The 71,567-nt window shown below is 39.2% G+C and overlaps 8 protein-coding genes across 8 annotated transcripts in view; all 8 read left to right on the top strand.

Annotated features, from left to right (window-relative positions):
* Positions 1-2,903, top strand: part of hoxc10a (homeobox C10a) — a 3,073-nt gene extending 170 nt beyond the window's left edge. Inside the window, exons 1-2 of the mRNA XM_047040791.1 lie at positions 1-539; positions 2,309-2,903. The exon at positions 1-539 is cut by the window's left edge and continues 170 nt beyond it. Coding sequence (XP_046896747.1) covers positions 1-539; positions 2,309-2,586 — 817 coding nt within the window. The 3' untranslated portion in view covers positions 2,587-2,903. The remainder of the gene's footprint in view (positions 540-2,308) is intronic.
* A 7,372-nt stretch (positions 2,904-10,275) lies between these two features.
* hoxc9a (homeobox C9a) lies at positions 10,276-13,469 on the top strand. Its single transcript, XM_047040809.1, has 2 exons — positions 10,276-11,011; positions 11,931-13,469. The coding sequence occupies exons 1-2, from the start codon at positions 10,441-10,443 to the stop codon at positions 12,173-12,175; spliced, it is 816 nt and encodes a 271-aa protein (XP_046896765.1). The 5' UTR covers positions 10,276-10,440; the 3' UTR covers positions 12,176-13,469.
* Positions 13,470-16,050: 2,581 nt separating this feature from the next.
* On the top strand, positions 16,051-19,557 carry hoxc8a (homeobox C8a). Its single transcript, XM_047040814.1, has 2 exons — positions 16,051-16,774; positions 18,064-19,557. The coding sequence occupies exons 1-2, from the start codon at positions 16,342-16,344 to the stop codon at positions 18,378-18,380; spliced, it is 750 nt and encodes a 249-aa protein (XP_046896770.1). The 5' UTR covers positions 16,051-16,341; the 3' UTR covers positions 18,381-19,557.
* A 7,717-nt stretch (positions 19,558-27,274) lies between these two features.
* Positions 27,275-29,450, top strand: hoxc6a (homeobox C6a). Its single transcript, XM_047040815.1, has 2 exons — positions 27,275-28,110; positions 28,612-29,450. Exons 1-2 carry the CDS (start codon positions 27,714-27,716, stop codon positions 28,914-28,916), a joined length of 702 nt encoding a protein of 233 aa, XP_046896771.1. The 5' UTR covers positions 27,275-27,713; the 3' UTR covers positions 28,917-29,450.
* Positions 29,451-30,168: 718 nt separating this feature from the next.
* On the top strand, positions 30,169-32,669 carry hoxc5a (homeobox C5a). Its single transcript, XM_047040821.1, has 2 exons — positions 30,169-31,091; positions 31,864-32,669. Exons 1-2 carry the CDS (start codon positions 30,620-30,622, stop codon positions 32,070-32,072), a joined length of 681 nt encoding a protein of 226 aa, XP_046896777.1. The 5' UTR covers positions 30,169-30,619; the 3' UTR covers positions 32,073-32,669.
* An 870-nt stretch (positions 32,670-33,539) lies between these two features.
* On the top strand, positions 33,540-52,428 carry LOC124481036 (homeobox protein Hox-A3a-like). Its single transcript, XM_047040794.1, has 5 exons — positions 33,540-33,657; positions 36,301-36,341; positions 49,790-49,930; positions 50,129-50,438; positions 51,331-52,428. The coding sequence occupies exons 3-5, from the start codon at positions 49,925-49,927 to the stop codon at positions 51,957-51,959; spliced, it is 945 nt and encodes a 314-aa protein (XP_046896750.1). The 5' UTR covers positions 33,540-33,657; positions 36,301-36,341; positions 49,790-49,924; the 3' UTR covers positions 51,960-52,428.
* Positions 38,633-41,127, top strand: hoxc4a (homeobox C4a). Its single transcript, XM_047040808.1, has 3 exons — positions 38,633-38,813; positions 38,856-39,292; positions 39,821-41,127. Exons 2-3 carry the CDS (start codon positions 38,857-38,859, stop codon positions 40,201-40,203), a joined length of 819 nt encoding a protein of 272 aa, XP_046896764.1. The 5' UTR covers positions 38,633-38,813; position 38,856; the 3' UTR covers positions 40,204-41,127.
* A 6,779-nt stretch (positions 52,429-59,207) lies between the features above and the next one.
* hoxc1a (homeobox C1a) lies at positions 59,208-66,437 on the top strand. The gene is made up of 3 exons (XM_047040830.1): positions 59,208-59,792; positions 62,483-62,943; positions 66,420-66,437. The coding sequence occupies exons 1-2, from the start codon at positions 59,261-59,263 to the stop codon at positions 62,884-62,886; spliced, it is 936 nt and encodes a 311-aa protein (XP_046896786.1). The 5' UTR covers positions 59,208-59,260; the 3' UTR covers positions 62,887-62,943; positions 66,420-66,437.
* Positions 66,438-71,567: the final 5,130 nt, after the last annotated feature.

The following is a 71,567-nucleotide window of genomic DNA, read 5'->3' as shown; positions in this document are numbered from 1 at the left end:
CCTCGTCAAAATAGATGACGTTCCTCTGGGAAGTGTCTCTCTCAGTGCATACCAAGATGCGCCTTACCTGTCATCTCAAGTGGGTACTTTGGGTGCGGGGTCCAAAACTGGCATGAACGAGGAACCTGTTGCCCGGTGTTTACATCCTTGCTCGTTTCCAGCGGGCAACGTCAAAGAGGAGGCGTTTTGTTGTCTTTATAGTGACAGTGGCAGGGCTGAAGAGGTAACCGAGTCGGCCACTTACATCCGGCTTGGAGACAACAGCCAGTCTGACCAAACCGTTGTCTCGTCACCCGAGTGCTTCCAAACAACTCAAGTGTACAGCCGAGAAAGGCTACAGTTCGCTCCAGACTTTGCTTTGGTCCAACCAACAACATCTGTTGTATCGCCAAGTAAATCAACGGAAAGTGTCGGTAAACCGAGCCAGGACGCAAAACTCCTGGCCTCGAAGGGCGAAGATCAAGAACAGAGAAATGTCAGCAAGGAGAAGCAGGCCAAGACTGACAGTTGTTCTGATAACTCCGACGAGGATTTTAAAGGTAAACCCCAAAAGCACCCCCTCTCTCTATCTCTCACTCACTTTCTCCTTCTCTCTCCCACACACACAATAAACTGACTCGTGTAATTGTTTTTAAAGATAGCACTTACCCTTTATAACACACGACCCTTTCACTCCGCAAAAATGTTTAATTGCAATAGTAATTTCAACAAAACCGAAACCTTCAAATTGAGCAAAAATGATGTTGATTAAAGTCAGATTAAATGAAATACCAAGAATAGGACTGCTATTGACTGCTATTTTCTGCTCTGCGTTAAATGGGCCAAAGTCATAACATACATACGAGCAAGCATTGCTTAGCAGGGGGTTATAGTAGCCGTGGCATTTAACACCTTTCTATTAATGTGAGAATGTGAGATGGGCAGTTATCATTGAAATAAACACTCTCACACACTGTAGTGCTTAAATATTGCGTAGGCACACACACAGGAACAGAAACACACACACACACATATACACAATGGGTTGACCTGTGCAAAATGTAGTGGGATAAGCATTGACTGCAAATCATTATTTTTATCAATTGTACATTTTAGAAATATTATGCCCTACAGATTACGGGTAATTCCACGGTGTAGCCTTTATTGTACTGCGTACATTTACGACGCAAATACAGGTAAGTTTAAGTTGACACATCTTCTGTTTTCTAAATCAAATTATATATACATGTATATTTGTTTTTTATGAATGAGGGAAACGACTCATATTGTGCTTATTTTGCTCTTCAATTCATATTTAACCTTGATGGCCAAAGTGTTGTCTGTTGGCTCATTATTACACTTTATTAAACGAAAATCAAAGCAAATACAAATCTAGAAGTTTAACATACCTTTTGAAAGTAATTATGATTGTATTAACTATAATACTATGACCAAAAATATGATTTGAAAAAAAAGTACGTTGAAAATGTGAATGTGATTTAGAAGTCCTTGGCTATTTTGACTATTTTCGCCACAGTTATGGCTATTTTTCTCCACGGTAGCCAACTCGGCCTATTGCTTTTTGTCGTTGTGTAGTCATCAAATTATTAGGCAATATGTAGGTTACACATTTTTAAAAAGTGTGCCCTATGGCGGTTCACCATGTCAGAGTCTTCCAAACCTTTATTGAGTGTTTTTAAGATGTTATAAGTAGCTTATTCAATTTCCTCACTGTTTTGTTTCGGCTGCGAATTGTGTATATACACGTAATTAAAAAACAATACTAGGCTTTACAATTTTCTGTACCATCTCTACATTCAACTCTTCATTTGGGAAATAATTTACACATATTTTATATTTTATTACTATTTGTGAACATTCTGATAACGTTATCGAAGGTGAGCGAACAGTGTACACCACATTGAGTTGCCTTTAGCCTGTATGCAGGCTTAGTCTTTCAGGTGCCTTGGTTTTGGTGGGAGACTATTGTAGCTGTTCGGTGCTAGACTATTGTAGCTGTTGCGTAATACTATATCTAGGTAGCAAGGATTCATTGTACTATAGCCACACATTTTAACGTTTTAGGCTATCGAGTGCAGTTTTCCCCCAGAATTCGTTTGAGTGTTGTGGGCCTACTGAGTGTGCGCGTTGGTGTGCGCACATTAATGATTCTTCAAATCGATACAATAGCATTATAGCAATACTAATTCAGGTTTGTGTGTAGGATCTGAGCTGTGTGTATGATACTTGGGACATGCACTGAACTTGAATAGTGCACTTCACATTGTAAAAAATAAATGCAATTGTTTTTTGCTTTTTCTCCCCGCAGAAGACTGCTCATTGGAAAACGCTACGGGAAACTGGCTTAAAGCCAAAAGTGGACGAAAGAAGAGATGTCCATACACAAAGCATCAAACGCTGGAGCTGGAGAAGGAGTTCTTGTTCAACATGTATTTGTCTCGCGAGCGCCGTCTGGAGATCAGCAAGAGTATCAATCTGACTGATAGGCAGGTCAAGATTTGGTTTCAGAACCGACGGATGAAACTGAAGAAACTGAATAGGGAAAGTCGTGGTCGGGAGCTCACACCAGTCTTTAACTTCTCCTGAACCCCCAAAATGTTTCTAAACCATTACACACAGACACACATATTCACATACAAACAAATGGTGTCTTGTAAAGACAAATGCAACGAAACTCCACAAACAATAGGCTACTTAAAACACATACACACACAGCGTGCCTTCATATACTGAACGAGTTTGAAACAATACCAAAAAGTGAGGTTTTTGGTCAAGTATGTTTATACTAGATCCTTCTGAACATTGTTGCATATTGGCCAATGATAACTGTTATGCCCTGGCCTAAGTGTCCATGAGTAAAGGTGAAAGCCTAAATTTGACTCACAACTTCAAGTTGTTTAATTCAACCGTTGTCATAAAACAAGCTGTTGACCTCAGAGAAATGTTGTGCACAATAATAGTTTAGGCTAATTGTCTATTCTTTTTTGGTAAAAGCTATTTCCGTGCCATGTAATTTGCATGCACATCAGTAACATCATTTTATAACTCTGGGAAAAAACGTCACCAAAAGAATAAAAATATGGGATTTGGAAAGATATAAACTACAGTTTGTCCTTCAGTAGGTTGTATCCTCTCTGGCACTGCATGCTGTTGAGAATGAAGGAGAGGGAGACTTTGGATGGTAGAGAGAGAGATCATGGCAGTTTTAATATAAGTGAGAGACCATAACGTTGATTTAAATATTATCCAGGTGACCACAGTAAGTCAAGGTCATAAAATTGTAATGTCAGGTTCGCACTGGAAAGCGTTGGGGGTGGTTTTTATGATCTGCAAATACAATGTGCTGCTGCAGTAAAAGATGCGTTTAAAGGTGTGTGGAGGAGGGCTAATCCACATAGTAGAAAGACTGCAATGTGCTGGATTCACCGGCTCGCTCCACGGGAAGCGGCAGCCCCTCTATTCAGGATAATGAGCTCAACCTCAACCAAGAAACGGAATGGATCATTCAACAACCACAAACAACAACAACAACAACAAACACCTGGATAATACGACCACGAAGATGCCAGTGAATTTGAAGGTAAGGCAATATCTAATGTTGATCTATAATCTGGAAGGCATGTTTGTTGATTGTGATTTCTTGGCATTCCTTTTGAGGATGCTTGGCAGAGTGGGACGGATGACATCAATGCAACTGATGTGTCTGTTCTGAGACGAGCCTTTTTTAGCTGCCGTTGGTCTTGTGGTTGCTGTTGGGCTATGAGCCTATAGCCCTTTCTTCTTCAGTCGGGTTGATTGTGTCACAGCCGAGTAGCCTACACATCAAGGCCTGATTCATGGTTGCTTATAAGATCCAAGAATAGTTGACGTTTTCTCTCTCATACATTTTCTGAATTGATTATAAACCTGTCCACCTCTGATTTGTTTGTCTACAAAATATTAAAGGGGTTATCATCAACAAACGCGTTTTAGCACCATGAAGAAAGTATCACAAATGTCAATTAACGTGTTGTCATTTTGGATAACCACTGTGTCTTGGTATTAAATTCTTACTTGAATTTGTTGCTAATTTTGTTGCCGTTTGCTGATTGCTTGTTCATCTTGTGGATTTCCCCTTTGGCGCGCAGCTGAAGCGTGGTTTAGGTAGTTTCATGTTGTTGGGATTCGCTTCCTGGCTCGGCAACAAGAAACTGCCTTGATTACGTCAGTTCGTCTTCATCAAGGGCGACAATTTCCGTTAAATTACACCCTAGGCACTGAAGTCCCCGCAAATGGCATTGTAAATGAACTGAGCAGCAATAGCCGGGACAGAGACGTTTTCCTTCTTAGCTGTTTTTGTGGTGGACTGTAAAACGTCCTAAGGCTCTCAGAGGGAGAATAGGTTGTAAACAACATGGGTTAAACTTCGACCACTTTGTATGGCCTCTCAACTGCTTACGCTCTTCTGCATAGGTTTATTTCCTTATTTCAACAGTGAAATAATTGACTGATTAGCATGTAAAAACTGGTGAAAAGAACCGAGATTTGTATATTATGAAGAGAAGGACTATCCAAAGATGTCTAGAGGTGTGACATGTTGCAGGTTTTCTCACATTATCATAAGCTACAGCTTATCAGTCCATGCAGTTCAAACAGAAGCTTATTTTCAGGAAAAAATATCTAGATCGTTAAATCTAGTTTTTTTTTGTGATTAAATGATGATATGGTATTACCATAAACAAAGAATAAGCCCATGTGAAAGTGTCCGGAGCGCTTCTCATCTTTTGTGTCAATGATACTGACAGTGTACATACACATATTTATTAAGGTATGCTAGATCAACAAACATTTTCTAAAAGGGTATAACATTTGCCATCGGGAGGAGGTAAAATGGGCGAGACTAATACGGTATGTCTTTGTAATTTGTACAATACTTTGTGACATACTGCACATGAATTCGTTTTTAACATGACCTAACAGATTATGCGCAGAGCAGTCACCCATAGCTTCTGGTTTTCCAATGCATGACTCTTGAGATCAAGTCGTGTAAAATATACAGTTTTTGTTTGGTTTGATCACCGTCAGTTGGCCTAAAATGCATTTTTTAAGAGCATGCTAATTGTGATTGGCGTATATTAAAACAACAGTTCCCAATCAGGTATTTAGTGATAATATTGTGTTTACAATGTTGTCTACTATTAGGCCTACCTCTATACAAGCTCTAGGCCTTAGTCCTATTTATGTGTGATTTGTACACGCATGGGTTTCATGGGATTGCTTGCATAGTTGACATGAAGATAATTGTCAACTTTTTCACGATGGATCAAAAGTGTATATGTGGACTACTAAAAAAGAGAGCCAATGTTTACCACACGGCTGTTTTCTAACCTTTGGCAATATATTTGTGTGATGTTTTTGTTCTCAAAAACTAGACGTGTTTTATATTGTACAGTCAAATCTCATTTCTTCCGTGGGAGAACAGTGTTTATATTTGCTCGCCATTTTGCCTTGTTTTCTCAACCCCCCGCACCCACCCAGCTTCTTTTGACGGCTGTGCCACTGGAGGAGACAGTCTGGAATCCAAAGTCACTTTCATTCAGCTTGGTGAATGGTGTTTTCTCTGGAATGCATCACTGACAAAGAGTTTACAGCACTGGAAACGGCCGCCACAAAACTCAGATTGCCCATACTGAGATTACGCAAAGGGGCCCTAAAACACAAAAAGCGTAGGCATTAAATCTTTTGCCACCTTAGGAGATCTACTTTTGTATATCGCGTTTTTATACTATATTACCTAAGCTCAATAGGCTGCATGTACATGTCGATATATTATATGGTACATTATGTGGTACAGACAATTGTAATGGAACCCAAACTTTGTTTGGGGCACGTTCGTGTAAAATGCTGAAACCTTTGAGATGTTCCCCGTGTCCCAATTATCGGCCGACAGCAATTATTTGGAATATTAGGGATGGCATAACCTTTGTCAAACCCTTTTGACAAACAGGTGCGGTATGAATGAATGTAGCAAGTGACATTAACGTATTTTGAGCAAACTTAGAGTAGCCTATGTTCTTTCAAACCAATCGTTTACTTAATTGGTACAGTATGCTTCACATAACTGAGTAGCCTATTTGCTTGCTTACATTATATTAATAATATGCCTACAGGCATGATGCAATAGATGTTGTGACCGATTTGGGAAAACATATCTGGACCAGTTTTCATATAGAGTGCAATAATGCAGAGCCGACAGCTTGTTCCGTCTTTAATTTTTCAAAAGCTAAATGAAGGTTGTCTTCCAAACTGACCAGAGGCACGAAAACAGATTGTTGTAAATTCAATTCAATTTAATTGAAAATCAACTAGCAGTGCACAATGTCTCGAGCATGTACCACTGAATTGTGTTGATTTTACACAGATTACCACAGTACATATTAAAATCAAACAGTGATAACTAAATTCATAGATGCATAGATATGGGCAGACTCAATATAAAGATGATATACAGTACACATACAAGTACCAACCATAAAGTCACAAGAACATCACATAGAAAATACTGATGTGACCTCAGCCATTTGACTCATTGTACAGACGAATAGCCTGATGGAGGAATTAATTGTTGAGTCTTGTACGGGCTGTTACTGGTGAGTTCAGAGTTATTTCTTAGAGTGGGTATACATGGGTCTTTGATAAAAAAAATATACTATAGTTTGACATGTGTGACATGACATAGATGCATAGTTTAATAGCCTACTTTTCAAGATTCAAGGTAATTCAGTAGCCTAATAAGTTATTCCACAAAGGTGGTTAATACCAGTGAATATAATCTATTATCGTCACAAGATAATAACGCATAACGTAAGAAATTAACATAACATATACATGAGGTGTTATCCTCTCATCCGATATTTTTCTCGTCGACAACCGTTTTCATCTCCACAGCCTCGATATACTGAATCGGACAGTTATTATTATTAATATAGCCGTTTTAACTCAAATACCTCTGGATAAGAGCGTCTGCTAAATGGCTAAATGTAAATACCTGGCAGATATTTATTTACTTTTTCAACTTGTATTTGTATTCCGTAGTATCCTGATAAAGCTCGCTGTATATGAAAATAGCTATGTGCATCTACATCTCTAAAAAATATGCTATTGAATCCGCATTACATGTTTTTACTTTACCCTTTTACCTTTGGGTAACCAGGCTATATGGCATTGGTCACTGTGCAGCAGCCCCATCGGGCAATTGCTTTGACGTTGGGCATCACAAGTCCAAATTTAAAGGCACAACAGAAATACAACGAATGAATAGATGCGCTTGAAGGAACGCTGACATCAAGTGTTTTTAACAGTATCAAATAACGTATATTTCATCATCTAAATAACATAGGCAACCACTTTTCTCTCAACATTGACCCGCCGCATTCTGGTTAGTGATATTATAGTTATTTGAGCCCAAACATGTCTCTAAAAGTCTCAACTAAACCACCAACAAACCTATATATAATATCAGTTGGCCATCATGGACATTCCTTGATTCCTTATAAGCTATTGCTTTTAAGATGTTTGAGGTGATCATTCTAATTGTATGATCCGATTGATCTGTCCTCGTTGTCCCATCGCTGTGGACACAAAGTCGTACTTAAATACATGGAAAGAGAGATTGGTGTATAGTTTTGTGAAAACCTTTAGAGATGAATGAAAACGTTTAAAGATGAATGAATATAGCTTTGTTATGGGAAATATGAAATATGTGAAAATCAAGTCCGCTTCCTACCCTCGGTCATAACGTTTAGCTTTGTATTGCCTTGGTGTTCAAAATGAAAACTATGTTAATATAAAAAAGGCCTAACTAATTTGTTAAGACATTTTACATCGCTATACCAAACATTAGCAATAACCCTAGTCATAGGCCTAATAGGCAATCATTAAGTAAACTTGGATTCAGTGCTAGGTCTAGGCTATAACGCACAACATATCATGATACCTTCCTGCATGGTCCTTCAATGTTGGTCAATAAGTTAAACTTGTGTATGTTAAACTGTGTTACACAGCTAAATGCACACATTATATGTGTGTATGGTGTATCAGCATGTTAAAGCATGGTCAGAGTCTAAATATAAGGTGTAGCCTATAAAAAATAACTATATAAAAAACACAGTAGCCTATACAAAGTTCCAGATTAGATATTTTTATTAGAGTATCAATAAATCACATTAAAACATGGGATTATAAGAACATGTGGAAGAACAAGGACAAACAAGTGGAACTTGAAGACAGGACAAATGCATTAGCCTCATACGGGTACAAACGTCATAACCTAACGCTTATTTCAGTTGTTTATTTAAACACACAGAGATGCAACGTCTGTTTATATAGTGCATGTGCATGACAGAAACCTCTTGGGAAATCTTCTGAAACCTGAAAGCACCTCAAAATAAAAAAAATAACTATGAGACACAATGAACTGAGAAGGCTACATGGAATATTATATGTAAATACATTTGACCCCATTATCAGTTCGATAATCTTGGTCATGAGAAAAACGGAAATGGGTCGGAACTGTGTTTAGGTAGAAGATCACCGTAGCCTATATTGGAATTTTTCACCTGTCTGACTTTCACAATGAGATTTTCTTTCATAGATATTAATAAAGGACACATTTCAATGGCATGTTCAGATCAGTGTATTATAAAAATCCACATATGAACATCGTCTATGCCTTTGAATGTTTACTCTATGGCTAATAGCAGTTTTACCACTAGATATGTAGCCTTATATTCCAATATTATTTACAATAGGTTCTGCTTACCCACTATGGGGTCTTCACGTAGCTAATAAGACGCAAATCCGTTGGTAGAGTTTAACATGTAATGGCTGAATCTGGATCTGACAGCAAAGAAGTCTAAATTTGACGCAGGCTAAATCTAAAGCACACAGGCCTAGTGAAAAGATTTGCGGTGAACTGCTGAAAAGTAAGTAGCGAAATAAAACTATTATATTATGTCCAAATTAGTCTAGCTTAAAACTTGTTAAAATAGTGTACTGTAAATAATGTATAGACTTAACATATGTATGAAATGCATGCAATAGTTTCCGAGCGGAAATCTAGACCAACTGAATAATCTCCGATAGAATGTGTATATGTCTAATGTGTCTCTATAAGTAAAGAGCAGGCCGACGCCATTTGTTTGAAGTCTTGAAAACATGTATTTGGTTGCTTGTTCTGATGTTAAAACTATGAAGCTAAACGTTTGCTAAAACGTGATTATATCAACATGTCACAGGTAATAATAGCCACATATACATATACACACATAATTATATACACACCACTACTGTAAAAAGCACGATCAATGTCACTTCTCAACACCCAGTCGTCAAAAGCGTTCGCCTTTAATTCAACTCTTTTTATAGGTTTATAAATGCATCTTGATACACTACGCCGAAATGGTGTAGATGGAATACATACCTACTAGAGCGCTATTGTTTTGTGTTCCTGAAACGAACCTTTATTGTCTCTCTCTCCTATCCACTGTCGATGGCGTCCGCAATGTTCTTGTTTGATGAGACTTCACTATCACAGTGTTAGTTTTATGTTGAGCTAGGAACTCAACTGCAGTCTTATTAACGACACGTTTATGAACAATCAAATGGTCCTCGTAAAAATTTATTGAGGACATAAAAGCATGCACGGCCACTTGCTGAATGTAGACCGCACAGTCAGTGTATAGGAAACATTTTAAATAACCAGTTTCCCCCTATAACCTCTAAACAATTCTAACTTAGAAAAACAACTATAATGCGTATTAGCAATCCAAACAAACTATTTTGCTGTCTATTTTGTTGGCTAAATTTGGGCCACGTGGACTTTCAACAGTCTATATCACTCACCCTTTAAGAAACAGAGATGACTTGCAAGCATGACTTTTGTAGCACGAGTTCTGTCATATTAAACGTACTGATTAAGTATATTAAACCCTTATTGTTGCCTATCTAAGATTGTATAATCTATTTTGATACTGACCCATCAGGCCTACGCCCAGAGCGCAGGGAGACGGAGAGATAAGGCTAGACAGAGATTGATTACACCAACAAATAGTACCTTCCATGATTTTGAGCACAGCCAATGTTGGCAAGGTCTATAATATTACAAATGTTTTTAGAAATCCAATTTTATAGATAAGTTAAAATTGCAAAAATATTATACGGTTGAAATTACCTCTGATGTCTCCGACAAGAAGACGGATATTCTAAAATCCCTTTCAAGTGCATTGGTATCCTTCCTATAACTCGCGCATTGATCCACTGTGCACTGTTTGTGGGGGTAAATATAATCACGTGTTGGTGAGGGAGCCAATAGCAGCTTGAGAAGCTTTGAGAAATAATTACCTGCCTTGATTGTTCTATGGGTAGATAAAAAAGTACACATACACTCCATATAATAATCGGATGCATGTAAAAGAGACGGGGAGCTTCGACATGTCGACCACGGGTCCCATAAGTAATTACTATGTGGATTCTTTGATCAACCATGAATCTGAGGATGTTCTTGCGGCACGATTCGCAGCTCCTGGTTCGCACCCCACCGGCCCTCGACCGTCGTCTCTTGTACCGGAGTGTGGAGACTATCCCTCCTGTAGCTTCGCCCCGAAACCACCCGTTTTTACTACCTCTTGGGCCCCTGTTCACACCCAGTCCTCAGTGGTGTACCATCCATACAGTCATCAACCTCATTTAGGCACAGACTCGAGGTATGTGCGGTCGTGGCTGGAGCCGATCTCCGCTGCCATGCCCTTCCATGGCTATCCAACGAATAGCAGACACTATGGACTGAAGCCCGATGCCTTCCAGGAGCACAGAGCCGGCGACTGCTTGAGCTCCAACGGACGCACCTATACGGAGTATCTGTACTGCCCATCCGCTGACATCCGAGAAAAGACACAGCAAAACATCCCTTCTCCCGAGTCGGAGCTCCTGCCCTCCGGGAAGCATAAAGACGATAAGCCAGAACTAGATCCGAGTAAGTTCAAGCTTCTTTTACAACCGGCTATGGGGGTTGTTCGGCTGGAATTCTGGTTATTGCATTTGCTTAGATGTAGGCTTGCGTTTTCGATAAAAGAGATTATAGGTTGTTTCCATCTCCTTTCTGTCCTCAACTAAATGCCCTCAGCTCGGGACTAGCTCTAAAAACTATAATGACAAAGTAGCATAGGGCTATAAAACGAGAAGCGGGGTTATAAATGCACTCGAAAACAACTCTGCTGTTAGGGAGGCTATGACTTTGGCTGGATACCGCAATACGTTCAACACTTACGCATAACAAGTGCCAAATTCATTTTACGCATACGAATTGGCAAACATTCCAAACATTGTTTTATGTAACAATTTACTTTTTTAGTTTTGGCACTTAAATGGAGATACTTAGAATTAAATGTTGCTACTTCATATAGGCCTATCAAGTGTTATCCAGATAACCTTATGTATAGGCTATACTTCTTACCATTTACCATCTTACCATTTATTAGATTTTAGCGCTCAGACAGATATCTCAACTTGAAGAATGTTTGGGACATATTCGAGGACTTTCTCTACGGTCTTGTAAAGGCTTGAACCACGGGCCGTTTTATGGGCCTATAAAGTGAATAAGCGCATTGAGTATTTTACGACAGCATTTCTATTAACATGGAAAGGAAGTACAATGCAGAAAAATCTTCTTAAACGTATATAGCAGCAATGCTAAACCACCAGATACATAGGCACACTTAAGTCGCACATGATGTATTACCATACGTTATTATTTAGAAATTGTAACACTAAATTGAGGCACTGACCTTTTCAATGTGTATGTGCTTTGGAATCTCTTCCTCTCTAAACGCTTCAAGTTTGATATTGCTGACTCAGCTTGACTTATGTTTTAAATATCATGTATTGATTTGCAGATAATCCAGTCGCTAACTGGATACACGCACGGTCAACAAGAAAGAAGAGATGCCCCTACACAAAATACCAGACTCTCGAACTCGAAAAGGAATTTTTGTTCAATATGTATCTTACCAGAGACCGCCGGTACGAGGTTGCCAGAGTCCTAAACTTAACAGAGCGCCAAGTTAAAATATGGTTCCAAAACCGGCGGATGAAGATGAAGAAAATGAATAAGGAAAAATCTGACAGCAAAGAACAGTAAATGTGGCCCAGCTGCAGTAGTAATGGACAGAATCAGACAACCATGCTAACCACTATTGACAACATGGACAACAAAGATAAACCAAAATAGACCATGTTCTTTTCACATTTGTCTCTGTCATCTATTTTGTATTAATCCGAATATCTGTTTAATGCCGACTTTTTTGTGCACCTTACTTTGTTCATTTTTGAAAATGTAAGGAAACTTCATCAGTAACTTAGAAGATTAATCGATTATTGGGATAACATGGCCTACGTAACATACGAGACCATCTTGGAGTATAGGTCGAAGTCTAATTAAGGAACTACCCAAGCCACAAGAAAGAAGATACTTCAAATCTTTTGAATTTCATCAGTCCATAATTTATGATGTCCCTGTGAATGTCTTTTTATGTTTATTGTATGTTGTGCAGGTGTTGCATTTTGAACAGAAACAGCACATCTGCTACCTGAAAAAGTCTGTCTTTTGTCTATGTGATAACGTAGTTGTTGTTGTACACTATTATGTGCATTTCACGTTATTTTGATTGTATAGTTTCATTTAGAGTGTAGTTATGGGCCCACTCAAATATATACAAACATAATCAGTCACCTGTGTTTTCTCACTTCTTTCCATTTAAGGTTTGTCAACTTTATAATAGACCTATCGTGCTGCAATGTAACCTATGTGAACAAAGATTTTGACTTTGAGCTCCAGAGACAAATTACTGACCCAAATAGGGAATATTGACAGCAAGCGGGAGTTTTCAGAATGCAACGAAAACTGCTGAGTGTCAATTAGGTCGCTAATACGTTGACACTTAGCAGTGATTATTCATATTATGATGCCTAGAGAAGACAATTGCTACAAAGTAGCTCAATAATTCATGTTCCAGGTATGCACATGCAACACTGAAGATTTCGACACTATGGGCATTTATTGTCTATGTATAGCCTAGGTTTTAAAGCACACGTTGCCGCTGAAGAAAGTACCCACATAGGCCTACATTGGTGGCCTAATGTACACTAGGCCTAAAGCAAAATAAAGGTCTACGCTATCAAATAAATCCAACAATAGACATAAATTGATTTACCCCAAAGTTGTGTGTTTGGCCATTGTCAAATTGTCAAACTGTATTTTTCAGAATCACTTTGCTGTAGGTCTTTCAGTAATAATTGTATTCAAGTCTACGTGTCTTAATTCTAAAAGTAACCTATCAAAGATGGGTGTTTGTCAATGAATGTGTGTAAACTGCCTAAATTCAAAGAGCGTGAATGAAATATCCCTCTCAAATTGATATCACATTATTTTAACGTAGCCTATTTGAATGTCTGAAGCTAAACATAAACGTTTCTTCTTTAAACAAATTCCTATGTCTGGCATTTGTTTCCTGGGATCTGCCTAAATTGCCTTTTTGTGGTTGCAAACAATACGAACAGGATGCTATAATTTCAAAGACCAATCCAGTGCATTTCCGCAAGTTAGGGCAAAAACCCTGGGTTTACTGCCCTGTTGGAGGTTGTTTGTCTCAAATGCAGACGAACAAAGCAAACCCGACTAACCGGCTAGACGTCTGGGCTAAATTACTTTATGGTTTTAATGGACGCTTATGGTGGACTCGTTCAAAGGAAAATTCGTTCAAAGGGGACTAGTTTGACGGTTTGCCCCACTGCAGATATGCCTACTCTAGTTGTCTATGTGATGAAATTAAAGCTATTTAAAACAATTGCACATCGAATGTGTGTCACAGTCACACATCCACCGTTTGGTGCTTGAGCACAGTCACTTTCTCACTAGATTGTTAAGATTAATGGTGGTTTATGATTATTGTAAGGACTAAGTATGTATAATAAAATGTACGGAACATCTTGAAAAAAAAGAACAATCCTTAGATTACAGATGAGGTACTGAAAAAACTATATAGGATGCATGTTGATGACGTTTATCAACACTAGATGACGCTGTTGATCCATATTTTGAACACGGGAGTAGCCTTGTCCACTGGTGATAAAGTGATCACTATATTCAATCACCAAGTCGTAAGGAAATGGAGGCTTCATGTACAAACATTATTGACCTATATCGCAATACAAAGATGATCATGTTTTTGTCTTATTTTAAAGGTTGTAGTAGACTATAGCTATATCGGTTCACGAGTTCAATGTGTAATTTTGAAAATGTCCTTTCAGCTACCTAAAACTTTTTCATCACAAAGGACGTTGATCATTTCAGGCTCAGCTAATCCTTGAAAAACATTTAGGTCTTTAATGAAATTTAATGGATAAACATTACATCCACGTACCTTCCAATTGGAACACTACTTTAAGGAAAACATTTAAGTGTAATACTAAACAATAGGCCTACATAGTAGTAACTGTGGGTGTACTTCCACAAAATAAGTGCAATTCTTAATTACAATTAACAAACAACAAAATCAAAGAGACATGTTATAGAGAAACTCAAGTTACAAGTTTATTGATTCATAAAAGGACAGTAGTTACTGCTAGTAACAGTCACTGCAATAGTAATATTGGTTATAATTTAACAGTTAAACATCTTACTACAACAATAGACATGAAATGAACACCTTAAACAACAAAACATATTCCTATTACTATAGCGTAATAATAAATAATAATATTCTCATTAATAACAACAGCAAATGTTTAGTAGGCTTAATTAACAATGCATCTTATTATCAATATTACTTTGTTATTATTATTATATTGTTACTAGTAGTCTACTCCTACAAATAGCTTAGAGGTGGTAAAGATATGCTAGTGGCTATGATTCTTGGATAATTGGAATGATGGACAAGGAAGTGGTCGAGAGTAATAGGATAAAGTGCACGGGCTGCGTCTTCCGTGTTGTGGTAGCCTTAAGCCCCTTTTTCTGCCTTTATATTTCGGTAAATCAGTCACTAAAATGTTTGCAATAGTGTCACAAATGTACGGAGATATGTGCAACAATGACCCAATGATTTGCATATTTATAGAGTGAGACAGTCTATAAATTTACTTTCTCTGCCTTTCATATTTTACGATGATGTTTCAAAATTGTCAGCAAACAAGCTGACAAACACCACAAAACCCACAGCGGCATACCGGGGAAAGACATATATAACTATAAACCCTAGTGAAATAAACATTGAGCCATCCATGTGTCTGCTGATCTAACTAGACGTCTAATGTAAAATTTTATTAACTCCTCGCGGCAGATTTACTACTTTTCCTCATAGGTTTAACAGGGTCAGAGGAGGCAGCATGTATTCACAGGTCGTGTTTATATTTGCTTGTTTCGGTGTTTCACAGCCGCTGTGGTGCAGTGTGTGAGGCACGGGCAAGGTTCCAAAGCTTTGATGACAGATTTGTTGTTGTTATTAGGAAAGTTATCAACGTTATTACATTACATTGTTTTGCAGTGGCGTTTTGTTGTTTAATTCTTATTATATTACTAGGTCTGATCTAATCTTAATATTTATCATTGTTATTTGGATGTTGTTGCACAAAAATATTTTGCTTTGTTTGACCTAACTGGCATTGACTATAGCTACATAGGCCTAGTAGCCTTATCTTTTGCGCCATTTATAAACTCATCGAATATAGAGGACTGGAGAACTGAACATGTTTGCTTATTGATATGTATGATCAAATGTGTTGCATACGCTGTCAGTGCACAAGACTGGTTGCAGCAAAGCATTTTTTGTGCAGTTTATTTTCACTTGATAATCGCGCTTAGCATACCTCTCGTTAATGGATTGATATAGTGCAGGTTTTCACAAGGTGTATGACTATCCGCTCATGGAGGGAAGAAGGGAGGGGGATGTTGGAAGGGGGGGGTTGTGGTGGGGGTGGTTGGTTGGGAAGCTAAAAAAAGCGAAAAGAGAAGCGTTTGTTACTGTCGGTGGAGCTAGCCAGCTTGAACCCTAACACGCATCCAAAGCACACGCCATGCGCCGGGTTTGAATACGAAAAAAGATATAAGACTGGAGATATTGAGAGAAATTCGATGAGAGGAGCGTGTAAGCAAGAGGGAGCTGCCTTAGATTGTCCAAAGGGGCAGCGTTTCTCAATCTAGTTCCGGTGTGTCTGTGCTGTGTGCGAGTTGGGACCCAAACAAAAGACTGCCACCATCCTAAAGGGGGATATTCTACCGCGAGAGACCTGTCTGCTTAATGCAAACTAATCATGAGCTCCTATTTTGTTAACCCCCTTTTTTCCAAGTACAAAGGTACCGAATCGCTGGAGCCAACTTACTACGACTGCAGGTTTCCACAAAGCGTTGCCCGTAGCCACACGCTGGTGTACGGACCCGGGGCAGCAGCGCCTGGCTTTCAACACCCATCTCATCACGTCCAGGACTTTTTCCATCACGGAACCACGGGAATCTCCAATCCTGGATATCAACAGAACCCCTGCGCTTTGGCTTGCCATGGAGACGCAACAAAATTTTATGGATACGAAGCCCTTCCACGGCAACCACTTTATGGTACCCAGCAAGAGGCAAGCCTCGCGCAATACCCAGACTGTAAATCCAACAGCTCTAACCCCGGAGAAGGACAAGGCCACTTAAATCAAAACTCCTCTCCCAGTCTAATGTTTCCTTGGATGAGACCCCACGGTTAGCATCATTTTGTGTTCCTTTTCCACGTTGTGTGTGCGCTTTTCTGTGTTGGTGTGTAAATGCGTGTGTACGTCTACTTGCGCGCGTGTTTATTTGAGTTTGTCTACCTGTGTGAGAAAGTGAAATAGGTAAGTGACTGGGGTTTACAGTCTTTATAGCACTATAAAATAAACGTGTTAGGGTTTTGAACGTATGTCACAGTTGGTCTCTGCAACACAAAAGCTTGGAATGTTCCCTTTGAAAATGTAGCCTATGTTGCTCTTTGGTTTTCTTTGAAATAGCAGTATATTTGAGCGGAAATATGTAATGAAACGTTATGAAATGAGAAGGCGTCAAATCTGACAAAAGACAGATTTGGATACTTCACAGCCACACAGCGCCTCCCGCATCAACTGCAAAGTTAGCATAGGCCCAAAGATTCCATGACCAAGTCACAGACATTTTGCCTGATGATAATGGACATTGTAACTGTAGTAAAACCTATTGTTTAATATTAAGCCTTGTACGTGTATGGCAACATCATCTGCTGACTTGACATCTTCTTACTGATAGCTAAAATAGAGATCGCTATGATATATTTTAAATCTAGAAGGACTTTTCACGTTAAGGCTCTTACCTCCACACACATACAAACACACACACTCACACACACGCTGGCACCTACACACACACACACACACTCCTCGTGTGTGTTTGTATGATTTCATGATTGAAGGTCCTTCTTTACACTCAAATTGTAGTTGTTTACGCCGAATTATATGATAGCCCTTGCCATTGAGATGTCAGAATGTTGTTAATGAATTAGGAATACAACTCACTTTAAATTATATTTTAATTAGGCCTACTAATGCAGTATTTTGTTTGATCCTATGCCACTAGCACCATTTAGACGATTCTTTATAGGTTTATATAGGCCTAACTTAAGAAGTGTCAGAAAAGCAACATTTTATCACAGGAACGAAGAACCCCAAATTAATCTGTATTATTGTTCAACAACCTGTAAACACAAAGTACATTCGTGAATATTGTGTTTCAAAGCAAGACATCACACAGAATACAACTATCAAAGACATATATATATATATTTGCATGTTACACACATAATTAATAAATGTTTCGTCCTGTTATCATTCGCCACCGTTTTTTTATCTCATGAATGGCGGAAGACATTGTCACGTGATTGGATTATGAATTGTTTACGCGGTATTATTACAATTAGTCGCCTTAGGAAACTGCATTCAAAATATGTAGTGATATTCTAAAATAAAACTTCTTATTTCTTTAAGCCCCAGGGAGACGCAATGGACGGCAAACCTACAGTCGCTACCAAACTCTTGAATTGGAGAAGGAGTTTCTCTTCAACCCTTACCTTACACGCAAGCGACGGATTGAAGTGTCCCATGCCTTGAGTCTAACCGAAAGGCAGGTAAAGATTTGGTTTCAAAATAGGCGAATGAAGTGGAAAAAGGAGAACAACAAAGACAAGTTTCCGGGGCAGAGAGGAGAGGTCGAAGCCGAGGCCGAAGAAGAGGGCAACGAGGACGGTGAAATAGAAGAAACGGAAGAGAAAGAAGCGGAAGAGAAAGAAGAGACCAAGGAGTGATTTTATGGTCTTTTATGGTTATATGGCTGAACAACAGAAAAGAGTTTCCATACAAATGATGAGCAAGAAAGAGGCATAGAGTCAACTTTATGACCACAATTTTTCTTAGTCGAGAGGAGAGAGAATCCCACATATGTGGTTGTTATATGCCTATAGGCAAATTTTCCTTTAGTTAACTGGCAGTTTGGTAGGTAAAATGCATTTAAATTTCACATTCTTTAGGGTCATAGTTCTACTTAGGTAGGCTTTGGCATCCTGCAGGTCACTAAACTGCTATTCGGTTAGGCTATGCATGTTAAACGGATCTGGCTATACTCTTAAGATATCTCATGTGTAATCAACTTCCAATCCCAACGTCCAAGAACACTGCAAAATAATTCGATTTGACCAACACCTACCTATCTTGTACATATGGGCAATTTATATTAAATGGCATAAACCTCTTTGCAAAACAGCTGCCTTCAAAATCATAAATATAGGTCTAACTTAGGCTACGAGTAGAACATGTTCAGCCTCATCACAAGAGCGTCATAGGAAAATCCAATTGACAAGCAATGCCCATGTAAAGCGCGTATAGTCTTTTATTAATCTGATTTCAATTTAATTTGTTGTGAAGGCTAAGAGAAGGAATCTTAAATCCTATTTTGCTAGGATTACCAGGGAAATGCAATCGTTTGAAATCCTTTGATGCTACCTAAACCTTGGGAGTTTGCAATAGAGATTTCTAAATACAGAGATTTCATATGTTCTTGTTATAGGCTATAGTATTAATCCAACATTGTATTGTTAAATTATGTTTTATTTACCCATACAGTATACATTTGTTGAAGACAATGTTTAGTCTTTGAAAGACAATTGGCTCAAAGCCTCGCAACAAATTTGGAGATTGTACCGCAGTACTACCTAATAAACAGAGCATTGCCCTTAGTTGCCCATTCCATTCTAATGGCACCGCTTTGTTTTCTTTGAAACATATTTCCCCAACGACTAAAACTGCCTATAGAAAACGCACATTACTGTGTATAAAATACCTGCTACAATTACAATGATTTTTAAGTAAAAAGTTTGATTTTAACGTGTTGGTGATATAGCATAGACTAGTTGTTTTTTGCACTGAATATAATCTTTATGTACGTCTTGTTATATTTCGATGTTACCCGTATGCTTGTTTGCTGGTGTTTCTCATGTGAACGACGGAATTGTGTGTCCACGCCATTGTTGTTGATTAAAAATTATGAATAAACAAGATGGCTCACTATCTGTGTGATTACATATTTAGTAAACGTGCCTATACTGACGAAATACACCATCTCACCGCCTTTCATTATGTGTAATCAACATAGAATATTGCTTTGATTTAGTTTCTTAAGACATTCACTTAATTAAGCCAAACAGAAGTGACAAGTTGAAAATCAAGTAGGCCCACACAAAATATTGGTATAATCCAAGGAGGCTCACTGGGTAGACTTACTTTAAATAGCCTACATTGAACATGGTTGAACATACACTATCTATAAAAGCCCTTGCAATACACCCAAGCCCTTACCCATGAATTGGCATTTGAATGTTTTTTCATTTGACAATATACTGAGGGAGGCAGGTAAATAGCCTACTACCAACCAACTCTATAACGTCTATGAACTAGACCACGGTTCTTTAGTCATTAAGAATTGTCAACGCTAAGGTGGACACAAAAAGGTGCGCTGCAAATGTTTTAGTTGGAATCTCTCAAGATAACATTGGTTGTAACTAGCAATCCGATATTATGGCACAGAGACCATATTTGGTTTGAAATTGGGGCCTGCCAATTTCAATCTCCCTCCCGTAGAGCCGACTCTGCCTGAGTTGTACAAATCTAACAAAAGACCCATAAACAAATCCTCTGAATAATTTGCTAGAAGATTCATAATTTTTCCTCAGTTTGCTTTCGTTCCGTTCTTTGTTGACATTTTGGTTGACTTATTTAGACTATTTTCCTTATTTCAATAGGCTATCACTGAGCAGGAAGCTATTCCATCGGGATTGTATTACGCTTTTAACAGTTTGAAGAAATATATCTCAGTGAAACATTGTTGTTGAACAGATTTATACATTTTCAGAGAATACAGAATAAACCCAATAGACTTGATAAACGAATAAAGCTGACTTAATATGTGATTGTGAAATGGGGATGCTATTCTGTGAAGGGAACCTAACCCGCCAGAAAAACAAAAAGCAAAAATAAGAAACTACTATGAAGCTATCTTTCATTCGATTCTAAAGTCCTTTTTGAAAGATACATTTTTGGTTAGTTTTGAACTTGTGTGGGCGCTCAAATCAGTGCAAAGATTGTCATTCGAAATAGTCTTGCTCATTTATTAACTTAGCCTAGGCCAATTTGTTTCCTTATTGCAACTTGTTCCTTCGCTAACATACTTTGTTGCATTTTGGCAACTAACTGGAACTTTCACAGCGAGAAACATTGTCCTAACACAGCTATTGTATTGGAGTTGACATCCCCAATAAGGTTAAGTATACCTGCAGTAAACTTTATTGGTGGTGTAAAGCCTTCTTATGCGGAAACATAGTGTTACTCTTTTCATATGTGCAAAGTCGGCTCATTGCACGGCTGGCATGGACATGCCACATCTTACCTCGATGAATGTGTAGGTCTTATTAGTCTGCTGTACGAATTCATAACTTTTCAAGAGGCAGGCTAAGATATAGGATTCGCTTATTGTTTCGGCCGCAGCCTATAGCTGAAACAATATTGAAATGGTCTTTTGGATTTTACATAGAAGATTCAGGATTAAGGTAAGTAATATCTTAATGAATTAATACAAAAAAATGTATAGTAGCTATTTGTCTAATATCCATGTGTGGAATATAGCCGAATTTCCTAAACGTTGTGAACGCAAGTAACTGCCTGTGTACTGAGTTGTAGCTTCACGTATATGATCCTTTAAACTGAAGAATAATAATGTGGGCTAGATGGTGATAATTTGAGGGATCGTTACAATCTGATCGCCAGTTAGGCGTATGCCTAGGTCATGCCCAGCGCGTGCATGTCTCATAAACTCATAAACTACGGGCTTCTACATAAACCGTTTTCTATTGATATGTTGAGATTATATGTTGATATTTGCACACAAATGCTTTTACAATCATTTGCTAATGCATTTCAAGTTGTCTTTGTTACTGCTCAGGTTCTTTAAAGGTGTTCCATGATCAAGGGCATTTAAGTTTATTTATAATGCAGTAAAGGGACTATATGCAGGCTAGACCTGAATATGTAATTGAGTTAGCAGTAGCATATGTGATGCAAGTGAAATTAAAGTGTAAAGGGAAAAATTATCAGAGTGAATAATAAAGTTGACCTTTATGTGCGTATGTAGCCCATATGTGTCTTCATCTCATCAATATCACGATGTTGGTACGTAAGAGTGGCATAACTAAACTTTTCTAGATTAAATATTGAATGTCCTTAGGATCGAACAGGTGTAGATTTTCTTCATTTGAAAACTAAGGAGTATTCGTACAACTTTGAAAAGTAATTGTAGTAATACGTTGTAGTCTTCAGAAGAAAAGCTAAAACGAAAGAGATGGGAGCAAACATTCCTAGTAAAAAGGGAGAAATTTACAGCTGAGTAATAAAAGTTTACGACTGAATCCATTCTGGGATTGGTTGCAACAAGCCACGTGGCACAGGCTCCATGAACATGAACTTTATGGTGTTGTCTATTATGTGGACCTAACGCTATACCAGCAGCAGTCTCTGCTGTCGCACAGAACTTCCATTTTCTTTTTTTGATTCTTTTGTTCTCAACTTGATATCGTTCAGGTTTGAACCGTCAATTCAACACGACTGTGATATATTCCGCGTCTCCGGCGTCCTCCTGACTAACCGTCAGAAATGGCATCTCGTCAGTCGCCGCCTTCACCCGCTCCAGCTAACCTATGGGATAGGATAAAATGGGTAAATGGAGATCGCAGAGCTGTGCAAATGAACCGCATTTTGAAACTCAGAACGATCTGTGTTTTAAGGATATGAAATGAGACAGCTTTCCTTTCGCCTTTGCGCCATGTAATGAGTTGCTGGTCCAGACTTGCGTCGTCACTACAATCCAGGAAACACAGACAACGGGTAAGAAAACCGCAATATTTAATTCTCATGTTCTTAAAGGTTACGTGAAATTGAGATTATATGCGTCAGAGAATGGCCCGATGTGTAGTTTTTAAAACATTGAACAGCGAGAACATGTATGCACAAAATACAACACTGATAGCCCTGTGTTGGCTATTCGTGACCTGACCTGTAGGGTGAAATTCATCCCAGATTATTCACCTGTTAGGTGATACAAAAAAAGCGCCAGGCGATTGCCTGTAGTCTAATCCCTGAGAAACATGAACTATATCATATATTTGATTAGCCTAAAAAATTATCTTCTTTGGTCATAGAAATACATTGATAATAGGCTATACCAGTGTAGTTTATCCAAATATGTGAGCAGCGCAAATTAGGCCTATCTGTTTTGATCTTCCAATTACGTCTTAATCATAAATTGTTAACAAAAACAGAAGAACATCTCAAATACCCTGAATAAATTTAATATATGTTATTTTGAACCTTTACCTTAATATTATGTTGGTGCTGAGCACACACTCACTCTCAAAACATACACACACGCGCACACATACACGCGCACGCTGTTTACTGCAGTGCCCCCTTGTGCTCATATCTGAAGCGAGGGTGAGGGTGTGTGCGGAGAGGGCCCTGTTTTTCTGTTAGCCAAGCTCAATAGCCTGCTGCTAAACTAACATTGAAATTACAAGACATTAATTTTTGACAAACAAGGGGCCATATCTAAATCCATAATTGTAAATAATGTGCACGTTAAATGGTGACAGTAACCCTCCTCTCGATATTGGGTCATATTGAAATGCAGAATAGTCAGATAGCCCATGTAAATTGAAAGATTGATCTTTAAAACAACATTACCAAATATATTGAAATGATCAAAACCGTATAGAGCCTAGTTTGAATATGCATATCTGTGTCTGTGACTCAACATGGTGGTTATCATTGGCACTATCATCATTGCCAGATGGATCATGACAAATCTTAAGTGATATAATTGTTTTTTCTAAAAACAAATTGACGCCTTATGGATTTCTTTCACTCACTGCGTGCGCATATGCGTGCGTGAACGCGCAAAGGCTATTGCCTGCCTTTGTGTGGGTGCTTCTGTGTGAATCTGTTTTGTGTGTATTCCTTTGTATGTTACGAGGCCTACGTTTGGGTATTTGCAACTGATTTGTTTTGACTGGACAGATCAAACATAACACAATAGCGCCAGGTATTAATATTGTTTCAACCGAATATGAAACATTTACGGTGCTTTCTATCACATTTCTAAAATACAAGGGTATTGGAACAAGATTGCTAACAGTTGAATACAAATACTAAACATATCTTTGTAAAATACATTCTTCTAAAAATAGACACAGGGCGCAAGGTTTGGGGCATTCTTACCCTGATATATTAAGCCTGTGAGGGTGAAAGAGAGAACGAGATCAGATATGATAGGGTAGTATATGATTCTCATGATAAGTTACGCGCATGAACAAAGATTATGTTGTGGCCCATTTTCAAACGCTTTTTTGAAACACAGTGCGGCCTTTACATTGTTGGCATCAAAATTAGAGGTGGCTTTGGGCCGGAATTACATTGTACATTCATATATCTTCATCATATGAAGGCCTTTTAGAAACCTAATCTACAATGTTTTAACAAGGCATTTGTTCTGATGGACACTTTTTACGATGTGTTTAACGACGTGTGCTCTTTGGCAACAGCCTACAGAATGTATAACGAGCAGGCTCACATCCGGGCATTCATTTTGCCTGTTCAAATAGTATACACTTTGTCCATGGTTTCACGTTATCCATTGCAATTACCCTGCATATTGGGGTATATTCATCTAATTGAATACCAAAAAGAACATAGACTTACTATTCTTTGATTTTGGAATCAATTCAATAAAGAAACATTACAACCATAAGCTTTGATGTTGGGATGGGGTCCTCAGAACTAGTTTGAATGGTTACGGAAAGTCCGTCATAAGAAGAAAAAAAAGGAAGGAAAACCAAAGAGTTTGTGTTATGGAAAACGAGAGTTTACCATTAGTAGTTAGAACTTGCCATGTAAAAACTGTAATAACAAAATTCGTCATCTATGGCTTTGTACAAAATCGTTATTGTAACTTGGATATATTTAAGATGTGCTTTTATTGTCATGTGTCCGATGTCTTTTAGGATTTGCAAAGGGACTTAGGCCTGCTCCACATTTGGGTTTATAGAGAGCAGGCTACGGGACTAAAAGCCAAATGGACCATTTCCTGTCTGACTCAAAAGCTGAGAGCATGTGATCTGGCTCAAGGGCTGCAATAAAACACTAAAAGCTGAAGCCCTTTCTTCTATACATCGGTAGACTTTCAATGTTGGCATACACTGCATTAACTCCCAAGATTGGTCAGTTAAAGATCAACAGCTGCTATTGCAAAATACACGTAATGTTGTCTAACAGAAACCTCCATAGAGCATATCCGTCTAATATGTTTTGTTGCCATACCACAATCTCCATATATGATTTCTCTCATCCTTTCAGGTTGACAACACGCTGATGTAAATTATGGTGATAGGTTATGAATATCAGCTAGGCTACAGTAGCTGAACTGGCTGATACTGATTTAGGAAGATACAAGCTTAGTTTAAGTACAGTATGTCCAAATAGAGTGTTGTTGTGTTATGGTGTTATTTATCTTATTACAAGTGGACAATAGCTATCTACAGATTAAATGCATTCAACCTATGCACCATTAGAGAACTATATCAAATGAAAAAGTAGTCGAATTTAAGAGATGGGTCGTATTTAATAAAATGTCTTGCATCTGAACTACAGATAATTCAGGTTCTCTGCATTGTATGTGAGTGGCCTGAACATAGGCTGTTATATTATTGGCCTCAAGAGATGGGCCATACGGATGTCACATGGGAACGGCAGTCCACAGATTGGAAGACTTTATTACACCAGCTACTTCCTCCTCTCTGTTTGTTTTCTTTTTATTGCCTATTCAGAGTCTGAAAGAGCCCAAATGCATCTCCATCTACAAATGTTTAGGGAAAGTTAGTGGGTTAGTGCTTAAAATTCTACAAAGTCGTCAAATGAGGTATGTAAATATAGCCTTTACACTGTAGCTAGGGTTAATAAAAAACGAAACGCTGGGTATAATGACATTAATGCATATGCCAGTCCGCAAATTCTACGTGACTTATATAGAAATATAGCCTACTAATAAGGTATAAAGTATTACATGCAACACTGATGTTATTGTTGTTGTACGCTATGTTAATTCATTTGGCTACTTGTATTTTAAAACAAGTGACCTATTAATCAAATTGTGTGATTTGTATGTAAAGTGTATAAATATTATAGTTTCATACATTTTTGTCGACAAAGTTTGTTTTAGTGTTTATAATAAATATTTGAACAAACATATAGGCTAATTTAATCTACATGTAGGATCTGTACACATCGAACATGTGGAGACAAATTCGAGTATGTGCAGGTGTAGGTCCTTTAAAGTAAAAGCTGGTGAATTGTGGCCTAAAGCAAAAATAAGAAATTGTAAATTGTGGTAAAGCAGCTTACTCGTCGCATGGGATGAAAGGTTGCATTTAGAGCATCAGTCTAAGGTCCACAATGATTTGTGGATAGCTCAAAATGTAGCATAATTTTTGCTCATCACAAATAAGTCAGTGAAGTATCTCACCTGTAGTTGGATCGTTATTTTTGGCTCATTATTTGCTTAGGCCAGGGTTAGCGTGTCACATAACGAAAATAAAATATCTTGACTAGTTTTGTGATCAGCTAGAGCATTTTAGACTAAAACAGTTTGGTTAAAACGTTTCATAATGCGATCCTTATTTTAAATCATTCAGATTGTGTCTTTGTAGGCAGGGAAAGTAATTCCTTGTTGTTCTCAACAAGATCGTGCTGCAATGATATGTTTTCTGATGTGCTCGTGGCGATGCACTTTTCACTTTTCAAAAGATGACTGAAACAACTCAGGTACCGAATAACAAACTCGGCACCTTTTGGTACACTTGTGGACTTCAACAAAGACTTTCATTTCAGGAGCTTGTGAATGTTCAGATTGTGGCCAGGGCCATGCGCATAGTTTGCCATGGATGTTGGTGAGCTGGGGGACGTCTGTGGTTTTATTGCCAACACAGACTAGACCCTAAACGCATTCTTACCACCTCTACCCTCCCCCATGCTGTTCAACGCATAACACGATAATTACCCACGTCATGTTATGCTCTGAATATAAAATGTAAAACATTGAAATAATCTCAGTAATGTAGTCTGAGTTTGCAATGGATAATCCATCACAAAACTAACATCCCGTAAATGTACTGAATCAAGGATCAATCTTTGCAAGATAAACATTGCTCATAAAGTCAAATCAAGATTTGTTCAAATGTTCTCTTTCGCTGTCTCCCTGTCTCCCTGTCTCTCTGTCTCTCTGTCTCTCTGTCTCTCTGTCTCTCTGTCTCCCTGTCTCCCTGTCTCTCTGTCTCCCTGTCTCCCTCTCTCTCTCTCTCTCTCTCTCTCTCTCTCTCTCTCTCTCTCTCTCTCTCTCTCTCTCTCTCTCACACACACACACACATAAACACACACACACACACATACACATGCCAACATACATTGCGTTCAACGTCTCTGGTAAGGTAATGGATGTTAACAGTTTTGTCAAATCTGGTGAAACATGTTTTGTGGTGAAACATACGAATTAAGTTTTCTCCACACTTTACAAAACATTTCAGCTGTATGCTGAGCATTTAGGTAAGTTACTCGTGGGTGTATATCATCGTTGACAGTATATGTACACTATTTGGTTCGCTCCCGTTCCTTCTATGCATGTCGAACTTACATGCTGCATTGTAGCTGCATTTTAGCACTAATGGTTAGCTAGGAACAAACGTTACAGTTTCTTCTCAACTCCTTGCTCTCAATTGGTGGAAAACGGTCAGCTGACATTGTCATATTGTCTCTCTCGGAGCCAAGCCTCGGCTATAACACTCGGGATTGTGCCTCTTAACAGGAGATTGGAAATTAATAATATTGAAACCTCGAAATACGTAAATAAAAAGAAAGAGTGTTAACAGCAAGGGTAAAGAAGCATTTTATTTTGAATAGCGCAAAAAGTAGATTAAGGGACCTGGCAAAAGGGACTGAAATTATAGAAAATAACTGGCATAGTTTTTTTTTTTTTGGTTTACGGGCGAGGTATGAATTCGTATTTTGCAAACCCGTCGCTCTCGTGCCATTTATCTGCTGGTCAAGACGTTTTGCCGAATGTTCCCTTAAATTCCACCACTTATGACACAGTCAGACACTTTCCGTCGTACGGTGCAGCTGTGACCCAGAATCGGATATACGCACCGTTCTATTCTCCTCAAGACAATGTGGTTTTTGGGACGAGCAGAGCACCATATGAATATGGATCAAATGTTTTTCTTCAAGAAAAAGATGTGCTCCCCAGTTGTAGACAAACAAGTATGGGACTCAATACACAAAGCCACATTTCTCCAGAGTACAGCTTGGATCAAGCAAGAACAGGAACACAAGAGCAGAAAGCCAACGTCCAAATCTACCCTTGGATGCAGCGAATGAACTCTCACAGCGGTGAGTTTTACTACGACAAATAAATTAACGAAATGGGCCGGTTTTACAACAACATAGTAAGTTACTTTTTATGGCCCCATAAACCATCACGGAACCACTTCGTCTTGTAGAAAGGCCTTTCATGTGCATACAAACTAATGTTGGTTTATTTTGTAACAATTGCCTTACAAAGTAGCCTAAGCGTAAACTTCATTTTTAAAGAAGCCTACGCTGAACCTGATGAATTGGCATATTATACAGGCCTATTTGATATGTATCAGTTCGGTGTTTCTGTGATCTAGTAGGGATCACAATTTTAATCTATCTGAATCAATATACGTGCTTTTACTCTTTAGCTTATATTCTTTGACCTATTTTTACATTCAGAATGATGACTAAAAAACAATTCACCTTTGTGGAATTCTTTGATCCAATCCACCTTTATGTTGATACCTGTCTACTATTGGAGAGTTGTATATGCTATATGGGGGAATTATAATTTCTTATGTTTTCTCCGTACAGGAGTCGGGTATGGATCAGACAGACGCAGAGGACGTCAAATTTACTCTCGATACCAAACACTAGAGCTCGAGAAGGAATTCCATTTCAATCGCTATCTGACCAGACGCCGACGTATAGAAATTGCAAATGCTCTTTGTTTAACAGAACGTCAAATAAAAATCTGGTTCCAGAACCGCCGTATGAAATGGAAAAAGGAGAGCAATCTCACTTCGACTGTGACGGGAAGTGAGTCGACAGCAGCATCTGTGGAGGAGCAACGCAGTGGTGCAGAAGAAGAGAAAGACGATGAAAAGAAGAAAGATTGAATTACAGCACGGAATCCAACGTTACTACCTATAGTTCCAAGGACCAGAGACTTAATTGCATGATATAGGCAACTATGCAGCTTGTACTTCTCTTTCAGACACAGGCGTCAAGAGTTTTACAACCAGCAGAAATCTCCAGATTATTTGGGGGGGAAATAAGGAATTTTGACTCCTTAGAGTGTCGGCGTAAAACTACCTACTTTGTTAGAAAGTGTCCTGTTATGCTACCTGTGTTGTGAAATGAAAAGTTTCAACATAAAACGTTTTCCTATTCAAAAAACGTTCACGAAATAATAACTTAATCACAGTGTTAATTAAGATCATCCAGTGAAAATATGAAGGGCGTGACGGATACACACCTACTTTAGGTTCGTACCGCATCAAGTGTATATGGCTTGTGCTATCCTGCAAAGCTGCAGGGATACTATAGATATGTGTATATATTCATTGTCAGTCGTTTGAAGACTTATGTGCATTCTGCTGCTTTGATAGAAGCTCTTACAACTGTACACAAAGATATTTTAGATCATCTGATTCCAGACTAAAGGAAGAGTGATAAACAATTTTGTTTCGTGTTTTGAAGTCTTGTTTTGTCATTATTGTGAATCATGAAATAAAACGTTTTCAAAAGATCTCTTTCGTCTTGCTAAATATGTAGCCCAATATATCTTAAATACCATATTCACAAATTATACCCACACCATGACATATATCATTTTAAATATGGTGGATCTAGAAACAAAAGGGATTAGCAAATTCCAACGACATGAAATCTTAAAACACAATTTGTGCTGTTAGGCCCAATTTGTTTGAAAGATTTTAGATAACTGTTACCTATCGCTATTGCTGAATTAGATTGCGCTTTGAAGTCTCAAAAATTGAATGTATTCATTCATTATTAATTATTCATTTAGGCCTATTCATGCCCATAATCAATTACACCTTGTGTCCTTTTACTCTGGTTTTGATTTTGCTTAATTCACTATTATTATTATTATTGTTATTTTATAATTGTTTATATCATTTATTATAGTTGCATTATTATATTAATAATAGGAGTTTTGAACTAGGTTACTACAGACTATCGTTATTATAATTTGTACGAATCTTATTCTTATTTAAAAAAACATTTAGCCTACTTATCGCTACTCCTAAATGTTTTGCAGGCGGTGTTCCTGAATAATTGCAGTGATTGTCATTATACAGCCTCTGTGGGGCACTCAACCTCTCATACCAATGGTATGGTAGGCAATGGGTTGACTGGAGTGGGCACATATGACCGCCCTGCCCCATACCAGACACAAGATGACGCTCTTGTCTTACTGTCTCGCCCTTTTTTGCCACGATTTCGAACAACCAAAAGCTCAATGTTAACCGGACACGTTTCCCCTATTCATCAATATCCCCTGGAGTATCAAGCCAATTTATGACTGGCCAACATTTGCACGTGATCCCTTTCAATTACCCCATATTTGGGCAGCGCGCGTCGAATCAAGTACAACAAATGTAACACCCCCACCTATAAATCCTGGATTATTTTTGGGCAAGACAAACCTGAATTTCAAATCAGCTTCAAAGAAATGTATTTTTTAGTACACTTTTGCTTATTTAGCAAGGCTGCTCCATGAACTGTTATCATTTTTTATTTTGTTGTTAGTTAGACAAGTAGCCTAACTTTTTTGGGGGGCTACTTGTCTTTTAAAATGTTTAGGCAAACGCACGAAGAACCTAAATACAATATGCAGAATGTTGGAGGCTATAGCTCTCTTTCAGAGCGCCATCAATCTAATCTTCACGGTTTCAATGGTCGTCATTTCAACGGAACATTTACTTCTCCTGTTCCTATCGCGAACTCTTTTGAACGAGAAGAGATGAAAACTATCTTGCGCTACAACACGGATACTCATCTACCAACACGACCACAGCTGGCAGTGGTCTCCAGTAGCTCCGTGGAGGCGAACGGGCTTAACAACTGTTGTAATGGGCTGTTAGACGAAGAGATTGACAGGGGCATGGAACTGACAAAAAAATCCAACGGCAGAATTGAAGAAAGCAAGATGAAGGTCGAAACTGTGCACACAGTCAAACGAAAGAATATTTTGAACCATCACCAACAAGACAGTCAACAGCAGCCAGAGATTTATCCCTGGATGAAAAAGCTACACATGAGCCACGGTAAAGTTATTTTCTAATGTAGGCTACTGTGTCTTCCCTCATTCACTCTTTCGTCCCAATACTTCCTCTGCCCATTCACATTTCCTCTTGAGTTTTATAGGCCAAAAGCAGGAAATAATAAAACTCACAGTCATAAATTTTATGACAAAGGCATCTATTGCTCGTAAACCTGTTCTGTTACTGAGTAGAGGTGATCTGCAGAGAGATTTATGATGGTATAATTGGATAAGAGAAACAAAAATTATATAGAAGTAGGCTACTTAGATTCATGTTTTATTATAATTTTGGTCGAACTAAAGCCTGTCATTTCAGTTTGTTCATAGATTATTGTATGCTGTACTATAAAATGAGTAGCCTTAAGTTGAACCCTTTCGGGAGACTCTGTCCTGACCTAATACTGAACTTTTCACCTTGGATTGTTCTCATGGATGAACCACTAGTTGCAACAACGTAATATTAGTAATGCGCTAGCATTTTTCAAGTCGATATGTTATCCACCTTTGTTTAAAGCATTGGTCTACTAAAATAATTGACATTATCATTTTTCTAGATACATAGAATATCTACAAATAACATACTGATACTCCAGTTTTTCACTCAAACCTCTTTCACTTCTCACTGCATTTCACAATTTCAATGTCATCTTTAAGTCCACTGTATACTGTGTACTTCCATAAAATGTGATATGGGTTAGCCTACTACGTGGAATTTGTGTGTCAAATTAATTTATCATTGGTTTTTTAAAGTTTGCATTTTTCTAATGCCACTTCAGAATCGGACGGTAAACGGTCGCGGACCAGTTACACCCGCTACCAGACACTGGAGTTGGAGAAAGAATTCCACTTCAACCGGTACCTCACTCGCCGTAGGCGAATTGAGATCGCCAATAACCTCTGCCTGAATGAAAGACAAATCAAAATTTGGTTCCAGAATCGACGCATGAAATGGAAGAAGGATTTAAAGTTGAAATTAAACAAGTAACAAAAATAACCCTGCATTTTGTCAGATCTCCAGATAAATTAGAAGCTAAATTTGCTCGGTTACAGAGGTCAGAATAGCCTACCTATGAGGTGCTTTTCAAATACATTGCTTTCATTATAGCCATGCACATTTTGCCTGTGCTGTTTAAAACATAAGGTGTTGAATTTAATTCCATTGTTGAATGGTTCTGATGTTTTTAAAGTAATGTAAGGAAATGTGATCATTTGTGTTGAAGGTTACAATGGGAGGGGTCGCAGAATGCAAGGCCACTCCCTCTTTAATTTTGGTGCAATATAGCAGGGCTATTTTAGATAATGCGTGTCTTCTCTTGATACATTATACTAATTTGATAATGATTGTTAATGATACAAAAATGTGAGTTCACTATCGCAGAGGGATTACTGATGTTTACCCTAAAACAGTAAAGTTGACTTATGGCAGCCTAACACGTGTTGTAAAACTGATATGCAGAACATTATCTTGAACTGATACAAGTTGCTAGTAATTTGAATATCCTTTATTGATAATAATGAAACATTCTGATATCAACAGTGGACGTGCATGTATCATAATCTATGTTACGATAGCCAAACTGCATTGATTGTAATTTATTCATTTATAGCCTAAATAAACATATTTCATATACATGAATACCTTCATGTTCGTGTTATTTATTATTTCTGGTATTTGAATATGTACTGTTTATACGAATCTGTCAAATCATTTGTTGCCTCCTGTGGCATATGCCAGACAAAACCACATAACATTTTAAAACCCAAATAAAACTTTATTGCTTTTCGTCAGCCACTACACCACAAAGTTTTTCCTGTTTGACTGGGTTGAAGAGGAAGATAGTCTGTTGCAAAGACAAAACAGTGGTTTCCAGCGTAGAACTGAAGCTTGATGTGACCAGAGAGCCTGAGTAACCACGGCGTTGGCTTTCATCAGCGATCAGACAATCTGGTTGTGTAACCCATGCTAGGCCAAAATTTAGACAAACGTCAGAGCAGAGGGCAAAGATGCCGGAACATTGTCGGTGACTTCATATCGTTATCTCGTGTACTTTGTTGTCAAGGAAGTGTTTATATATTGGACTAAATAGTTGGAAATCTTTCAGTTTATCTTTTTTTAAGTAAATCGTTAACCAGTCCCATATGAAAGAAAAAAAATCTACTCACCTTTAAAAACCGATAGTCTTCTAATCCCTTAAACAAACTAGTTCATGGGTAACATGTTCTGAGCTTTTACAGTTAGCAGTTTAGCTTTACCCTACCATGATGACAATGTATTGAATTCCTTGTTCTATGTCTTTTAGCGTATTTTAAAGTTTTGAAGGTTATTTATGCCAATTGCCTGAAGCAGGGTCTGTGAATGGTGCATGGGAAACACGTGGTGTCATTAAAGTGGGTTTTATGGCCTGGAAGAGCTGACAAACCTTCGATATATACACATCATATATAATCTTAACTGTCTGGGAATCGCAGCTGCTGGCTTCCCTTATCTGAGAAGCAGAAAGAAAAGAGCTTTGTAGGCAACACTACCTTTCCTGGACTTATTCGTTCACATAAGGATTCCAATCGTTCCAGTAAGTTGTGTGTTTTTCATGTTTACAATGAAAATAACATTTATATGCGCCTGGAAATCATAGGTTTTTATTTGATGTTTTTCAGGCACAAAATTGGTCGGAATTATTCAGTCATAGGCCCATCAAACCAGGCCTAAAACATATAAACTAATATGCCTGCTGCTATAATCAATTAGCATTTTGCAAGCGAGCTTTTCCTTGGTTTATTTGGTGTCAACATGGAAGGTAAGATTGCCGCAGTGGAAAACTGTAGACTTTAAAACAAGTTCTTATAAATGTTATAACACATTTATATAAAATATTTTAGCTGACTCTGGCTTCCCTGGTTTTAGTTGTTCTTACAAAGCAGGCACTTAAACTAAATTCTGTTGTAGCATATGGTGAATTTTCATCTAATTGTGTGTGTTGAAAAAATAAAATGTTGTCTAAAATAACTCTGCTCTAGACCCTGATGGTGGGTGGGATGTGGATTATGTGTGCCAGCTGGGACACACAGACACACCATTTTCCACAAATGACACTGGTATGATATCACAGTGTCCTAACTTTTATTCATTTAAACTGCCAAAATCCATACTTGTTAGCTTTCAATAGAGAATATCACATGCTGCACGAATGTGTGTGTGTGTGTGTGAGTGTGTGTATTCAGTTCAAATTATGTGATTCTGTGTGTAGTGAGAAAGTTTTTCATTTTCTCTCTCTATGACATGTCTTATGTGGCCTAGTTAGTTGGATCCATGCACTGACCACTTGATTCCCAATATGTATGCAACAGTTGAGTATTAAGGACTGTTTATGAAACATATCTAGACTATGTATTAACATTTTTACCATGCACACCTCTCCATTACTTTCTCATGGGGTGACAGCTGGTTGGATGTAGCCTACTGTAACTGTTGCCTTTTTTGTCAGCTGTGTTGTTTTGCATTAACTCATTTCTTGGTCTTCCAATAGGGGGTGCTGTGTAACACACTCCTGTATAATGAAAGGTGTTCTCTTCCATCATAATTCAACTCATTAGTTTATATTTTCTTATTGTGCAGTATATTGGAGCACATGGCAATGTATGTTCAATATAAAAATATGTACTCCTAATGCTTAAATGTTTAAATGATTATTCAATAAAATGCCAACTTATTTCACATAGAAAAAGGAAACATCAGGAAGCATTATTATAGCCAATCATAATCCGAAATTCATTTTATGTACTTAACTTGATAAAAAGACGAGATCATACTATTGAATAATGGCTTACTTTTGTTTTTGTTTGGCCAATATATCATTTTTTGTTCAACATACTTTCAATGAAGATACTTTGTAATGGTATAATTAAATACATGCACAACGAAGATTAGTATTACGTTTGTTGCTCCGTTAAAACATTTCTACCAATGAAATAGTCCATATATAGCCTATTTATATAACATTATCTATATTTATAGGCTTTTTCTAAAATACAAACTTTCTAAACTTAAATTCTGAATAACGGTTCCGTCTTCATAAGTCTTTGACAAGTTGAGGTGTTTTTTTCATTTTACCATGGAAATGGCCTACAATAATGAATGTCATTAAATGTTCCTTAATTACCTGTCTCAGATATCTCGCCCCAAACCAGTTTTTGTCGGATCGTACAGTTCTTTTAGAGAAATGCAGGGCATCCATTGAATATTAAAGAATTATGTAACGAAGCTAAATTTCCTTTCAGAAAGTTTGAGACATTCCAATGGGCATGGCAATGTGATTTAGAATATGTTTGTGATTCATGTCAATGTGTTTTTGATTTCATTTTAACGTGTGATAATTGCTTCATTATTTTATTTTCAATGTTTATGGTATAAACTTTGAGAAAACTCTAGTCATACAGATTCAATACATAAGGAAATAGATACATGTATTATAATTGCCCATCTTAATGTGAAAATATTAACTAAATCCCTTTTAAATACACATATTATATTAAATACACACTCTCTCCCCACCTTCAAGAAAAGGCTCAAGAGGCACTTGTTCCGGGAGTACAAACGGTACTTAGGAATCGTTTGCTGGTCCCAATGTTAGTTTCCTCAAGGATCACAATGAGTCTTGCTTAGAGACTTGTTGCTCTTGTTGGTCAGCAGTAACTGATTTAAATTCCAATGAATAGCGATTCATGTTGTTTAATTGTAACTTGTTTAATGCTCTTGTGGTTTTTCCATTTGGCACTTATTTTGGTTGTTCACATTATGTGCTTCAAGTTTTGGCTACCCGCAATGTTTTGGGGGCTATATCTTGTTGTTATCAGTGACCTATGCAGTTTGTAAAGGTCTCTCTTGGAAGTCGCTTTGGATGAAAACGTCTGCTAAATAAATACATGTACATGTAAATATTACTTCCATGTAATATGTGATTGTAGAATACATTTTAAATCACAAAAACATGCAACTGTGAACTAAACTGTAGTCAATTATTTCAACATGATCCATTAGCATTGTAATGTAACTACAAATGACAGCATCCCGTTAGTTGGTATTATTCAAGACGTTTATCCATTTCATAGCTTCTTCCTCATGCATGTTAGTTTAAGAAGGTAGTCTAGTGAACTTAAACGTGTCATGTGGTACATGCTTTTCTAATTACAGTAATGTATTGCTTTTTCTTTGACAGATATCCTGCAGTCAAGATAGGGACACAGCCCAGGCTTCTAAGTAAGTGCAATGCCACATACTGTGTGCTCTAACGATGTTGAGCACGTACCTGCAAAGTCAACACAGAGGGCAATGTTCCCTGACCGTGGCTAGAGGGACCCTAATGTCGAGTTGCAACAACAGCCCTTGACTGTATTGTTCAGTTCTCCGTTAAGCATATTGTATTAGTATTTCGGTATCACTATGTCATCTGTTTCTTGATTTCGAAAATACCTGGTTTCATCTTTGATTTTCTCCCTAACCAGTCCCCTGTGGCCCTATTTTTTTTTAGGAATACTTAAAATGTGAATTTGGTGTGAGTTTTCGGACCAAGTCAATTATGAGGCTTGTAGTTGGCATTACCTCTGAATTGTAATTAGGCTTATAGCTAACTTTATTTTACCAACCATACACAGTAGCGTATGGTTGATATTCGATTATTTTGCTTGAATATACTGTATTCAAACATGTGAAGATGTTTCTTATTTTTTTTGCGTGTAGAGTTTAACCATTATTCTAACTTGGGATATCAAATTAATTCGCCCGAGGGCCTCAATTTTTGTACTTCTACATTATAACTAGTTATTGAACTATGAGCAAGATTTGAAAGCCATTTGTGGGCTAGAAAGAATTCATTGCTGTTTCCCCATCAATAATCCTTGGCAGTGAACTATTGGAAGCAGTCAAACGCGAGAGGTGAAACACAGGTCAGGCTGTCTAACTAATATTAAAATGGGTCCACGGGACTCGAGTATGGGGCGCAACGGGAGTGTGGGCGTGGTAGATCTTCTTTGAGATCGTCTGTAGGGGGTGAAGAAACAAAGTCTGTTAGACGTTCATCGTGTGAAAGGATCACATAGGCTGCATAAAGGTTTTGGTTTAGATGGTTTCTTCGTACTATACAGATGTAGTGTACTCTGTTAAAGTTATTGATTGGCCACCGTTTTTTAGTCTGGAAAAAAAGAAGAAGAAACACGACATAAATAAAGACAAGGCAACCATGTCCACAGTAAAAAAACAACAACAAAACAACACAGAACCTATATTTTGGACTGTCAAAATACATATCCAAACAAGATAGTTTAATATATTCACAGTCTCTGTGTTTTCTTCTTTTAACAATGTAACAGGTCATATGTCTGATCTAACATTTTTCATCTGGGCTTTTCTCATTAACTTCTTAGAATGGCAGGCAGAAAGGTTACCCGGCGGTCAGTATGGTAATGGGAAGAACAAGAAATCGTTGGGGACAATAGAAACTTATTTTTCATCTGTGCTGTCACGCGGAGGCTTTGTATCCATCGTGTTCGTGACTGAATATTCATATAGGAGTCACCTCAAAGGCAGGACACTGATCTTGCTAGGCCTGTGTGTGTATATGTGTGTGTTAGTCTTAATGCAATTAGCTGTATACTCGTATAGAGGAGAACAGAGTAAATATTTTCCAGTTTTTGATTGACATATCTTGTGTAGTTATGTCCCAAACTGATGCGCTGTATCGCAAATCACTGCATGCAGATTAGTGTGTCCGTCACAATGAGATCAGCATTTTGTTTGCATTTGACTTTTATATCAAGCAGTTTAATGTACGTTTTTGTTCTTCCATTGGCCGGGTTTCCCAGATTCGTTAAGAAGCTCTTAACGCTAAGATCTTCTTAAGAACGTTCTAAGAGCGTTTTACAGCGCTCTTAGAACGTTCTTAAGACGCTCTTAGCGTTAAGAGCTTCTTAACGAATCTGGGAAACCCGGTCATTATTTGTCATCTACATACGTTTTTTAGTTTTCTTGAGAGAAAGTCTTTTACATACGCCAAACTCATTAGTTGTCTATATGTACCCTGTAGAACCGAATTTGTGTTCAGTATTAACAATCGCAAATACGTCTCTACAGGAATACATGGGCGACTGAAATACTACGGCGGCCAAGTGAATCGTCTGCTCCCACTCCCCATTCCACTTTTTAGTTCTAAGCTCTTTCGTACAGGTACAAGTGTGAAGAATAGATCCTTATTCCCACGTAAAAGAGAATTGTCAGTGAGTATGCATAGTCCTGGCAGCTATGGATTTGAGAGGGTATACCATAATGACTGCAAGTGGCTATCAGTGTTCTGTATATTATGATTAATTTATTTTTATAATTTCATTATTTAGGGAGATGTATTATAAGTTAATGTTGTTGCAGAATGGGCTTAGTCAGCATGTTTTGCTGCAGATCAACTGCTTTCGTGGCTAACTCAACCAGAGAGAAAGGGAGAAAGAGAGAGAGAGAGAGAGAGAGAGAGAGAGAGAGAGAGAGAGAGAGAGAGAGAGAGAGAGAGAGAGAGAGAGAGAGAGAGAGAGAGAGATTATGCTCACAATGGTAACCGTAGGTATGTTAGATACCTCTGGTTCCTTATCCGGGGACTACCTCATCTTCTGCTATTGGGCCTTGGGGTCACGTGGTAAAAGTAACTTTACAGGGCTGCTCGCAAGTAGGAGGGCTTTATGGAGCAGAAAAACGACAAAGCTAGAAAAATTATTTTCCACTTCCGAAATTAATGATCATGAGCTCGTATTTGATGGACTCTAACTACATTGATCCGAAATTTCCTCCATGTGAGGAATATTCGCAAAATAGCTACATCCCAGAGCATAGTCCAGAATATTATAGCCGCGCAAGGGACCCTGGCTACCAGCATCACCATCAGGAGTTATATCCTCCGCGGGCGAGCTACCAAGAACGCCAATATAACTGTCCAAGCATCCCCGAACCTGACACACCAAGAGGACATGGACTACCCCATTCGGCACACCTACTTGCAGGAAAAGGACAGCCGGCCTCATGTGAGACCCCACAGTTATCAATGTCCCCATCCACCCCACCGGCTGCATCCTCCGCTTGCAACCAAGCTACACCGGAGCATCCAAACAGCGCAGCCTCCTCCAAGCAGCCAGTGGTATACCCTTGGATGAAGAAAATTCACGTCAGCACTGGTAGGCAACTTGTGTGTTTATCTCTCTGCATCCTCTCCAGCTCTCCTAACTCCTCTCTCCCTTTCCCTCCCTTTATCAGTCCCTCTTACTCCCCTCTCGTTGCCAGCCCCTGCTACGATAGCAGAGAAGCCTTTGAAATGGCACAATTGAGGCGGATTTACGACTCGGCATTGGTAATTACACCCACCATAAATTTTATAGCCGAGGTATACTCAGGGCAGCCGTATCACCATGTGGCTTCTGCTGTTATGTATTGCGCGATGGAGAGAGAGGGAGAGCTGAATTTAAAAAAGACAGGGCTTTGTAATCTTACATTAATAATTTAGCACATTTTAGATGTGGGTGTCCTCTGACTTCAGGGAGAAGTTCTTAACTTCCCATTTAGATTATTTAAAGACGAAAACAATCACACATAAAAATAACGTTATGCCCCTCATTTACATGGATATATAATAAGTTAAGGCTATTCTTGTTTATTCCTTCATTCCCCCTTTCTGTTTCCTTTTCTCCTTACTTCTCCCTGTCCAGTGAACCCAAATTACAATGGAGCGGACGCCAAGCGGTCTAGGACAGCATATACTCGGCAGCAGGTCTTAGAATTGGAGAAGGAATTCCACTATAACCGATATTTAACACGGCGAAGGCGCATCGAGATTGCTCATTCCTTGGTTCTCTCCGAGCGTCAAATCAAAATTTGGTTTCAGAATCGCAGGATGAAGTGGAAAAAAGACCATAGGCTTCCTAACACCAAAGTCAGATCGTCATCTTCCTCCTCCTCAACGGGCATATCCTCCGGGTCCAACACAACTTCAGCTGCCGGCGCAGTTGCTGCTGCCTCGGCTACTAACGTTGTGTCTACACCCGATGAACTTTCCGGAGCACAGCTTGGCGAGGATATTACACGGTTATAAAGGCGAACCCCTTGAACATGGAAGACTGAAAAATGACTGGTTATTTATAGAACATGATATATTTTGTTTTCGTAGGTATCTTGTGCGGTTTCCTTTTAGTCCAAAGTTATATAAAATGCATGTTATATAGCATGGATTAATGCGAATACCGATGGATAATTTTTACGTGACACAGGGTTTAATTTATTTAAAACAAAAATTGTTTTTTTCATGAAAAATGTTTTGAATGAAGGAAAAATGTACATTTTATCAAAATGTTATTGTGAGCTATTCTTTTGCTCTGCCCAAGGTGAAATGCACAATCTATTTATTTCAACAACACTGGAAGGATATTATAGACCTATAGGTTATTTTTGGTAAAAAGCTGGAACACACACCATTGGTCTTGAACGTGTATGTTTAGGCAATGTGTGAATTACCTCGCATATTTCAAATACAGAATTTTTCATTACAATTTAGTTTTGTGATGTAGATGTTGTGTTTTAGGCCGTTCAACGCAAATTATTGTGAAATGCAATAAACGGAGATTAGTGTTCTTGTGATAATCATATTGGTCAATAAAACAGTGAGTGTCTACTAGTTTTATATTCGCTTGCCTGAAATTCATTCATAACCATTGAAGTTGAACTAAGCTTTTAGCTGCTTTGCTCAGCTATTGTCCAAGTTCTGTATTTCTTTAGATGTTGCTATCTAAAAATGTGACTTTTTAATGTCCAAGACGATCTCTTGTCAAACGTGTTTATGTTGCCTGCGTAATTATGTTACGGAATTGACGTGCAGCTTTTTCAGTCATCAGTAACGGATTGTAGGCCATACTACATATGGACGTTTAATTCAGTGTTAAATTGTCCTGTGTGTTTTTTAAACCACCATCCCTATTATAGCCTGTGCAATTACATTTAAATAATTTCTGAATAAAACTTGAAATGTCAATAGGCTAAATGTCTGGACATAATGTGGTGCATGCATGTTCTTTAATCTCACATATATATTCTCGGAATTTGGCAAGCAATAGGCTTACGATCAGTTTATTTTGCTGGACTGGATAACTATTTGGGCTACTACTTGTCACATCATAGAGCTGTAGACATTCGATATTTTCTTAAATAAAAAAGGTCAGTCTGGTCACATTTTATGGTTTTAGCTAAGCTAAACCTAGGATTTTGTATACGGTCTGAATCCACACGTAGACAACAATTCAGCGTAATGTGTCATGGTCTCATGCTGTCCTGGTCTAGGCAGTAACGTTAAGAGAAATGATTTAGGGCGGTGGAGGCCTTGTAATCTAGAAGCAATCTAGAATCAAGACAATATTTTGAATAATACAGGCATAATTATTTGCAAGAAAAACAAACCGTCGTATTCTTTGTTATGGGTTGTTTTGATAGGCCTAGGCCATGCAGATGTAGCCTAATATCGACAGTTCGTACAAAAAAACATTGTAGGCTAACAAAACTCAAAACATATTTGAAAGTATAGTTCTTAAGGCGTTTTGTTTAATATAAAAATACACTTGAAAAATACTTGTCTCTGACAAGATATTGTTCAAAAGGTGGCGCTTAAAAACGTCTAGCAACGTCATCGGCATATCTATGTTTGGTAAGTAGCCAAGACCTGCGTCAGGGCCTAGTCCTAGTGCTCTCCTGGAAACAGTCTTTGGTGCCCTTTGGCTTCCATATTAAGATGCCACTGTATGAAATGCATAAATTCTATTCGTTTTTCCATTTAAATTCAGTATTTACATTATAGTCACAAGGCTTCTTCTTTCTATTTAGAGTTGGTCATCATCAATAGCCTACTAATAACATACGAATATTTGTGTGGTGCAGTGGGCAAAGTAAAAAACACACATCATCAACAACGTGCAAGAATGTAGGCCTAAGAGAATATATAAACAGTGTGACTTGAATAGACATTAGAAAACGCCTTGCTAGGTGGGGGGCAGAGGAGGACAAAGGGCCGAGGTATTCTGGTTAATCAATCTTGCACTCCAAAGTGAAATGTTTTTGAGCTTTAATAATAATGTATAATAATAGCAACATATTTTCAATAGTTGGTTTAATTAATTAAAATGGAAATTCCAACGTGGAGTTTTGATATGGAAACCTAAATTAAACTTAAGATTGACTTGGACATGACTTTGGAATGGCGTTGCAAAGCGCTGAGAACTAAAGTCATAGCCTTTATGTAGCCAGACAGATGAGAGGAATGAATGTGCACGCCACAGTCGCAGCATCCCTCCACTCTCCTTCAAGGGTCTGACGCCTCCATGTCGCGAAGCTGAAAAGGTACTTGATTGAAGTTAGGGGGCGAACCACGAGAAGTCCGAGTTCACCCCGAGGACACATTTTCTGTCCCATTAGACTTATTTCAGTCAGGATGGCCGACCTTTTCAACCCCATGACCCGATGGGCTCTCTATACGTGTACCTTCTGTGTACCCTCGTTGGTCCCCCTTGCCCTCGTCAGTGCATCGACTTTCTTTGTGGGTTTTTCTGCGATGGGCCTATTGATGGGTCCATGGAAGGGCACCTCTGAATGTGTTACTCTTTTGTTGGGCTCCGTGGTGACCCGAGAAAGCGGTGAACTTTCGGCCAACTCTCTTCTTTTGCGCGTCTAGCTAACCTTTAAGGACATCCTCCAAATTTGAAGGACTTGGAAATTGTGCCCCTGGAGCGGTTTATGTGAGTGTGATCATGTGAAATCAGATATTAATTCCTAACAAAAGTAATCAGTGATAGGCTATGCAAATGCGCTTTCTGTTGACATGGATATTGTTTATTGCATTTAATATTGAAAGTTGTCTTTAAATCACCAGTGGCCGTGACCGAGTTGCTTTAATTCCAATGTGAATAAATATGTTATTCCATGGGCCTTCCTTTCCAAATATGCCTTGCTGTAATGTTTGGAGGTAGGCTATAAAAGCCTACTTGACGATCCTGTATGAAAAACTGTCGTAATTAATCAGAGCAGTTATAAGCCTTTCGGCTCGGCCTCCTGAGCTTCTGATATTTAACGAATGAAATGGACAACAATATGTTTACATCTCAACTGGTTATACAATGGGCTAGTTATTTGTGTCCAAAGGCCTCAAACTCGTAATTTGATCCTACCTAGACGCGAGTTCATCTGTCTAGGCCTATTCTTAGTGCAGTGTGTACATACCCAATAGTGATGACAGACATTCTAGCTGCTTTGTAGGGTAATACGACATCTCAGGGTAGAGACTTCGGAAGTCTCTTTTTTGGAGAATGGTTGCATGCTGCAGGATTCAAAACATGTAAGTATCACATGTCACGAGAGTACAGGCCAAACTTGCAAAAAGACGGGTTCGTATCATGCTTTACGCATTTCCTATACAATTAGGCCTACAACAAACTCGTTGCAGTGCAATTTGGCGAATGAATACCTTTTTTCTAAATAAAAACATATCCCCGTATCTCCTGTCTTATTGCCCGGACTGGACATGTCAATTGCCTATGGAAATGGACATGGAAATAGACATGTTCAATGCAACATTATTTTGTTGATTTAGAAAGTATTTAGAAAGTATTTACCGTGACGTCTCATTGGCACCTTCACTAATAGTTTGGTTGATGTGCCCAGGATAATTATGAATGTAGAAAATAATTATTTCCAAGTTAGGTTAGTTCATGTTCATTGTTTTGTAACTACTCTAGTATGGGCCTACATGGACACGTAGTTATAGCCTGCTATGACCATGTCCGGATCTGTGAAATGGCATAAAACCTTTTACCCCAATAGTGTCAACTTCATTTAGGCTATATCAAACGCTATTTCAGCAGGCACTCATGTCCATGTATTTAAACGTTTGATAAGACGTTCTAATTTAAAATCCACTTGAGAGATAGCCTAGTCATGGCCTATAGCATATATCAGCCCTACCAAAATATTACGGCAGTTTGCAAAGATTACAAATACCCATGATACGTTATTAAGACGTATTTGCCTTAAATTAGGCCTATATTCGTATGGGACAGGACGTATTTTACAAGGCCTACTTATGACTGTCGCAAGTCCACTTGCTTTACAATAAACGTGCAATGTATTGCATGCTCTCCTAAAAGTGCCGTGAAATATTTTCAATATGATCAAGTAACTGTAGGACTAGATACTTGCCGTACCGATTATCAGCCTACTTAATGCCATGTTGCAACACTCCACCTTACTTGCCGCAGGTGAGAGTTGTGTTCAACTAATGTGGGCCTTAGGACTGAGAGGAGAGAATTGTTGGCTAGTCTGTTTAAAGACAACCCTGGCAGCTGCATAAAGGAACAGAGTTGAAACAGGGGTCACCGTGTTATTTTCCAGGGACATGGCTGCTCTCGCATTGACCAGATAGGTGGGTGTGTCATTAATCCGTAAATCTACTCTCCTGTCCATTAAGCCCCAGAGAGCAGATGTACAACGTCTGCTTCGAACAAGTGTATATGTGTGAATGAGCATCCATATCACCTTCGACATATAACAAATTGAAAATGTTGCCCTTTAAAGATGCTGAATTAGCCTTTGGCTAACATAAATACATTGTTTGCAACTACATTTAATCCAATAATTGTCACCAAGTTTTTGTTTGAACACTGGTTGCATGTTTAGCCTAAATGTCTTTGAATTCTACTGTGCTCTCACGAAACAAAACTTTTGAGAAAGGTAGGCCCTTTTTGCTGTTAACCAGTTAGCTGTAAGTTGATGTTGTGCATTCATTGATTGCAACTTAAGGTAAACCTTGTTTACAGAAAACCATCATTTGGGAAATTTCCTGTTTAAGGAATTGTGTCAGGGGCACAACACGGTAACCTGTTATTTCCCAGGCGCTTTTGTGATCTAGTACAAAATATGTAAAGAAATAATAGAACATTTGGCTATCAAAATAGTCTGGTCACGGCCTATCAAATACATTTAAATATCATAGGCTATCTCTAAATATGGTGACTCCACATTATAAAGACAAGTCATGGATCCCTAGGAATCCATGCATCCCTCTAAAATTGTGTAGGCCTAATATCTTCAAATGTAGATGGTTTTGATTTAGTCTTATCATATAACATTTCTTTTGAGAGCTTGGATACTCAGCCACCCAGGCACATAGGCCAAAGAAAACTTGCCAATATGTTTACACATGAATGAGCAACCTTCTAAATATGCTCAAGTCAAGACAGGACATGCGTTTGGAAAATTGCCAATGTGTATCTTTTTAACTTCTGAAGTACAGTCTGCAAACTCCAGTCCTTTCATTTCACTCTGCATTGTTTACAGCAATATAGGCCGCTGCGCATATAAATCTTCTCCCAGCTCTGCCAAGACAGGGCCATTTGTATGCACCGTTTTAACCGACAACATCCTTTGCCCATTAACGTCCTCTCCCCAGCTCCCTCCGTCTCTTCTTATCTGGCCTGCTCTGTCGCCTGAAAATACGAGAACAGATCCATGCTTCCTTCGACGAAAGCGAAATAAATTAAAACGAACCTTTTTTGTAAAGTGTGTCCGAAAAAAGGGTAGTCAGTGTTAACAGCTTGGTTTGAGTTTCATTGTTACTCATCATTGCAAATGATAGGCAACTATCGGTGACTTCTTTAGCTGTTTGTGCCAGCAACCAAGAGCGCGCAGAAGGTAAGGAGGAATTGTTAAAGGGTTGACACCCAGAGCGACCGGCGCGCTTTTGTGCCAGAGAGAAAAATGATTTATTGCTGTAGAGGCGGTTCAAACAGAGTTCACGGAGAATTGTGGTGGAGGCGCGAGGAGCTAAATTATGGTCGTGCTCGTGCTGAGCTAGTTTATCATAGATTATATCTCAAATTCAGCGAATGTGTACAACGGTTTGAGGCAAGGAAAACCAACGGAATTTAATTACTTTCTCTGATATCTCTAAAGGAGCGTCTGATGGTGCCAGTTTGCCTATAAACACTTGGGCTGCAGTAAACAACAAGAACAAACATCAAAAAGTAACATAATCATATTAGTTGTACTATAGTATTTTAATTCTTACAAACAACATACTTGCACTCACACTGACATAAGATGGCGATATTAATGGCACAGCATCTCTTCGTGTAAAGTCCGTATAATATCCATTGGCTTAGTTGGGCCTTCACTGAACCCTCCACAAAGCTCCCCTAAGTAAATTAAGCTGTTATTAAGTTTGGAGACACCGTTGAAAATGTTAGAATTTCAAAACGAATCATGAAATGCACAGTGGTTTCATGAAGTAAATAAGACAACTCATATAGGAGTAGGCTACATGTTCGGCTACAGTAAATAGCCTAGGAAGAACTTGAGTAAACTTACTGTATTATTTTCCACCCTATAGCTTTTAGCTATATTGGAACTGTGGCCCAATTCAAATTCAAGAAGCCAACAGTTAATGTTCTTCTTGATTATATCTTCGTGCATTAGAATAGGCTATTCGAGTGCGGGAATCTAATGTCTTACCGTTATTCATTATAGTAGCCTAATAGGCTAAAAACGGGTCATTTATTTTCACCATGATAGCTTATAAGTGTTGTGATGTGATAACCCTTGTGTGGTGTTCGGGTCTGTGGCACAAATGTTTTATGTTTACTGATTATTCAATTAATTTATTGATCAATCCTGAGCCTTGGCTCATTTTCTGAACATTTGAAAGTTTTCATTCAGTCCACCCCCCTTACACATTACTTGGGTAAGTCGTGTCCACTTAACCCAAAGGTAATACAAGTGTGTAAGTGAAAAAAGTACAAATTAAACTAAAGGTTTTGCTGTGTGCCTTCTGTCTTCCTCCTCTCTGGTGCTGCTGTTCAAACAAAGCATCAATAACCTGTATGTCTCCCTGCATGTCTGACAGTCTCCTGCCTTTTTTGCACTTTCTACCTATAGTGTGTGGTAAAAGGGCTTGCAGGAACCTGCACGATGTTGTTACATTATATTATTCGATACATTACTTTTATACTATGTAAGAATGTTTTTCCCACCCTGTAGCTACAACAGCCAGGTGCAAAGTGGCGGTTCTTTTACATAAGTTGTTATGGCTGATATTGTTTTAAAACCCCAATACTATTTTGGGTTCATCAGACCCGTGAACATTGGAATAGTAGGCCTAACACAAACATGAACACCACGAAAGGGTTAAATACACGTCGGTTACTTAGAGCAGTTGTCCGGTTCATCTTAAAGGGTTTAGGATACTCCACCGTGCTTGGTGGCAACATAGTGAACTGATAGCCCAGGCTAGCAGGTAGCCCATCTGAGCAAAGAGAAGCTCAGTACTCAACCCAGAGTGCATAATCCATCACCGATGAGAGACATCCCCCGGATTCTTCTCACGGCAGCGTTGTTGCATTTTTGTTTTAAACAGTCGTAAAAATGTACAGATTATTAGTAGTATAGTACAGTATTTTTTTCGTCATTTAAATGAATTTATATAATGGCAATATTAGTCAAACAAACCATGTAATTCCAAAAGAAGTAGCCTATGTCTGTCAGCATTTTAAGTGCCCTGATTTTACGATTAAAAAGGGTAGGGTATAATACTTATTGAGCCTCCGTTTTTCACAGTTACACAGGTGTTCTTGTCATATTTTTAGGGGAGACCGGGGCTGGTTGTCACACTTTTTACTCTCGCCAGTATTTCTCAGGACCAGTTAACTATAGAAACCGATTATCATTGGCCGGGATTCCCAGATTCGTTAAGAAGCTCTTAACGCTAAGAGCTTCTTAAGAACGTTCTAAGAGCGTTCTAGAGTGTTTTTAGAATGATCCAAAGAAGCTCTGAGCGTTAAGATCTTCTTAACGAATCTGGGAAACCTGGCCATTATTGGTCCAAAGCTTAAGGTCTTGGGTGTGAATAAATATTAATTTGATCAGCATAACACGTTTTAAAATGAAGTCATAAGCCACAAAAAACACTGAGAATTACGGGGTTGGTTGTCACATGAGGGGGGGGGGGACTTTTGTTACAAACATTGCTGAATATTTAAACTGTGACCACCAACCCCCATACCAATGTGACAACCAACCCCACCTCTGAACTCTTGAGGTAAATGAGCAACCACATGGCTTGACCTTCTTAAACAAAAGTTACAACATAGAGATGAGTTAAACATACAAAGTTACATGAGAAATTTTAAGCAAAAGTAAATAGTTACTATTGAAATGTGAATGTATTCTCTTGTGCCAGGAATGCTAGCTTTATTTCCATACTGACAACATGAATGAGCACAGATAAACTTTGGCTGGGTTTCCCAGATTCGTTAAGAAGCTCTTAACGCCAAGAGCGTCTTAAGGACGTTCTAAGGGCGCTCTAGAACGCTCTTAGAACGTTCTTAAGAAGATCTTAGCGTTAAGAGCTTCTTCACGAATCTGGGAAACCCGGCCAAAGAGTGCACACATTGAAAACCATTTTACACAGCGCCCCCCAGTGTGGCTGTAATGAGCTCTGTGACAACCAACCCGTGTGACAACCAGCCCCGGTCTCCCTACTTAACTGTTTCGATGAGTTTGTCATGATTGTAATATGGTTCGTAAAATAATCAACAGCATTTCCTCCAAAAAATTACAGTCGCCCATTACCATGCTAGGAAGCCAAATAGGAACAACAAAGAGTAATTGTTTATGAAGCACAGTGTTTAAATAAAGTGTGGATTGAGCAGGGCTTGCACTGTATGTTTTTTTTTCTATCTCTTTGTTGTCTGGGCACGGCTGAGAAAAGCCAGAAGTGGGGGTTCTATCGAAATAATCCCAAAACATGATTACAATTTGACAGACGTAAAAAACAAGACACGTCAACATTGAAATTGACCAATAAATGCCAAAAAGTTCGATCTAATGCTTGTGTCCAAAAGATTCTTTTGAGCTGATCTCGTGGTCTTTGTGCGGCAATGATTGTCAAAATCCTTTGTTTGACCACTCCCATAGAATCAAATAATTCCTTAAGAGAATTAAGTCTGCAAATACCTGCTACCTAGAGTTGTTCTTACGTAGAGAGAATGAGCATGATAGCCTATACGCACTGAAGACCGGCCAGATTTTTAGACCAAATTAAAAATATGAAAATGTATAGACATACGATGATGTTTTCGCTCATGCTCAGTTTGTGTATAACATTTTAAGTCAATTCACATAATAATAAGACACATCACGTTTAATTTGATACCACATTCTTAATATCAAACTGATATTTAAATTATACATTCACGTACAAGATTTTACAGTGCACTTTTTGTTATGGCATCGATTCTATCTTGGAACTGGTCCTTCAAAGATCGAAGTAGGTTAATCGAATCAATTGCAGGTGCGTTTGATATATCAATAACCTACCACATACTTTGGAACCCGAAGTTATTTTCAGTCGCGGTTTTCAGTCTTTTAGAACATCTTCTCACACAGGAACCACAGTGAACAGTTACTTAAATATTATAAACATTTGGTTTCATGATGTGGAAGTCCCTTTATAGGCTACCCATCATTTATCTCTAATACTCTCGCTCTCAGCATGTTTCCCATTTCGGTGTCTTTCTCTTATATTGCATACTGACTCTATTCAACTCTATTCCGGTATCACTATTTATATTCTAATTGCTTTTCATCCATAGGTGAAGGCGTGCAGGCACGTTGCTACTCTGTCCAGATAATTGAAAAAAAAAACTCTGGAGCCGTAGCCATGAAGTTGTGCTTGCAACTCCACCAAGCCATTATTGGAGGACGGCCCCACGTGACTCCACGGCACCATGCTTGTAAATATGAGTCCTGAAAACAGTCTAAATGCACATCTAATCTCCTCTTCCTTCCTTATAAGATTATTTGAACTGAATATTAAAGCTATTTGATCAATATAAATTAAGGGCATAGTTCAGTCGATTTTTTTTTAAACCAACGAACTGCAGTTTACGGATATGGCAGGCTACCAATATGTCTTGCCATGTCCTGTGCAGGGCACGTTTTCGAAGAAGTTTGGATGCATCTCTGGACTAAGCGCGGGAAAACATGGAGGCCAAGAGACAGCAGTTGGAGAGCTCCAACCTGTCGTCCCGTCTTCTGCCAATGCCAGTTGGTACCAGGCTGACACATATTGGAGGGTATTGGACTCAGTGGACGAAAATGATAGCAGTAGCAAAGACATTATCAGTAGTTTGAAGAGTTGCTGTCCCCCTACTAGCCGCTGTTCATCCATGGAGATATTCCCCTGGATGAAAGATTGGCGGCTTACCAACGACCGGAGAACGACAGATTTACAAGAGTTAGGTAAATACAATTACACAAAATGCAGAACAGAATCTGAACTGTCATTGTAACAAACTGCAATAAACTTTGCTAAACTTTATTTTCTCATGGGTCATCCGTGGCATAGTAGAAGCATGTTAAGGTCAGGAGAAATCTTTCAGAAAGAATTCAAAAAAAAGAAACGTTAGAACTATTAGTGAATAGCTTTCTACTATCTTTGTTTGTTTTCTGATAGGAATAGCTTTCTTATCATATTATCAAGTCCACATTTTGATTCCTATACTGACAAGTGTGTAACACTCTTCATATTATAAAGTGTTGTGGTATTGTAAGTTTGTGGCTTTATTGTTGTACAGATTTTTTAGGGAATAGCTCAGTTTTGATATTGTTTACAATATGACTTGCCCATTGCCAAATGTACATGAAACAATCTTAACACTATATTGAGTTGTTTGTAAAAAGTAGGTATTTTTCAGCAGAAAAGCAAGATATCTACTTTATTTATTTCAAGACCTAGTTCTTAAAAGAAGGCTGGTATAGCACTTGCCCAAGGGTGGTTGTTTTCAGTGGTGGTCCCAAGGTACCTTTTAAGTGACTGAGATGAAGACTTGACAGGTGCGCTTCCGTGTGTAGCTGTGATTAATGTGTGTTGTCACACAGCATTGGAGGTGTCAGATGTTTCCCCTAGACTGTGCCTGTACAGGAGCTAAGTTTCCCTAAGCACCGTGGTCTCAGACAAGAAATAGAACATCTTGTCACAGGCAACTCCAATATTCTCTACATGTACTGTAGGAAAAGTTGATCAGTTAAACTGTTGTATATTGGAAAGTTAGAATTGGTAGGTTGTTGAGATCTAGAATATGAAAAAAACGGATCATCTGATTAGAGTTATTTTTATGCCTCTGATTTCCAGTCAACAGTCAAGGCGAGCCATATCTTCCAGTGAAGGGTAAAGACAGAGGGAGGCGGGACCGAACAGCTTTCACGAGCACCCAGCTAGTGGAGCTTGAGAAGGAGTTCCACTTCAGACCCTACCTGGATCGTAGTCGGAGGTTGGAGATGGCTGCTGGCCTGAAGCTCACCGACCGCCAGATCAAGATCTGGTTCCAGAACCGCCGCATGAAGTCCAAGAAGGACCACAAGGTCGGACAGACAGAAGGGCCATCATCTCAGTGTTACACCAGCACGGCCTCCCTCGGCCCTGGTTCTTCCAGTGGATACTCAGTACTTAACGGTGCATGTGTGGTCAGATCTTCTGTCTCTCCAAACCAGTTTCTCCTAGACTATGGCTATTCTTCAGCCCTTGATCCTCACACTAAGGCAAGCAGCAGCCAATACATTTGTGCTAATTCTATTGGCCCTCCCCATACGACCTTACCTGCAACTGCAGCAGCTGGACCCCAGTCTTCCATATCTCTGGCTGAGAGCAGTCATTGGCCCACGTGTATCCTAAAAAACTCCTCTGTATCCAAAGATACTCGGTTCTCCTACGCTGACATGAATGCTTATTATAAATGTCATGGGCTTCTCCTGACCCCTTAAATCACTCGACTTAAACTTATCTGTGAAAACAGCATGACACACCTTTAACATCTGTTTGTATGATCTTTTTCGGAATGTTTCATTTTAATGTACCTGCATGCCTCTAAATGTCTGTGTGGTCCCAAAAGATTAGCCCAAGTCTGAATTATATGACGTTTGACTTCTTGTTGATTTAGATCAAGTTTTGCGTCTGTCTAACATTTAGCAAAATAATGCGCCAATATCATTACATTATTTTGGGGTCTATACATGTCTTGATTTAGAAATAAGACCTTTTGCATGTGTATGCATGTTTCCTACATATTTTTTATAAACTGTCCTACATCCTACCGTGAGGATGTACTATTTTCCTTGTATGTAATATATTGACGGTTGTCCCCTGACCTAATTTTCACTTCTTATAAGCATCTGTAAAAAGCAAAAAATATGTAAGACAAGCTTTGGAATTATAAAATAGAAGCATGTGTTCATATGAAAGGATGTTATATTTTTGTTACAGACAGTACAATAAATGTCTTTGATATTGCTCTTGATGTATTGAAACACTTGCAAAATAAAATTTCCTGTGGCGAGTATAGCTTCAGTGTCATATTTATCCTTTTAATTTCTACACAGAATAACATTTTCTATTGGCATGAAGATTAAATGATTAAAGAGTCCTGGATCTGGCCCAAACAGCATTCAATTAACCCATGCTCAGGCCAGAATAAGAAGCGCTGTGATATTGTGCATTCATGTTACACAATCTCTCCCCACGAGCTTCTGCCTGGCTCTTGCCTTCAAGCTCCCCAACATTAATCATCTAGACAAGGCAGTCTTTCCAGCGGTCCAACCACAAGACTCAGAACCCACTGGGCACCATGACAAGATCTCTTAGCGCCTCTTTCTCAGCACTTCCTTTCAATAAGCACATCCAAGCACTGCAGGTTTGGGCAAGTCTTTCTCTCTCAAAAGGGCTACTACTTGGTTGCATGGCCATGGAGGTTTTGCCCTGCACTGGAAGGATTGCCAATTGTGAAAATTAACAAACCTGAAAGCATTAGGTGTAAGCTTTTTAATTTTTTTCTAATTACATAAAGACAATTACACAAGTTGAAATCTGGTATCATTGTCAAATGCAAAAGCTATTTGGCAAATTACCTAATTTTGAGTATGACATACATTTACATTTTAGTTATGCACCATAAGCAGTTCTTAGAACAAAGCGTATACACAAACAGTGAAAAGGTGTGTGAGTGATAGAGTGAGAGAGAGACAGAGAGAGAGAGAGAGAGAGAGAGAGAGAGAGAGAGAGAGAGAGAGAGAGAGAGACAGCAAGAGAGCATATTACAGGATTCTTTAAATTCTTGTTTTAGAGGAAGAGAGGTTATAATGTTGAACGTTACGTTAGGACTAACTCAATTTAGAGGAGGGTAACAGGGACTCAGAATTCTGGTTGCCCTAAGCTACCGGGGTTAACAAAACATGGCACCACAAGCATATTATTTGTTCTCCAAAAACGGTTCCCTTTATAGTCTGCCAAAGATATATATAATATTGTTCTGAAAATGACTGAAGCTTGATCCAGCACATGAAAATTGTGATCAACACTGTTGAAAATAATTTGAACATTGGAGAAACAGGTACGTATATTTGTAAATTACATTATTATATTATTATTGTACTGTAGGACAAAGTTCAGTATAGTAATCACATCCATGAACAATATGTGACAGTATTAGGTAGATTGTTTGCTCTCATCTTTTCCTATTTTGTTGAACAAACTTGCTATAAAAAATTATAATCTAAATCTAATAAGGCAAAGATGTGTGCATTGCTCAAATAATAAACCAGTTGCTGAACTTCACAGGTGGCCTTTAGCTAATTCTGTTCATTGTATAACCATTAACCTTCTTAGCCTCTACTTCACCCTCTCCTTGGCAGTATTTCTGCTGTCCAGGACTCTTTCCAGGTGCTTGTTGCTGAAGAGGATTGTTAAGTATCAATTTCCTGTGTCACCTTTATGGGTTTTATTTATTTGTCCGCTCCTTCTTGCGGAACTGAGCCCAAGCATCAGTCAGGTAGATGGATTATAACTCACCTCCTACCAGTCATACATCTTCTAAATTTGACTTCTTGAATCCTGTACAACTGTTACTGTCATATTACAGCGTGACATTATCAAGATCAATGACATTTTAAATGCATTCCAGTTAAGGATGATCGGTGACAATAAAAAGGTAAGTCATTGATGAAAGTGTATGCGACGCAGCCGACACTGAGGGTTTGGTGTATACTGTAGCTTGGCAGGGCACACACACCAGACGAATGAATGAAGTTGTAATCACAGCGATCACTGGTGTAAATGTCACATGTTGATCATCATTGATCCCTCAAGAAGGATGGAACACCCAATGGCTTTATTGTGCTGCTCGCAATCCATATATTCTGAACTAGATTTGAACTATTTCTCCCTTTTAAATGAATAGGAACAGTTTGTGGATACTTGTTATGACTATTTATAACTATTTTGGATTTCTTCATGCTTCTATATGCATTTAACAATACCATATAGGAACCTTGAGCTGCAGAAAAGTGAGAATTGATGGGGCAACTGGTTTGCTCCTGGTTTTAGTTCCAAACTCATTTCCCCTAGTGTTGTGCCCCTGAGGCTGGAACTGAAACCTCCAATCTGTAGCCTTCCATCCAGAAGCAGTGCAACTGACTGCGGCTATCCGGTGTGTGCTGTGACACGGAAGATGAAAAAGCACAAGGGCAGTAGACTTATTTCCCTTGTAACAAACGGTCAATAAAGTTGCACCGAAAGAACGGATCACTTTGAAAAGCAGTCTGTTTGTCTTCATTACACGAGCAAACTGGAGCTGTATTATCGTATGAACATACAGAGCGTGTTGCCATGATGAACTTCTCTCCCTGTTTCATGTTTAACCCTGCTCATTTGCCACAGTGAGAACTCCGGAAACCCAGAAGTGTGCACAGCAGCTAGTGGGTAGATGACGGATGGTGTGTTGTCATGATGTTTGGGATGCAGCCTGCTGAGAGGCTCCTGGCTCAGAGGAGCTGCGAAGCGACGGTATTCATATTCTTGGAACGTCACGCCATGGCGAGCACTGTATTGCTTTCCTGTCACATCTGGTGGGGTGCAGTCGTTTGCTATTTGCCGTACCTGGCCGTTTGGTAGCATTTTCATCCTGATAATGAGGGTGTTTTATTTACTGTGGCGTTACTTTAATGGGAGTGTAACGTTGAACAATGCTGAGGTAGAAGCAGCCATTTAAATCTCCCACTGGTTCAAACCGGTTATGATTGAATGGCCAGACTCATCTGGACCTCTGGGCACAGTCCTGGAAACAAGAAACTTGACAGACCCATGATCTTTGGAACATATAGATCTGGGATCATGTTTCTTACTCTTTTCTATGTTCAAGGTCAGTTAGGGTTGTTGTGTCTGGTTGGTGTGTGCTTACCTGTCTTCTTGACTGACGTCTGTGGGACTGCCTATGTGACAGTGTGTGTCTTTGTGTCTGTCTGTCTGTCTGTCTGTCTGTCTGTCTGTCTGTCTGTCTGTCTGTCTGTCTGTCTGTCTGTCTGTCTGTCTGTCTGTCTGTCTGTCTGCTGTCCCTCTGTGTGTCATGTGTCGGCCTGTTTGATTGTCTTCAGACCACAATAGTAGGTTGTCCCACTTGTGAGGCACTGGTAGACCTGAGCACTGGTTCACTGATTGGCCAGCCCTTCTTTACTGCAGCGCTGTCAGACAGGTGGTCTCACTGCATTACCAGGCAATGACCTCCCTGGTTGGCGGTGACAGTCATCTGTCAACGCCAGTTAATTCCCAGCGCTCTGAGGGGTCGAAAGATGAAAAATAATGAGGCTTGACAGTGTTCCCCGGGTTGGACAAGGGGAGTCTGGTGTCAGCAGCGGCAGCCATCATTACAGACCACTGTCAGACGGGCCGAGGGTCAATACAAGCTCAAGGAGATAATCCCACCACTGCCACTGTGGTCCCCAGGCTTCTGGTCTCTATTGACACAGACCAGAGCATGGAGGGGAAAACAAATTATCATGGGTCAATATCCTTTTAGATCCAGCATGGTGACACTTACATATTCCCCCTATGTACCTCACCTTCAGTACTACCAAAAGACACAATAGGTATGAAGGAAATGCTAGAGGGAATAAGGTGGTTTGCAAGGAGTGAAAATGTGAGGTTGGGGCATGTGTGGGGTTGGGTGGCTGGAGGATGGCATGCAGCAAACATGTCTTGTTTCTTTAGATGATTTCAATCACTTCTTTCTTGCTGTTTGCCAACTAACAGGCGACAGTTTAATAAAATAAACACGTGAGTTTCCAATATTCAGGCCTTCATTTTGAGTAGGACATTCTCAAAGAGAAATCGATGATGTTGGCTGTTTTGTGTTCCGTCCAAATGGCCAGGTTCTTCATTTATGTCATTCAAAACCAGACTGTGGGCAATCATCAGCCCTGACAAATCTGTCTGTTTAAGGGATACAATCTGTCCAGGGGAGAGAGCCAAGTCAAGATGACTGTGGTCAGTGGACTGACATCACATCTGCTGCTGGGAGATACTCCTAAATAGTGTTTTGAGAGGAGATCAAAATGAATCTGTTAGCAAACATCTTAATTGTTCAAATCAAATACAGAACATAGGACATGCAAAATATAATACAGTTATCCTTGTTATAGGGAAAACCTTTTTAATTGTATAGACAAAATAATTAATTTGTAATAAATGTTGAACTTGTGTCATTTAAATCCAAACCAAGGGTGAGATGTTTTTACTTTGAAAAATTCAATTTGTTTGCATATGGGAAAAGCAAAGATAGCACACACCTGTTTTATAGCATCTTATTTTCACTCATCTCCTTCTAACGTCCCCTCCCTCTGCTGAAAGCCATTACTGAAATACCATTTCTAATACCTCCACACAGGTCCGCGATCGACTGCAAACAAATTTATATTCAGGCGGTAAACAGAAAGCTGCAGAGATTTATTTATTGAGTGTAGGGGAGAGAAACAAGCTAGCGCGTGAACCCTGACTAACCTCCGAGCTGACATGAAGATGGATAAGTGTACCATGCAAATGCATGGAGGGTAGGGATATATTGCACTCCGTCATTCAGCACATCGCTGCCTGTAGAATTCCATTAACTCCTCCAGCTGGGACCATATTTCTGTTTTGCAGTTGGAAGTTGTTGATTATAAAGAAATGTTTTGTATTGATAGGACAGTTAATAAAAGATTTAATAAAATAGTCTTATCGTAATATTTGTATTATTACAAATAATGTTATGTTCAGCATTGTTAGTTCCAATAATAATAGAGTTTTCAAACAACCAATGTGCAATATCAGCCATATTAAAACGTTTAAATCACCGAATGTTGGCATTTTGGATTAATCAGATTCATTTATTAATGTGTAGTCTACATTATAAAAGAAGTATCGTTTCACCTCCTCATAACCCATGTGTTACGAATTGTAATTAATAAAATAATCTAAATATGAGTCAAAGACTTTTTCATTTTCTAACGTTTCATTATGAGTAACGATCAAAACATATTTATGAAATGAGATATATTGTTATTATTACTATTACTATTATTATGGCTGAGGGAGACGCACATGTTCAGAACTTACCCTATAAAGTAATGAATTAAGGAATGAGGAATGAATTAAGTGCAATATGGATGTAGTACTTTTTAGCTTGCCCAGCAGCTACAGTTTAGCCTACACGTTTTTAATATGTTATTTATAGATCTTAAGTAAAGACAGCGGTCTGCAACAATTTCAAGTTTGACAAATGAGCACAATGAGTATATTTCCACCCTTACAAGAGAAATATGCCCAATTTTAACCGTTCATCACACAATCATCTCAAAAAGACTTAGTTTTATTGAAGATTAAACACCTACTATATGTTCTCCATTTTCTAATTGCGCTATGAATCTAAATCACATCGTCCGAAATAGGGCCTTTACAGATCTGAATCGATTGTGTGCCTAGAGATGCAGATGGTAGGCCTATCATTTCATTTGATACATTTGTTTGTGGAATTATACTATGTTCTGAGAGAGGAGACCTTACTATTTCTGAGGGGAAATGTTACATATAGACCTAGAAGGTCAACTTATCTCATTACACCATAAAAACAAACACGACCAGAATGTAGGCTATAAATATAAAACAGCAGTGAACTTTAAATTAATGCTCACCTTCCTGTTGACTTGCATAGAACAAAATGTCCTCTTCTCTGTCACTATTTTTCTGTGAGACCTTTTGGTGTTGTTCAGAGGCTAATTACAAATCTGCAGCCTCTGAACCCTTAAATACCAGCTGTCACGACCTTTGAACCCATTAAGTGTGCCTTTCACATAAGCAAAGCCTCCCACAGAAGTGGGTCTCTGATAATCAACACACACTCAAGATACTCATTCAAGAGCCTTCTTTCAATTCATTGATCATAGTTTTGTTTTATGCAAAGAAAAAGTAATAATAATACTACATATTAAAAAAAAACATTGGATTTCAAATTTGGGGCACAATTGTCTTGTGTCTTACCAACTGGTTAAAAGTACATATTTGCCTAAATGGTTCAGTACTGTATAATGTACCACAGATACATGTTCCACACAAGTACTCAGTGTGGGTATGAGTTCAGATGATTCAGGCCGATTGAAGTGTTCAGTAGTTGTAAGAGTATATTCCTATATGTTAATTGTATGTACTTTCCTGCCAAAGCAATTTCCTTGTCTGTGAAAACTTTCATGGCGAATAAATCCCTTTCTGATTCTGATTGTGATTCTGAGTAATAATTACATGGACAGGCCCCAGCAGAATGCGATAACTGGACATTAGTATACCTGACGTCACCTTACCTGTGAGACATGGTAGCACGTGTTCCTCTAAACTATATAATTCGTGTCCATATTTGTGATGCCTACATTTCATTTAAATCCGAACTATTTGAACTATCCATTTTCACAGGAATAAAGATAGTGGGTTGTGTTTAGTCCGTACAGTAAGTCCATAAACTGGGTCACGTACAACAAGTTTACAACTGGCATTCCTTGGTTAATCAGTGTTGTCTCCGACTGACTGAGATGTCCAGCTATTGGCCAAGACCAAGAGGGCACGTCATCTCCATCAATCAGAGATCGAATTTCTCCTCTGGGATGGCCCTGTCCATGGTCGTCCAGCAATATCACCATGTGTTAGTGGGTGCTGAAGAGGCCGGCCATGAATTGCAACCCTGTTCAATGATTATGCAGAAGGTTAGGTGATAATGACATCGTATCAAGAGTTAGCGAGTGAAAGAGAGAATAGCTTTCTGTTTATCGGGGGGTACCGACCAAGAGAGGCCGGAATACGACAGTTGGACCACAACTCTGGACTCAGTAATGGCAAGGAGGGTAACTTAGAAGTTGTCTCTGAAGTTTTAAATCCTCACTGTGACTGTGACTGTGAAAACGACGTCTTGCCTGTGCCTCTGAACACGGCCAGCCCTCTGTCTCCGAGTCTGGACTTCTCACCCCCACCGGCCTGCCTCCACTACCCTCGTGTTCCCTTGCTCTTAACTGCACAAGAATTCCCTGGACTTGGATACGCTTCGTCAACAAGCAACACCCGAGATGAGACGCACTGCGACTTTGGGCAATTCAATGCGCATTTCCAATTATACACTCATGACAGGCCTAAAATTCACTTCGCCGTCGTGGATAGTTCTTCCGCCGATCCTAAGTGTACCTTAGAGGATGTTAACCAACGGAGCAAAACTTTTGAATGGATGAAAGTAAAGAGAAGTCAACCGCGTGCGGGTAGGTAAAAAAATACATTTTCGAAAGTTCAAATAACTTTATATAAGAGATATTTAAAACCCCCAAACAAATTAAGAATAATATGCACTTTATTGTTGACGTTAGGGGCATATTTCAATTACAAAATATATATTTATTGTTTGACAAGCAGGCCATGTTGTTGAACGTTTTAGAAAACTTTGACTAAGTTATGCCATAGGCCTAGTGCAGGAACATACCCATTGCACAAAGCCTGACGTATGTGTCAACACGCTTTATAAAAACGCTTCCGTCTTGCTAAAGGAACACGTATTAATGTAGGCTATGTATATTCTCATGTGTTCATATCAAATGTTTAAATTGAGGCATAATGTTAGCTCTATAGTTTTCAAATTGAGTAGCCTATTGTTAGACATGAACTTTAGTCATTGATCTTTATTGCATCCACAATACAACAAAACACAGTGTTGAATTATTTATAAATGATTTCGAACAGAATTAACAGTAAAAGCAGAATCAATAGGTGCTCTAGCCTTAGTGACTATTAGATAAACGATATTGATTATTGACACAGCTTTTTCCCTGTAATTCTTTACTTCACTTTGATGTTGGAAAATGCTATTCTCCCAACATTGGTTAAGCAAAACTTAATGTTTTGAACTCAAGTAGCTTCCAGAGTATTGACTATCTGCCTGTTAGTAATGAGAGCCTTGTGTATTGATCTTAGTACCAAACACCTTTTACATGTGTCCACCTCTTTAACATAATTGCTGTCAGGGATCATCACTGCACTGACTCACGAGTTCTGACTGTGAGGTCCAGCATACACATTTTGATTTCCTAAACACTTACATCTCCATGAGAGCACATACAATAAACCTTGGATTTATAAAGAAGCATTTACTTCACAATGAAATGTCATCTGAACTCTAATATGCCACTGCATCTTGGTAAAGATGCAAGGTTGAGGGTGCACAGTCCAGAATCATTTATTTCCACAGTCCAGGTTGCTGATATGTATACCATACATAGCCAAACAGCAAGCCAAAGTGCTATCACTGTTCAATCTAACTTTACAGACCAATGGGGTTTTTCTGGATTTACTTCTAACACATTTGGCGAACAACGCCCTATGTGGATACTTTTAGGTCGGACCGAGTACATCATATTGGATGAGTGAATTTGAATGTTTGTTACAGCTGCAGAGGAAAAATGTATGTCTAGATCTGTATCTCTGAGCAGGTGTTGAGAGACAATTGAGGTCAGAATGATCACATTAACTGACCTAACATCCCTCTTGTAGATGCTAGCCCGCTCCAGGGGCATGTACTCTTTGATGTCGATAAGGTACACATGTAGACATACTGATCCAACACCTTGGTATTCATGACCTCAAACAAACTCTTTGACATCTTCCATACAAAATCAATTTAATCAAAATAACTGCTTTTCCCCCACTTTTTTAAGCACTTATGCTGATTTATTGGTAGGAGCACTGCTTACTGCTTATTAGGTTTTACAATGCTGGTTATTAGTGCAAACAATAATTAATCTTTAGGGTATTGGTCTTGGCACAAAACAATCTGGACTCCATTCTTTCATGTGTAAAGGCCTGCTGAAACCCTTCTGTAACCTGATCTCCTGGGCCAGAGTATATGTACTCCCGGTACGTCATTCTTCAATTATGCTTTGACAGCACCTGAATTACTGTGGGCTGGATGCCCAGATGACTGAGGCAATGTGTATTGATCCATCCCTTTTCTTCTTCTTTCTCCCTGACTGGGAAAGGGTCCTTCTCACTCCCATGGCAGGCCGGCTATTTCTAAGCGGCCAAGTCATTCCTCAAATATTTAGTTTGATTCTTTTATGCCTTCTGGCCTGCGTCAATTCTATTATCTTTGCAGCCATTAATCAAAATGTGCATGTGATTTTCTCTCTTGAAAGCTAAAGTGCTTAATTATACACTGTTTCTCTGTATTGGCTCTCTCTATATGATTTGCTGGATAGTCTTATTTCAAGTTAGGTACCCTTTACATTCATTTCCTCCAAAAACGTAGATGTCAACATTTATCCTGTGTCTGCTGACCTTTCTTCCACTGTGTATTTCACAAACAGAGGCTCTGTCAGCCTTCCTCTGGGATTGAGTAGCGGTGCAAGTGAGACACAACATCTGGTGTTTGATAGTTTCAGTATCAGCATGTTGGCTCTGTTAGAATGACACTCTGCCAACAGTCCACAGTGACTGAGCATGTCATGGAGGGGTGAATATCACTATCACTTACATGGAGATGGAACAACACTGAGTTACATAACCAAACAGCTTTTAAAAGGATCCAAGTCCATTAGGGTTAGCTCATGTCTCATACATTAGGTATCAATAGTTTAAGTTTCAAGAGTCATGAGTTGGCTAAAGTCCACTTAGCTTTATTTTTGCAAAAAGCTTTTTAAATAAAAACATTCACTAAAATCATTTTCCTTCTCATTTGAGGCTCAATGGCATGAAAAAATCTCTGTTTTTTGTTATTGCATATTAACAAGAAGAATACCTTGTGGCCAGGTTACCCTAGAGTAAACAACATTGATTGACTACTATCTTAGGCCTGAAAGGTCCAGATGAACACATGCAAACAATGTTGGGACTTGTTCTGATATATTAAGGTAACGTTAGATCAGAATATATACATGTTTATATGTTCTTGTCTACATTTCAGACAAGATGCACTTGACCTGTGGATTGAGTATCGTTGGCCGAGGCTTCAGTATCGACCCAGGTGGCAGCCATATCGAAATGGACGTGCATCACGCTGCAAACGGAGTCCATAGGACCAGCTTCAATACCAAACAGCTCACGGAACTGGAGAAAGAATTCCACTTCAACAAGTATCTGACGCGGGCAAGGCGAGTGGAGATAGCCGGCGCCCTGCAGCTCAGCGAGACGCAGGTGAAGATTTGGTTTCAGAACCGACGCATGAAGCAGAAAAAATTACAGCGAGAGGGTCTGGTCCTCGGGCTTCCGGCATCTTCGATCTGTGCAGAGAGCTCACGCTCTAGTCGCCTGGACACCTGCCCCACGCCTGAACCGTCTTCACCAAAAACACCTGCCCTCGAACACTGAACTTAACGACATGTCTCCTGCGTTACTTGGGAAGGTTTGTGATACTACCAATAGTGTCAATGACTTGCAAATGCAGTGATGAACTGAATGTATTTGTTTTAATTAATGTTTTAAGACCAACTTCATGCCAAAACCAAAAAATGCTATTCAATAATCGGAGCGTAAGCCTAGCTGTACCATCATGACCTCTGCTGTTACAATTATTCACGTTTTAGGCGCAGCTCAAGGTTTTCAGATGATAAAATAAGGATAGCCTATGCGCAACGTTTCTGAAAAAGCACTATAGAGCAAAGTAAAATAGTTTTTTTAAGGCAGCCATTCCACCCTCAAGTGTGATTTGTCTTCTTATTTACTAACGTATTCTTGTTTGGATATTGACCTACTTAAAAATAATTAATTTATTAAATATGCCCACAAGCACTTTTTGACCATGCAGTTCTTTATTTGGATAACCTTAGCAATGAAATGAATGACAAGATTTATTCATTTTCACATTTTGTGATGCAGGCTAGATCAGGCCACACAACACAAATTTGCCCATGAGTTTACTCAACTTTTTGTCCTATTTAACTGATTGATGACATTTTGTAAAAATCTTATTAGGTTGTAGTTGCTTTATGTAGTCATATACACCATTTTAAACACACATGTGCTTGCTATGTTTGTCAGTCACATGTAAAGTGTCGTAAGTAGGCTATACGCTTGCTTTCAGTTATTGGCCGTGTTTCCCAGATTCGTTAAGAGCTTCTAAGAGCGTTGTAAGAACGCTGTAGAACGCTCTTAGAACGCTCCTAGAAGCTCTTAGCGTTAAGAGCTTCTTAACGAATCTGGGAAACCCGGCCATTATCAGTACATCTAGACGAATAATTACAAATGTAACGTTATAGATGTTTCAAAACACTTATGCATTAATGCACATTGTAACACCATGCCACAAATCGGCCGTTCATGCAAGGTGTAGGCTATAGGGGCTAGGCCATATCTGATTGGCAGTTTATGTAGCTATAGGCCATTTCTTCACATTAATTGTTAAAGGTTCCGCGCCGCTCTTTACAGTTTTCCCCACGATCTTTCCTAAACTTTCCGAGTTTAAATCCTTCTCATATAATTAATGTGATAATTGAGTTATAGATTTATTGACAGCAGGGTTTAGGGTATCGATCAAAGTTGATCTGTCTATTTGACTCGCATTTCTGCACGGGAAATTTCACACCACTTTAGTCTATAACTGCGAATTCATGTCGTGAAACGCATAAATCCTACTTTTATAACAGATAATTATAACACAATTTGTAATGCTTTTGCTTGAACACTCATGCGACATTACATACAATGCTGTTGGGATTGTCCAGTTTTCTTGGAAATCATCCAATAAAATTGGTCACCGTGCTAGATTTACTTTCGTATCTCAAACAACATTGTGGATGGTGCAACAGGCTAACAGAGTTATTAATGCATGTGAATTCCATTCAAATATCTATTTGTGGTTTAGGCCAATAAGCGAAACATTAATGTTAAGAAATATGACTTATAGATTTCCTATATCGACTATGTGAAATTTCAAAGCCAAGCAACTGATTAGTGAAAAAAAAACTAACGCGAAAAGTAGTTCATAATAATTCCTGACCAAGTGTTATCTGTTAACTGTGTATTAGTATATGATGTATATATAGCTATTTTATTATTAAACATAATATAGCTTGAACTTTTACGCTGTTTAGATTTATAATTAAATTGGTTTATATTGAATAGACATATGACATGATAAAATGCACAGAAGCAAGGCCAAAATAATATATGCAGCTCCTCTCGAGTTCACCTCTCACCTCTTGACCTGTGTCTTGCCTTGGGACAACAGTGACCCGGTCAGTGACTCTTTGAGAGAAAGATGCATCGTTAATTTGTGTGACCCCAGAGTCTTGTGGTATTTTTTTTCCAACATCCAACTCCAAGCACTTTTGTTCTCATGATATGTCTAAGACAATATTTCGTCCTGCTTTTATTTGGCTGGACCAGTCGACCCCCCTTCCATATTTTTCTTATCAAATTGTACTCCCTATTATAGAATACAGTGTCCGTTTATAAATTCATAATTTACAGAAGTCCTTTAATTAAATCATTGTAAGGATTACAGTCCTTTTTAATTGCTGTAAACTATTTCTTCAAATTAGTTTAAACATTTTAAACATTTCTGCATGTTAAGGATGTTTTAACTGAAGCATACACATTCACAATAATTTTCAATGTGACAATTTATTAAATAGGTGCTTTCTATTTCATTTACAGATATTTGTATGTAAAGTTTAAGATTACAATTAAGATTTTAATTCAGCTATGCCTTCATAATCCTTTAAATATGCTACTATAACTAAAACTTTAACATCACTGTCCTCTATGGTTTATGGTTTGCAGAGAGATCGGGTTGGTTACATCAGGATGATGATTGAAAAACATTGCAATGAAGCCAATGTATTTTAATTCGACACAGTTACTGAAATACACACCATTTGATCTGCCTCCTTGCAAATCCCATAAAGCATAATGACCAGATTATGATCCCTGACAACACCATTAACTGGTTTCATACTTTGGCAAACAAAGTCACATTGTTCACCTATTTTACTATAATAATGACAACAGGGATGATGATGATGATAACGATGATGATGATAATGATAGTCATCATAATAGCAGGTGTCATGCGGACCACACTGGGCACAAACCACCCCATTGGTCACCAGCTCCCATACAGAATAATGTACTTCCTCTACATTATGGAGACTAGCTGATTTTTTACATTCTATGTATACAATGACAATGAGACAACAATACAATGAGACAGCTGCCTTCATACAGTATTTTGCCTGAAACTCAGATAGTACTAGTTCATAGTTTAACTATTAAAAAATCAATTAAAATTGTTAAACTATTTCCATGAACATAAGTTTCTATCTATGGTAACTTCCAGTTTGGATCCAAATGCTGCAAACCACTCAAATGTAGCTAGCTGTTAACCGTGTCATATAAGTGTTAAAAACGATATTTCTACCATGCAAGTGGAGATTAAAAGTTTGGCAAATTTCACAGAAGCCTTTCAATTAAGTAAAGGAGGCGTGCCTTGTTTGTTTGGAACTGATATTTAGTTTAAAGGCATTCAAGTGTGACTTTTTGTCAGATTAATTTGCACTCTTCTGTTCCTCTACTCTGAAGATGTACAGCTTCTTCTTAAGAATGACAGCTCTGCAGTGCAAACGCAAATGCTAGGTATGAAATAGGCTCTGTCAAATAGAATAGTTTGAAACATTACATATCACAGGTAGCTAAACTCACTGTTGTTTGCCTTTTTCCTTTGGTGTGAACTCTTTTATTTCCCTTTCACTTTCCCTAATTTGAAGTTGAATCCTCATGTTTACTGGATATAAGTGTGTTTATTGTACAATATATAGAGAGTAGAGTCCAGCAAGAGTGTGGTTCATCAGTATGACCCACAAGGAAATGATCATGTTGAGGAGTGGACTGTGAAGAGAGGGACAGGATGACTCCAATCTAACATCATACGGAGACAGTCGTGATGATTCCAATTCCAATTATATTCTTGATGGAAATTCCCAAATAGACAATGACCAGCTTTCTGCATTCTCAGCGTTATCTAGCAATACAGTATAAAGTTATGTACACATCTGTTTCTACTTTCCACTGCCTAATAGTAGAGGCAGTGTGATAACTCATACAGCAGACATAATGGCTCAGAGATATATGTATTCTATTACTTTTGCATTAACATGTGTAAGTGGGTTTTATACTGGGGTTATTGTAATTAATACTTAGATAGCCGAGAATTAACTTAATGCATATTATGCATGCAATATCTTTACCGGAGCACTGGGAAATTAAATCAATTGATCAACTTAAAGCTCTTGGATAGCCTGATTGCTGTCTTGTGGTAATTATTAAACATGAATACTCTTTTCTCCTGAATCTATCAACAGCTCCTTCTCTTTCTTTTGATCTTTCTTTCTTTGCTTTTGTCTTTCCCTTAATCTCTTTCTCTCTCTTGTTTAGGTTCTCATTCCCTCTCACAGTATATGAGGAGCACCTCTCTATTTGTTGGTGTGTTTGTGCGTGTGCACAATGGAGTATGTGTGTGTAGGAGTGTTCCCATAATATGCATTTATGCAACACAATTATGCAAATTAGGCTCTGTATCTTTAGGTGCTACCAATAAAGCACAAACAAAACATATATTTGAATAATTGAGCACACAAGTACACACAAACACACCTAACCACTTACATGCACCCCAGCTGCGTCTATGAAAATAGAAAAAGATTAGAATTTATTGTTCGCTCACGCGCTCATACACATGCGTACACACACAGACCAGGTTTCACATACACATCAGGTACCTGTACATGACACAATAAGACATTCATACATGGTGAAAACATGTGGAGGGATCCACAGTCCTTGCCTCTCCTCTCCTGCCCCACTCCAAGGAGCAGATGTTTGGGGACAGCTTACAGCCTCAGCGAATTTCTGTGTACAAAGCAAACAGCAACACTCAGCATTTCTGGCTGCAAGAGAAAATTTGCTCTTGAGAGGGATTTTTTTTTTGGGGGGTGAGGGGGTGGGGGAGGCCCCGGGAGTCAACACAAGGTAGAGGGGTGGAGAGAGAGAAAGAGGGTGTGGGGGGGGGGGACAACGACGACTAGGGGGTTGAATGTAGAGGTGAAACTGTGTCAAGGTGGTTGCGCATTTCCCCCAGAAATTTCCTCGGACATTCTGTATGCTCAGGTTATGTGTGTCTGTGTGTGTGTGGTTGGGGAATCCTTGGCTAAGCAATATGCCGGGTTGGGGATGCATATCTCCAGTGAAATCATGCAATGTGGGGAGAATAAACCAAGGTGGCTCTTCATCTCAGATGGGGTTTGCAGCCACGCTGACCTCCATGCTGCATCTCTGTTTACACACGCTGTTTGGCTTTGCCCTTTCAAAAGTTGCAGACAAGCATAAAGCGAGGCTAGGAGGCGATGCGATGTTTATCCAGGTTGAGGGTGCTGATGCTGCAACACAACAGGAGAGCCACCTTCCTAATGGTACGGCTGAGATCGTCCGCTGATGTACTCATGCTGAGGGTTTGCTCATGCTTTTTCTCTACTTCTCTACTAATATTTTCTTTTTTTACAGAAATGCACAATCACACAGGCACATGCGTTTTGACCTCCATGTCTCCATCTTGTCATTTCAGAACAAACCAACATAAGCGAGACATGGGATGCTTATTTGTCTGAAATCCCCGCCCTCCTCCTCCTTCACTGCCCCGGGTGAGGTTGCCATAGTGATGGGCTCGCAGACATATGGAGAGGGAAGAGAGGGGGAGCAGGGGAGATGGGGCGGGGTGGCGGGGCGGCGGGGAGAGAGAGGAAAGAGAGAGAGGACGAGAAGGGCTGGGTGGGGTTTGAGGACGCTGTCTGTCTTTCAGATACGTCTTTGTGTTTCATCCGTCAATCAGCGATCTGTGCTGAATAGAAGCTCAGTTCATGAACTTTTCTCAATCAAGGCCGTGTCAGACAGCATCTTGCCTATCCTTTCTCAGGGGAGGCAGGATTGATACCTAAACTATCACGCCCTAAGAGCTGGAATACTTCACTGGAGGCTTTAAAAAACACCAAATGTTGAAACGGACGTTAATAAAGAAAGATGCATTTGGAGCATATGATTTAAGGTTGCTACCTAATGTCACCATTCGTCTTCTTTGTATATATATATATATATATATATATATATATATATATATATATATATATATATATATATATATATATATACATTTTTAAAAAATGTCTTTTTTTTTTTTACAATTTCCGTGCTCAAATTGTTATGTACTAATAAGACAAAAATGATGCTCGGACCAGCTGAAACGGAACGAGCAGAGGTGGGCTAAAGTTCGTATGGACCTGAGGGGGTGGAGTGAAATGGACTGTAGCCGCCGGCCTTGATTCTATCAAAACAAATCTTTTCACCCGACGTTTTATGCAAAAAGGGAACCCCAGGTGCTCAATCAAAACCTCACGCCTACTGTTTTATTTTTTTATTTTTAGCCCTCCCATCGCCCCCTTACCCACCCCTCTCTGCCTGCCTCCCCTCACCCATTGCACCATTCTTCTCATCCTCTTCCTTCCCTTCATGTCATTCATCTTCCCTTCCCTCTCTCGCACCCTGCCTCCGCCTGCTCTGAGGCCGATCTGAGAGAGTGACCCTCAGGCCCTCAGGGGTCAAGTGATACAAGGTCAGTGACGGGTCATCTCCGCTTACTGGCTGACCTCTAAAAATACTTCTGGAAGGAGCCAATCAGGCTTCTCGCTCCCTCCCTCTTGCGGCCACTCAACCTCCACCCACTGCTCCCCCCACACCCCACACTTTCTCCTCCCCCATCACAAGTCCTGCGTCACGTGAGCGGGGTGAGGTGTCAGAGTGAGGATGATGGATTATGCTTTTAGTACCTGTTTAGAATGAAGCTGTCCACACCGCACTGTAATTATCCACTCCCAGGCGGCAGCTGCCCAACATAATAGCTTTTTTGTTTGTTGACCTGGTTTAGTGCAGAAAAAGATGTCTTTGGGTGGTGTGTACAGTACGTGTAATGTGAAGATTGTTGAGGATATGAGTGAAAATATGTGAAAGTATGTTGAACAGTAGGTGCCGTAGGTCTTTATCTGGCACACCGTGTACAGGAGGACTGGGTGTGACTGTGAGACTGTTGGTGTGAAGAAGGACATTCTATAGACTCCTACTCCTCTTGCTATGTGAAAGAAGCACATATTGGAGAAGACCCTGGTCTGCTGTAGCTTCTGAGAAAAGGTCAAACTAAATGGGCAAAGACCACCTGCATATTTTTAGACAGTGGAAGCGATGAATGTGCGCATATTGAATAATTTTCATTTCATGTATAATTTATATCAGCATGTTGCATTGCAAAAAAGCTCCGGGCTTGAGTTACCCTCAAGAATCCCAGGAATGAGTTCAAGAGGTTAACGGAATTCAGAACGTGCAGACATCCTGTCCGCTCCTCGATGCTCCAAACGCCTGGAAGGGCTAAACATGAAAATCTCACCACCTGCAGCGCAGCGCCACGCGGACAGCCACAATGAAACCCAGATAAACAGCCACATCGTTTGACCTATGGCAAGCATGAATTTACTGACTGTAAATCCTGGAGCGTTTCAACGCTACTTAGCCCTGGTCCCCACCGCCACCAAGCCGAGCCTCTCTCTTACCCAGCCGGAAAGAGGCCGGCGTGGGGTATCAGTAGCGTATGAGGGCCTTTCATCCAGAGCCTGCTTCTCACATAACTCAGTCCAGCAGCCTTTATCACCCCCTCATAAATAACGGGGCTATGGCCTGATAATGTCCGCTTAATGCTTAGTCAATAAACCCAACAGAACGACGAGGCCCTTTCTCTCCCCTCTCGCCTGTACATAAATATAAACAGTGTCTGCAGATTGATGTGATGGGCAGGCCTCTGCTTACACGGGGACAAAGAGGGGGAGTGTCTGGGGGGCCGGGGGGTCCGGCGGGCTGGAGGTGGTGTGCAGAGGGGCTGCAGGTGTTCAGAGGAGATAGGGAGTCCTAATGAGGGGGGCTCGGATAGAGGATGGCCTTGACTGATCACCTGTGAGAGGCACATACACAAATATACACATATATGCATACAGGCTCACACACGCACACACACACACGCGCACACACACACGAGCGCGCGCACGGCCGTGAATAGAGGCATACGATGCACATGTGTAACGCTGTAATTAGGTAATCCATTGGATTGCGCTAGCGCAGCACATAGTGTCTCATTTGCCAAGCTTTAGAAAATGTGAAATTAAGGAGCATCCAATTGACTAGTCTCATAATCGTATCCACATCTACTCAATTAGCATGGTGTAAATGAGCAACGCAACCAGCCCATCTAGTTTCTATGTCTGCGTTCAGACTTTTAGACACACTCTCAGACACATTTGGGAAAGTCGGTAAAATATTCTGTCCTTGTCGCCTTAAGCGTACAAAGACCAGACATCTAATTGTCATCGAAAAACGACAATCAAACTTTGATGTGGAGGGCAGCTGCAGACAGGGATGGGCTCAGAAAGAGCCCTGGGGGGCAGAGCGAGAGAGAGAGAGAGAGAGAGAGAGAGAGAGAGAGAGAGACAGAGAGAGAGAGAGAGAGAGAGAGAGAGAGACAGAGAGAGAGAGAGACAGAGAGAGAGAGAGAGAGAGAGAGAGAGAGAGAGAGAGAGAGAGAGAGAGAGAGAGAGAGAGAGAGAGAGAGAGACAGAGAGAGAGAGAGAGAGAGACAGAGAGAGAGAGAGAGACAGAGAGAGAGAGAGAGACAGAGAGAGAGAGAGAGAGAGAGAGAGAGAGAGAGAGAGAGAGAGAGAGAGAGAGAGAGACAGAGAGAGAGAGAGAGAGAGAGAGGAGAGAGAGAGAGAGAGAGAGAGAGAGAGAGAGAGGCTACGTAGCAGAGCTGCATCAGAGGTGTGATTGTGATCCATGAGCAGCGTGATGATGGTGAGACCAGCACCTGGGCTTGGAGCAGCAGGGAGGGAGGGAGATGAGGGCTGGGGGGGCTGTCGTTGCGCCTCACTCACTCAGTGTGCAGGGAGGAGAGGGATGAGTGTGTGAGG

The sequence above is a fragment of the Hypomesus transpacificus genome, chromosome 18 (genome assembly GCF_021917145.1).
Source record: "Hypomesus transpacificus isolate Combined female chromosome 18, fHypTra1, whole genome shotgun sequence".
Classification (NCBI taxonomy): domain Eukaryota; kingdom Metazoa; phylum Chordata; class Actinopteri; order Osmeriformes; family Osmeridae; genus Hypomesus; species Hypomesus transpacificus.
Note: the sequence above shows the minus strand (reverse complement) of the source record. Positions and strands in the feature narration are given on the sequence as shown.

Bases quoted from the DNA above. Each gene is read 5' to 3' on its own strand.
- hoxc5a (XM_047040821.1), top strand. From the start codon at position 30,620: ATGTTTAGGCAAACGCACGAAGAACCTAAATACAATATGCAGAATGTT. The intron at 31,092-31,863 runs GTAAAGTTATTT...ATGCCACTTCAG, and splicing joins AAAGCTACACATGAGCCACG to AATCGGACGGTAAACGGTCG.
- hoxc8a (XM_047040814.1), top strand. From the start codon at position 16,342: ATGAGCTCCTATTTTGTTAACCCCCTTTTTTCCAAGTACAAAGGTACC. The intron at 16,775-18,063 runs GTTAGCATCATT...TATTTCTTTAAG, and splicing joins TCCTTGGATGAGACCCCACG to CCCCAGGGAGACGCAATGGA.
- hoxc4a (XM_047040808.1), top strand. From the start codon at position 38,857: ATGATCATGAGCTCGTATTTGATGGACTCTAACTACATTGATCCGAAA. The intron at 39,293-39,820 runs GTAGGCAACTTG...CTCCCTGTCCAG, and splicing joins GAAAATTCACGTCAGCACTG to TGAACCCAAATTACAATGGA.
- hoxc9a (XM_047040809.1), top strand. From the start codon at position 10,441: ATGCATGTAAAAGAGACGGGGAGCTTCGACATGTCGACCACGGGTCCC. The intron at 11,012-11,930 runs GTAAGTTCAAGC...ATTGATTTGCAG, and splicing joins TAAGCCAGAACTAGATCCGA to ATAATCCAGTCGCTAACTGG.
- hoxc1a (XM_047040830.1), top strand. From the start codon at position 59,261: ATGACATCGTATCAAGAGTTAGCGAGTGAAAGAGAGAATAGCTTTCTG. The intron at 59,793-62,482 runs GTAGGTAAAAAA...TCTACATTTCAG, and splicing joins GAGAAGTCAACCGCGTGCGG to ACAAGATGCACTTGACCTGT.
- LOC124481036 (XM_047040794.1), top strand. The intron at 50,439-51,330 runs GTAAATACAATT...TCTGATTTCCAG, and splicing joins GACAGATTTACAAGAGTTAG to TCAACAGTCAAGGCGAGCCA.
- hoxc6a (XM_047040815.1), top strand. From the start codon at position 27,714: ATGAATTCGTATTTTGCAAACCCGTCGCTCTCGTGCCATTTATCTGCT. The intron at 28,111-28,611 runs GTGAGTTTTACT...TTCTCCGTACAG, and splicing joins GCGAATGAACTCTCACAGCG to GAGTCGGGTATGGATCAGAC.